The following is a 72,089-nucleotide window of genomic DNA, read 5'->3' as shown; positions in this document are numbered from 1 at the left end:
AATTCGGGCTGTGTGTTCGACAAATCAGTGTTTGAGCCGTGTGATCACCTCTTAACTAATGTGTACTGTGCGTTCGCAATTAATTAATGAGCCAAGTGTTCAGAAATTCGAGTGTTTAAACTACGTGTTCAGGATGCAAGCAAAGTACTATGTCATAAGCTAAACTGCGTGTTCAAGCATGGCAAAGGTGCGAAATGTACGAAAAATGCAGAAAATGAAGTAAATACCTCTCGGGCCTCATGAGAGAGGTGATGCTCTGGCTCTCGGAGAAGCAGATCCCCAGGTGCTCGCTCGTCAAAGCTAGTGAAGTGACGGAAGACGGCACACGGAAGGACATGTGCTGGCGGATTGTACCTCCCGGGAATAAAAGGCCGGACCCTCGGGGGTAGAGTCATGGGATCAAAATCGTCTCCGGCACCTGGAAAGCCTCCGCCGTGGGGAGAATTACCCGCCATTTTCAAAGAATCTGTAAAAGGAGCAAAAATGAGCCAAAATTGGAAAAAGTCAACAAAAGTCAACTCTCGGGAAATGAAAAAGTCAACAAAAGTCAACTCCCGAGAAAATCTTCCAAATATTGAGACAAACTTACCTCAAGTGGCGAAAATGAGAAAAGAAGCTCCGAAACCGGAATTTAATCGCTTCAAAGTGCTTGAAACTGAATGTTTTTGCGGAAACAACTTGCGTGGGGCGTTGGAAAACGCGTATGGAACTCAGATCTGGAGAAGAAAGTGTTGTAGGAGGCAAGAGAGGATGAAATCTCGGCTGCATTATATAGGCTCCAAACCTTGGGATGAAGGAGCATGAAAAGGGAGGTGAAGGACCAAAATGCCCTCAGATTGGGGCATATGGCCGGCCGGCCACCTTTTCTAGCCGGCCAGCCATTTCCTTTTTGGAAAACCGGCCGGCCAGCTATTTGCTTTTTGGAAAACCGGTTGGCCACCTCCCCCTTCCCATATAACCGGCCGGCCATGTCCCTCACAGGCTCACCTAGCTCTCTGCAAATTTTGAGGAAGATCGGAGTTCCCGGGACCTGAAAAAGTTTAAGAAAAGTACACTTCCGGTCGCGAAATAGCTCCGCCGGGACTTCAGCTTCAAGTTCTGACATATGTCTCATCATCATTCATCGAAATCAAAGTATATCCTTTTTGAATGAGTTGTAGCCTTTCCGGGAAGCGGATCGGAGGCCGTGATCGAGTTACCTTCGCCGAAACACGCATTTCCGTGCTCGATACTTCATGACAAATGAACACCCTGATTTATGCTCATTTTGTACTATCATGCACATAACTTGCATTCTCATGAGCATACTCACATTTTTATGCACATTTCTTGATATTGGCATACCTCTACGTTTGAGCATACGTTGTCACGCATGTTCCACTCTTGCATTGCGATGCATTCACTCACCAGCGCTGCGTGTGTCAAACTTTCGGAATCACATTAAATATATGTTGGTAGCATATTGTACTTGTTGCAATTTCTCTCTTTTACAGGCACGATATTGTATGTACGGTTCAATTGAGGCTGGTGCGACCAGACGAATCGCGCAGGTATCGTATCTTCTCCGTGTGAGACGTGGCGGGGATTGAATAATCCTCCGCATTCTAAACTGCATGAAATGTAGTTGTTGCTTTGCATTCTTGCTTAAAACTGTTGCATCTATTTGCGAATACTTGCTTCATTACAGCTTGCTGCATTTGCATGATCATTGAGTTATGTTGGGCTTCTTGCATATCGCTTTGCATTTTGCCCCCCCCTGCCTGCGGGCATGCCTGCGGGCACATCTCTATTTACTTTGTACGTTTGTCTATGTCTTCGGCCTTGTCAAAAATGGGTCGTCTCTGGGCTTTGACATTCACTCCCGTCACTTGTGACTTCCGAGTTCTGTCAAAGAGGGGCAACTGTAGACACCCCATTTTTGACCGACCTTAAGACTCAGACGTCACTGATTGAGCGCTTGGTGATGTTGCATATTGTGCTCGTTCAGAAGTTTCAAAGTCGCGGCCGTGAGCCCTGCCTCCGGACTTCTGAACCCTCTTTTGTGCTTTGCCTCGGTTTGCGAACCAGGCTCGGTTTTCTTTGTTTCTTTTCCTGAGGGGAGGGAGAGGTCCCGTAGACCATCTCTCAGTGGCCGTGGGCTACATTTTGTGGCCGCAGGTCATTTTGCCCATTTCGGAGTCCGGTTTCCGATTTTTCGGGATCGTTGGCCGTGTGCCTCGGTTCGGGAAAGCCTAACCATCTCCATTTGTTTTGAGTTTTGGCATACTTCCTATTTTCTCCCTTTTGAGGGACACTGGGGTCTGAGAAACCCACTTCGTGGCCGAATGCCACTTTCGGTGCTTAACAGCCCATTTTCGGGACCTCGAACTGCGCGTTTTGGCCCCCGAACATTCGTTTTGCAACGGTTTTCGTTCATTTTTGGCAGGTACCTCTGTTTTATCACTAGGAAGGTCACTGAAGGGTGGGAGGCCAGTAATTGTTGCAGCAACCAGTTATACATCCTCCGACGCCCTCCGACGCCCATTTTTCACACTTCCGGGCTAATGTTGAACACCTTGGGGTCACATTCTTGAACTTTGAACCACATATTTGTGATGTACACACTTGGGAGGATCCTAAAAGTTGGTGGCCGGCCAGTAATTCCACCTGACCCTTTTGAACCCCTCCTTCCGGGCTAATGTTGAACACCTTGGGGTCACATTCTTGAACTTTGAACCACATATTTGTGATGTACACACTTGAGAGGACCCTAAAAGTTGGTGGCCGGCCAGTAATTCCACCTGACCCTTTTGAACCCCTCTTTTCGAGCTAATGTTGAACACCCTTGAGCCACTTTCTTGGACTTTTAACCACAGGGTTGTGTTGAGGACACATGGGAGGACACCATCATCTGGTGGCCGGCCACTAAATCAGCTTGACCCTTTTGACCCCTAGCCGGCCGACTAGGGGGTGTGGCCGGCCGGCCACCTGCAACCAAAATAACTGGCCGGCCGAGATCCCCACACTGTTCACTTTACAGCTGTATAGCTTTATCCCCCAGAAAATATCAATATCCGGGGGATATTTTGTGGGGGAAAGTTGGCCTCCTTTTCCCCCACCTTTACACCCCCTTTTTGGCCCTTATAAGCAGCTGGTGGCATCACATTTAGGGGTTAGAAAATTTGTTCTTCAAGCCTCAAGATCCATATCTCCCTCCATCCTTCTCATTTTCCTAAAAAACCTTAAGTCCTACACCTTGTTTTCTTCATCACCACCAAGCTCTACCATCACCACTTCATTTCCAGCAACAATGAGGGCTTCTCAAAGGCTAAAGGAGCTGCAAATTGGTCCAAGAAGCAACAAAAGCTTTGGCCTTCAAGGGTGAGTAGCATTTCTCCTCTTTTGACCCTTTTTCTTGATCCATTTGTAAGCCCTATATGCTTATTGTTTCAAGCTCGGCCCTAACTGAAAGTGGCCTTATTTTGAGCTCATTTTCATGTCTCATTAAGGGCTCAACCCTGTTTGAGCCCTCCATCTTGCACTTGCTTCCTTATCTCTCTAAAGTGTCATTTTCTTGCATGATATTTTTAGCTTGTGTGTGATTTATTTTGGAGCATGTTATAAACTGTAAGTAGGCTTATTTTGAGCCCCTCTTCAACATTGAAGAAGGGCTCAACACTGTTTGAGACTTCCATGTTATACTTCCCTTTATACTCCTTTTTTGGTCCCATTTTTGCATGCTATGGCAGCCTACCATGCTTTTGTTTTTGGCCATTTTACAGTTCTGGAAATAGTCTTATTTTGGTCCATTCTTCATGTTTCATTTAGGGCCTTTCATGGTTTGGGACCTCCATATGCCACTTCATGTTATATCTCTCTTTTATTCCCCATTCTTGCATGTTTTGTTAGCCTATCATGCTTTTGTTTTTGGCCATTTTACAGGCCTAGAGATAGTCTTATTTTGACCTTCTTAACATGTTTTATTAAGGGTCTTTGGCTGTTTGGTGAATATTTTGCATACCTCATGTTATAGCCACTTTTGAGCCTCATTTTGCATTGCATTTCTATCATGTTTTTATACTGATTTTGAGGCTGCCATAAACTGTAAATGTGCATATTTTTGGTCCCTCTTCAGTGTTGTAGAAGGGAATTTTTCAGTTTGGCTTTTGCTTATATCACTTGCTTCATTACCCCTCTCTTGGCCCCTATTCTTACATGCCATTTTCGCCCTACCTATGCTTGCTGTTTGGCCATGTTTATAACTGTGAAAGTGCCTTTTTTGGGACTTCCTAGCTTCTGTCTTTGCATTACATGTCCATATCGTGCATGTTTGGCATAGCTATAGGCCATTTCGGGTGCCTAAATTCGCATTTCGGGACTATTCCATGCATTTGGTGTCATTTCGCCTCATTTCGGGACTGTTTTACCCCATATTTCATTGCTGAAATTCTATTAGAATGATTGCTTTCCATTTCTATGTCATTGCATCGCATTCTATCATTGCCTCGGTTTGCGTGCCCGTGTGCACGCATTTCGAGGCACTTCGTTTTCATCCATCGGCATCCTATATGAGTGTGGCTGAGGCTCACTCATGTTGGTATAAGCCCATATCATGTTTTCATGTCATTGCATCGCATTCTATCATCGCCTCGGTTTGCGTGCCCGTGTGCACGCATTTCGAGACACTTCGTTTTCATCCATCGGCATCCTATATGAGTGTGGCTGAGGCTCACTCATGTTGGTATAAGCCCATATCATGTTTTCATGTCATTACATCGCATTCTATCATTGCCTCGGTTTGCGTGCCCGTGTGCACGCATTTCGAGGCACTTCATTTTCATCCACCGGCATCCTATGTGAGTGTGGCTGAGGCTCTCTCATGTTGGTATAAGCCCATATCATATTCTCATGTCATTTGCATTGCGTATGCCATTGCCTCGGTTTGTGTGCCCGTGTGCACGCATTTCGAGGCACTTCATTTTCATCCACCGGCATCCTATGTGAGTGTGGCAGAGGCTCTCTCATGTTGGTAGAAGCCCATATCATGTTCTCATGTCATTTGCATTGCGTATGCCATTGCCTCGATTTACGTGCCCGTGTGCACGCATTTCGAGGCACTTCGTTTTCATCCATCGGCCTCTGATGTGTGTGTGGCTGAGGCTCTCTCATGTTAGTGTAAGCCCATATCACATTTCCATGTCATTTACATTGCGTATGTCATTTTCTCGGTTTGCGTGCTCGTGTGCACGCATTTCGAGGCATTTCATTTTCACAACATAGTGCATACTAGGTTGTATCTTAGATCGCATTCTATCATCTTCTCGGTTTGTGTGCCCGTGTGCACGTATTTCGAGGCATCTCATTTTCACAGCATTGTGCATACTAGGTTATATCTTAGATCGCATTCTGTCATCTTCTCGGTTTGCGTGCCCGCGTGCACGCATTTCGAGGCTCTCACTTTCATAGCATTGTGTATGTTAGGATTGTATCTTAGTTGCATTTCATGCATGTCATGCATATTGCATCGTGTTCGGGATAGGAGTTAGCCCGGGCACGGGAAACGAGGTACATTCCGTACTCCGAGTGACGGAATGTGTCTCAATTCCCCAATCACCGACACTCCGGATCATCCATGATGGAGTTAGGTTTTATTGTGTTTTCATGTGCATTCATCCTATATTGAATTGTGCAATTCGACTCCTCGGCCATCATGCCTCGGTATGCGTGATTGGTGGCACGAGGATCGAGGCATGCATATATTTGTGAAAATACACTGCTATGCCCCTTTCCTGCTCTCTGTTGCAGCAAAATCAGGAATCAGCAACTTTCCGGGACTTGGCACGCTTTTCAAGAATAATTGTAAAACAGAGGCTAATCGGGGCATCCCGGTGGATTTCTGCGCAAAGCAGCCTAACATACATCATCCATCAGAAGCAAGGCAGTCCCTGGCTTGCATGCCAGCTTTATTTATTTTCTTAGTTAATTTGATTAAGTAGGAATTTGTATATTATTTGGACTGTAATATTCGGACTGTAATATTCTTTTATTTGGGACTGTATTATTTATTCGGACCCTCTACGTGAGGGCACAACCGTAATAAGTGTGCGTGCGTGTGTTGTATGTCTTCCAACCCCACGTCTTTCTCCCTTTTATTTATCCGCTTTTGATGGTTAGATTAGGGCATGTTTCAATTAGCATACAGTATGACAGCATGTTTGCATCATTCATCCGTATTGCATGCACCGGGCTCGGCACATCATACTAACTGCATTGTACTCTCAATTCCAAATTGAATACATGATAGTTGTAACATTTCATATGCCATCTTAGAATAGCCGAGCCTGCTATAATTGCATTTTGCATGTGTTGCATTAGGCATTTCTGTATAGTTAGGATCATGCATGATTTCTAATGAAGTTTCTATTTTGGCTTGGAGTACTCGGTAAGTTTTATGCTTTAGCATCCTTGCATGCGTGTGAGTGACTGCCATGAATAGCATGCTTACCATGAGGCTATGTGCTTATATGATATAACTACCTGAATGCCTGTGGGTGAAGGTTGGGTTACTTAAATTGGAATAAATCATCAAATGTTTTAAGCTTACCTGCGAGTAGCAAACCATTTTCAAAAAGCAAACATGAAATGTTTTTGTTCCAATTCAGGCGATCCAGTCTATACTTGTATGCTGTGCGCATCACATAGTAACCTAGGCTAATAACCGGAATAAGGACACACAAAGTTTTCAAAAATTGATATCATGGTTAGTAGAGGCCGATCTTTGATCGGGCGAGCGGGGGTGCTCACGAAGTGACCTTCCCCAATCGTACCCAAGTTCCCGAGCCGAGGCAACTTTGGTGATGACGGACACGTGGCCTTTAACAACGAGTCAGGGTTTCCTAAATTTTCCAAAATAAAATATTTAGGTGGCGACTCTGTATCTGGCAAAGCAGTCCATGTTTGGCACTTCTTTCAAAAATCTGTTTTCTCAAAAACGATTTGCCGGATTTGGACTCTTTGGTTCAGACTTAGAACCGTGGCAACAAAATCGAGTCCAAGCTGTAGCGAGGTCCCCCCGCGGGCTTGTTACACGGGGCGGGGCGGGGCCGGGGATCACCCTCCCGTCCTCGATCCCCGACGGTGAAAATTTCCCCATCCCCGGCCCCGATCCCCGATGGGGAACCTGTTGCTGCCCCCGCCCCCGTCCCCTAACGGGGATCGGGTTTCCCCGACCCCGAAAATTCCCCGGTGGAAAAAAAAATTCAGCAACAAATCTACTGTTTAACAACACCACCAACAGATTCAATAACAAAAAATAAAATAAAAAATAAAAAATAGAACAACAGATCTGACAGATTCAATAACAACCACACCAACAGATTCAACAACAACAACAACCCAACAAATTAAAAAAATAAAGAAAGAGTAGAATAGAAATGGCGACAAAGAGGAGGGAAGAGGAGCTTCGATGGTGGAATAGCAGAGGCGGTGTCGTCTCTGCGATCGTCTCTGTGTTGATGATTGGGATGATCCCCCTCTCACCGACTCCCTGCGTCGATGATCGCAATGACCGGGATGATCGACTCTCTGGCAGATCGGGATGATTGACTCTCTGGCAGATCGTCTCTGCGATCGTCTCTCGTTTGCGTTCGACTCTCGTCGACGATTGGGTTTGAGAGGTTAGGGTTTCGCATGTGAGAGAGGGGGAGAGAGTAACATAGGTCAGAGAATGAGAGAGAGAGAAGATAAGAGAGAGAGAGAGAGAGAGCTACACTCTACACTGACCATCTTAAACATATATATATATATATATATATAATATATAATATTTAATATTTAAAGAGAGATCAAACCAAACTAAACATATATATATATATATATATAATATAAGTCGGGGGCTAACCGGGACGGGGGGGCGGGGCCGGGCCGAGCCGGGGCCAGGCCGGGCCGGGGCCGGGGATGAAATATGTATCACCGTCCCCGGCCCGAATGTCACCGGGGATTTAATTTTGAATATTTTTCGGGGAAAAACCATTCTTATCGGGGACGGGGGGTCGGGTCCCCGTCGGGCCGGGTTCAAATTGCCATCCCTACCTGATACGCCACCGGATTGATTTTCTCAATAATTTCATACGGTCCGACATATCTCGGTGCTAGTTTACCCTTGACTCCAAAACGGGTCTGGCCTTTCATTGGTGTTACTTTTACAAAAACATGATCACCTACTTCATACTCTCTGTCTCGCCTTCGGACATCCGCATAACTTTTCTATCAACTTTGTGCGATTTTCCATCTCTGTTGAATCAGTTTCACCTTTTCAGTAGTTTCCTGTACAATCTCGGGCCTAAGCAAAGGTCCATCTCCAACTTCTGCCCAACAAATCAGAGATCGGCATTTTCTGCCATATAAAACCTCGAAAGGCGCCATACCAATGCTTGAATGAAAACTGTTGTTGTAGGCGAATTCAGCCAACGGTAGATGACTTTCCCAATTTCCCTGGAAGTCAAGAACAAGCATTCTCAATAAATCCTCCAGAGTTTGGATGGTTCTTTCTGACTGACCACCTGTCTGAGGATGGTATGCGCTACTCAATCTCAGTTCAATACCCAATGTTGTCTGCAAACTTTGCCAAAATCTCGATGTAAACTTCGAGTCCCTACCAGAAACAATGGACACAGGCACTCTATGCAATCTAACTATCTTATCAATATAGATTACAGCCAATTTGTCCGCATTATAAATTGTTTTGACAGGTAAGAAATGAGCAGATTTAGTCAGTCTATCAACAATAACCCAAATTGAATCTATACTTTTACTGGAGCGAGGTAAACCAACAATAAAATCCATATGTTCTCATTTCCACTCCGGTATCGGTAAAGGTTGCAGTAAACCTGCGGGTCGTTGATGTTCGGCTTTAACTTCTTGGCAATGAAGACATTTTGACACAAAATCAGCAATCTCTTTCTTCATTCCCGGCCACCAAATATTCAGTTTCAAGTCTTGGTATATTTTTGTATTTCCTGGATGGATAGATAGTTTTGAATTGTGGCCTTCTTGCAGAATTCTCCTTTTCAGTTCAGAATCACTCGGTACACCCAATCTTTCCTGAAATTTCAACACATTATTCACAAATTTGAAATCCGGCCTCGGTTTAGAGTCCCGTTTTTCGATGATCTTCCTTAAGAAGTTATCCTGTTGCTATTTCTCTTTAATCTCTTCAATCAGTGCTGGTTGAGCAAAAATAGCGGCTATGGTTCCACCTTGTTCACGCAAAATAATCTCAATTTCAAGTCTTTCAAGGTCACATAGCAATTTTTCCTGCCCGGTGAGCAAACAGGCTAAATTTCCAATCGATTTTTGACTCAGTGCATCGGTAACGATGTTAGCTTTTCCCGGATGGTACAAAATTTGCAGGTCATAGTCTTTTATCAGTTCTAACCATATTCGCTATCTCATGTTCAGTTCTTTCTGGGTGAAGAAGTATTTCAAACTCGTGGTCTATATACACCTCACATGTCGCCCCATAAAGGTAGTGACACCAAATTTTCAGTGCAAACACCACTACAGCAAGTTCTAAATCATGGGTTGGGTAGTTCTTTTCATGTGGTCTCAGTTGTTAGGAAGCATACGTAATCACTTTCCCATTCTGCATTAAAACACACCCCAAACCCTTATGAAAAGCATCACTAAATATAGTATAACCATCCGTACCTGAGGGTAGGGTAAGAATTGGTGCAGTCACCAGTCGAGTCTTCAACTCTTGAAAGGCTGATTCCCTCAGATCGGTCTAGTCAAATGATATCCCCTTCTGAGTCAGCTCTGTCAGTGGTAGGGCAATTTTGGAGAAATCTTTGACAAACCTTCTGTAATACCCTGCTAAGCCTAGAAAACTTCGGACTTTGGTAACATTGGTTGGTCTAGGCCAGTTCACTACTACTTCAATTTTCTGTGGATCAACTGAAATTCCATCCTTACTGATCACATGCCCCAAAAACATAACATTGTCAAGCCAAAATTCACATTTAGTCAGTTTAGTATACAGTTTCTATTCTCTTAGGGTTTGTAGGGCAATTCTCAAATGATGTTCATGTTCCTCCATACTTTTGGAATAAATTAAAATGTCATCTATGAATACAACAATGAAGTCATCGAGGAATGGTTTAAAAATTCGGTTCATAAGGTCCATAAATGCAGCAGGTGCATTGGTAACTTCAAAAGGCATAACAAGAAATTCGTAATGTCCATACCTCGTTCGAAAGGTAGTCTTTTCAATGTCCACTGTCTTGACTTTCAACTGGTGATATCCAGATCTAAGATCAATTTTGGAGAACGCTTGGGCACCCTGTAACTGGTCAAACAAATCCTCAATACGAGGTAATGGATATTTATTTTTCACTGTTACCTTGTTCAGTTCACGGTAGTCAATGCAGAGTCTCAATGAGCCGTCTTTTTTTTTCACAAATAAGACCGGCGCGCCCTACGGTGAAGTACTGGGCCTGATGAACTTCTTATCTAGCAGTTCTTGTAGCTGAATTTTCAACTCTTTCAATTCGGTAGATGCCATTCTGTACGGAGCTTTAGATACAGGCTGTTACCCGGAATCACATCAATGCTGAACTCAATCTCCCTATCAATCTTCTGAAAAAACATCTGGGAATTCTCTGACTATAGGAATACTGTTCACATCAGTTTTATCATCAGTAGGTACAGTCAATACAGAACATAGATATCCTTTACACCCCTTCCTAATCAGTTTAAAAGCTTTCATGGATGAAATCAGATACGAGGGAGGTACTACTCCAACTTTGTTAAACACAAATTCAGGCAGTTCGAGTGGACGGAAAACAACTTGTTTTGTTACACAGTCTATGGTAGCATGATATTTCGTTAACCAGTCTATTCCCAATATCACATCAAAATGATCTATATTCAATGGCAGTAAATCAATATACAGATGAACATCCCCAACAATAATTTCACATGTAGGGTACATATAAGCACAAGTCATGGATCCCCCAACAGGTGAAGATACAGCTAACAGATAGTTCATGGGTTCCAACAGTCTATTCAATTTTTGCGAAAAAACATGTGATACATATGAATGTGTAGACCCCAAATCAATCAAAACATATGCATTTTGAGCACAAATTGAGAGTATACCTGACACAACGGTCTCGGTATTCTGTACATCTCCCGGTACGAGTGCGAACACTTGGCCTTGCCTCATAGGCTCTTTTCCGGTAGCTTTGGGGTTGGGTTTCTATGGGGCAGTCGATGCTGCAGCGCTTGGTGCAGCTTTACTATTGCCTTGAGATGTGGAAGGGCAATCTTTCACCATGTGGCCTACCTTGCCACACCTGTAACAAGCACCAGAGATTTTATAACAAACCCCCTTATGATTCTTACCACATTCGGAACAGGGTGGTATAAAACGGTTTCCTTGACTAAAACTGGTTGTCGACCCTGTATTCTGCTTTTTGTTCGATGAATTATTTCTGCTTTTCTTAAACTTGAAACTCTGTCTTTTACCACGCCATTCGGTTCCCGGTGTTTCAGTCTGTTTCAGTGCCTCGATGTTCGACTCAACCATTAATGCTCGGTCAAGAACATCCACATACTTCAGCAGTTTCAAAACATTAATTCTGTCAAGAATTTCTACATTAAGGCCGCCTTCAAACTTCCTGGCCTTCTTGTAGTCAGTGTCAACCATATGTTGTGCATATCTGGCGAGTTCAGTAAATTTTGACTCATACTCTGCTACCGACATGGTGCCTTGTTTCAATTGTTCAAATTTAGTCACCTTTCGGTCCCTATCACACTGTGGAAAGTATTTCTCAAAGAAGGCTCCCTTAAACTGAGCCCAAGTCATAACAGTGTCGGTGTCACGGACAAGCATCCACCACCTTCTGGCCTCTTCTTGTAAGATGAAGGTAACCAGTAGCACTTTGTGTGCTTCAAAACACGGAAAGACTTCAAATAATTTTTCAGTTTCTAGCACCCACGCTTCGCCCTTCAATGGTTCAAGGCCTTCCTGAAATGATAGCGGTTTCATCTTACTGAACTTCTGTGTTAGAGCAATGATGTCATCATTCACATTCTGTTCCAGCTGTACTGGAGGAGGTGGGGGCTGTTGGTTCTGTTGTTGTAGCCTTAAGGCCTCAGTTAACATTTCCACTATTCTTTCGAGCCTTGCCATTCTGGCTTAAAATGATTCAGTTTCATCAGTAGTTCTGGCATTCTCTATTTCATTATAGGCAATTATGACAATTATAAACATAGACAGTTACATACTTAACATATTAACACATTAGCACGTATATTCATGTCATGGCCGCACACACTTTTCATGCTCATGCAATGCCCTAATTACTTTTCTAGGACATCCTATAGCTCATTTGGACACGTGTGTGCGGTATAACTCGTGGTTTAGTATCGTTCTAATACCACTCTGTCACGACCCAAATCCGCCCCTTTGGGTTTAGCACCGTAACCGGCCTGTAATCCGAGATTACCGAAGGCCTGCTTAACAGTAAAACAATAACACAGAGTACAGGGCCTGGCGGAAGCCAAAACAGTAATTAAAAGATGTCCAATGAGCTGTGACAGTCTGTATGCAAAAAGACTTTTCATAACATGTTCACATTCGAAACAAAACAGTATGCACATACATCATATACAGATATTCAGGTTAGGGACCAAATCCCTACCATAACAGTACAGTACAGATACACATATCATTCAGTCTATACAGTGTTATAAAACCAGATACAAAAAAAAAAGGAAAAACTAACATACCCCAAAAAGTCCTAGCATGAAGGACTTGGAACCTCGCAGTGAGGCACGGTGGTTGGCTTTGACAAAACGGGAGCTTAGCCCGACGCTCCTAGTAACGGTCTGGTGCCTATACACCTACATATATATATATATATATATATGAGCAGTGAGCTAAAGCCCAGTGAATAACATATGCGTAAAGAGGTTAAGAATGAATGTCCTTTCAGTATTTAAAATAGTCATTTGAACAGTATATCAGTTATTCAATTATAGCAGTCATAAGTGGTACATCTAGTAGCAAACAATACAGTAGGTCTTAACAGACCGAACAGTCAGTTGATGGCCATCATATCAGTAAACAGTAGTGGTTCCAACATGGGAACCGACAGAGATCTTTGTAACAGTAGCAGTAGCAGTAGCAGTTCAGTAACAGTAAATTGCCATAGATGCCACGAATACAGTTCACAAATAGGACAAACATTCATTCAGTAAACAATGTCATTTCATAAAGCAGTACAGTCATTTATTCAGAAAATAATCTCAATTGAACATATCTTTACAACATAGTTACTCACAGAGCACTGGGCTATAAGTAGCTAGAGCGTCCTCGGATGCCAACCCTACACAGTGACAAGACGAACACACACTAAGCTACACAGTTGGGAAAATAATAACTTAATCTCTAATTTGTCTCGGTGTGGTTCTACATCAATATCCTCATTAAGATGCCTTAAACTAGGCCTAGGAATGCCTAGGATGAAATGAGGATGCAAAGATGCACTTAAAAACACTTTTCAAAATTTGCTGAAACAGGGGTCCATACTCGAGCGTGGCTTTCTACGCTTGAGCGGACATGCAGAACAAAGGAGCTCCGCTTGAGCGTGGTTTCCCTTGCTCGAGCGGACTGTAAAATCATGCAAAAGTACTGGATGCATGTAATTCACGCTCGACGGACGCTCGATCCCTGCTCGAGCGTGAGACACAAGTCCTCGCTCGAGCGTGCATTCCCTCGCTCGAGTGGACTGTAAACATGGGCAAGGTACTGGATACACGCATTTCCCGCTCGAACGTCACTTTCCCTGCTCGAACGGACTGCATGAACTCAGGTTATACGCTCGAGCGTGGAATTCCCCGCTCGAACAGGAGTCCAAATTCTGGAAATTCCAAATTGAACCTTCAAAATGTATCAAATTCGATCCTTTTGGGCTAATTTTCTGGAAAACACTTGTAAACTCATAAAATGACATGTTTCAAATATCAATTTGAGAAATCGAAGCCCAAAGGTAGTCCAATTGAGCATAATTTTTATCCAAAGTTCAAAAACATAATTTAAATGTGACATGCAAGTGCTCAACCAAATTCAAAGCTTCAATGCAAGCTCAATTGAGTCTAAACTTCCAAAAACATGATGAATTCACGGATTATAACAATAATATGGACATGTATGCAATAATTTCCATGAAAACAACACTAAACTTCAAGAATATGAACATGCATGCATGATTCAAGTTTCAATTCAACAATCTAAACCAATTCTTGACTTTAATCTCTAAACTTCCATGAACCATGCAAAATACAACTTGAATTCACAAACTAAAGGATGAGTATCCTACCTTAGGTCCTCAATGTCAAGTATGGAAGCTCAAATATGCAATTAACCTTCAATTCCTTTAATTTCTAAGCAAAACCTTCAAGTTGAACTCAATTTCTCTCTCTCTCTCTGTCGGTTTAAGCTCTCAAAATGGCCGAAGAAGTGTTGTATCAAAAGTGTATGAAGTGTGATTAAACAAGTCCTAGAATTGTCCACTAAGTGGCAAAATGGTAGATAAGTCTAACTTAATTAATTTAACTTTATTTAATCTAATTTAATCATACCAAATCACATTTCAATTAAACATGCCATAAAATCACATAAATTCTAATTAGCACATATCACCAATCAATTTCGGATTCGGCTGGCGATAAGGCCTTCAATTTGCAGTTTAAAACATAATACATGAACAGATCATTTAACAGTCAAACAGATAGAAATGCATTTAAACTAATACCCTCAATCAATCAGTTCAGAATTTCAGTCTAATCAGTCACTTATCATGTTCGGTTACAGTTTAGCAGTAATCAGTGGTGAGGGTTGTCACAGTGTATAAATTGGAAATTGTTCTGTAAAGGCTCAGAAGACCTCGGCAAAACCTAAAGTTCACATTGGGATAAGAATTTGTGAAGATCATAGGGGGATTTGTTCCAGTTTTCCCTAAGATTCGTGTGTTCTAGGGCAAATCCCAAACCTAAGTCTAAGCAAATGGAGATTGAACGCAAGAATCTGGAGAAAATGCAGAAAACACAAACAAGAACAATAATTCAGAGTCAAGAACAGTGATGGATCATCAACAAACACAAAACAAAAGTTTGTGCCGGTGTATCAGGCCAAGAACAGTGGCAAAAATCAACAAATGTGTGAACAGTGTGAACTCAGGAAACAGATGGGGCAAAAAACAGATTCATGAAACAAACATATGGTGGAAAACAAGATACAGGTTGAAATATCAAAGATAAGAGCAGGATTGCAGAGGCAGAGCAGGGGAGTTCAGTAAAGCAAGACAAAAAACTGAAACAAGAAGTTAAATCGGGAAGAAACAGTAACTCACCGAAAAAAAGAAGCCGGTGTTGAGTTCACCGAAGTCAGACGAACTGCAGCAACGAAAAAGATTAGCAAGAGCCTCACAGAAGGAGGTAAACGGCGGTGGTAGCAGAACTTGAGAGCTTGGAACAATGGAGGATTGAAGAAAGTAAGAAAGAGAGAGAGTTCGAACAAAAACGATGATAAGTGAAAAGACGAAGAGAGAGGGAACGAGTTTTGTCAAAAATGCGAAGAGGCGGCAAAATGCAATTAAATATGCCTGGAACGACGTATCTGTCAGATGGCGCACTCAGGCACGAGGCAATTTAATGGCGCGTATCAAACACGGTCCAATGGATTAAAAACGCGTGGCAGAAACGGTTGAAATGTTGTGCGTGACAGCTCATGCGCGTGATAGACATCTTGGAGTTCACGATTTAACGATGATAAGACCTCGGCGATTAGGGCGATCTCGGCTAAATAAACTTGAACAAACTAGATTATTGATTCTAAAGCCTTGATGAGACAGACTATAGGTCCTGGTCGTGTGAAGCCGATGTATTATGACCACGGTAATAAATGATAGAGCAAGATAGCCGACATGCTATACGGTATGACGATATAGGTTCTATCATCTCAGGATGTCGAGGTAATGAAACCTAGGAGACAGTTGTGGGGACATATTTTTTGAGTACCAATACGTGGCCAAGGTGACGCCGACGTGGCAGCCGAGGTGCCACGTGTCCCGGTCGTAACGTCGAGGTAATCTCGGTTAGGCCGAGGTTATCTCCGAAGATATCGGAATCTGAGATAAGCGGATAAGGAACAAGAGTCCTAGAATAAAGAAAGGACTTCAGCCTGGATAAGGATAAAACTCTTAGGGAGTTTATCTTTATCTATTGAAGAGTCCAAGATAAGCACCGAGCTAAAGTCCATTAGAGCAAGGCTTCTATTGGGACTAAGATTGAGTTAACTATAGAAGAGAGGCACCCCCATGGATATAAGGTATGTAATTTATATTCTGAACCGTGAGTTAAGCACTTGATTTATCTTTGAGAGATCACTGACTTGATCGTCGGAGTGCCCCGGGTGGACGAACCACCGTCGGAATCTCTTCTTTCTGTTGCAGGTCAATCATGCGCCATCTATTCTGCCAAGTGCTCTCTAGCTAAATACTGAGTTGGCAATGTAGTCAGAAATTCACTCACATAGCAACCAATGCATGTAATTTTTATCATTTTTTGGGTTCTTCTATAACTTGAGTTTGTAGTTTCAGTTTGTCAACAAAAACTATGCAAAATCATTTTTACCACTCCACAACTGTTCAATAGCAAATGTAGATTAATATAATGAATTTTTGAATCTTTACCATTACGGTTATTTGAGAGATCATTGATTATCCGAATACAGGCATGGAAGGGTATATTATATATGAATTATTTTATTTTATTTTTTTAAGCTTTAGATGCTTTTAAAAAGGTTAAAAAAATACTAAAATAAATATAAAAAAGCACACACACACAAAAGGCCAAAAAAAAAAAAAAAAAAAAAATCCAACCAAAAAAAAAATACACACGGATTTTGTTCGAATTTTCTTTTGTTTATATAATTTTTGTTTTATATTTTAGTTCATTTTTTGCTTTTTATTAAAAAAATATTTAAGATAGTCTTTTAAAAATCAAACCAAATAAAATTATTTTTTAACTGGTGTTTGAATTTTGAATTGAATATGAATTTATGAATAAACATAAAAAAGAAAAAGTAAAAAAAATATAATATTTTATTTTTATCAAATTTATCTTCTTATTTCCTTTTCTCCCACAAATGTTACATAAATAAATTTAAGATTTAACACAATTTTTAAAGTGTTGATAAGAGGATATAAATAGAACCACTTGGCTGGGCTAGTGGGTGAGATTTTACATCATGTAAGTTTGAGAAAGGTAGCAAGTCATTATCATTGTAATCTACATTTTCTCTTGTCCTATGTAGTATATCATCGAAGTCAGCTCATCTTACGGGTTAGCCCGGGCTAGACCGTGTTTCAGCTCTTCAATGCCCGGCCCGGGTCATTAAAACGGGTCATTCAAAGTTTTCACTACATTAAATTTTATTTTAATTTTTTTACAAAATCAATGGTAAATCTGATCTTTTTCAGAATTTTCAATAGTTATATATTTAGGATATGTTTGAAAAATTTTCAAAAAAAAAAATTTATACAAAAAAAAAAATATATATATATATATATATATATAATTAGAGTGTTCTATATCAAAATAAATTTTTAATAAAATTTTCACTCAAATTTGATGAATAAAAAAACAAGAATAGTAAGTGCTCTAAAAACCATATATATATTAGTGAACTTTTACAGATTTATTTACAAATATGTTACATTTTTTTAGGTACATATAGGACATGTTTGATTGGGTGGATTAGAATATGAGATTGAGATTATTAATCCGTGAGCCCAATTATTCAATGTTTATTTTAATATTTTGGTTTAGGATTATTAATCCAATAGATAATTAATCCAACAAATTTATAGAATTATTAGTAATTGGGTAGGGGTGAGATTATTAATCCAATTAGATAGTAAATACTACACTAACTACATACATTTAAAAAGCAAAACTTAAAATAAAAGCTAAATAAAGACCAAAATAACTGAAAATAAAAAAATGCAAAAAAGCAATTTAAAAAAATTAAATCAATTACAAAATGATCACCCGCCAATGATATTATATACTAACATATGTATACATATATTAGAGCATGCCATTGATATTAGGTATTTTTCAACCATGGTTTGAACTAGTCAACATAAGGTGGCATTTGAAGGAATCTTACTCCTTACATGCATGTATGCTATTGTAAGATGACAGACAGGTAACATGTATGTATATAGAGGTCAACGATCAACTCATTAGGCATACATATTAATTACTTGTTTAATAGCTCATTTCACATGTTAATTTTGCTATGAGTAATGTTAGAGAACTTAAATGATTTACCAAATATTTTATCAAACCCTTCATGTGAAACCCACACATATGTGTGTTTGTGTGGATCCTACACCCATATAAAAAATTTAGTAAAACATTTAGTAGATTATTTGGAGTTTATAACATTTTTCTTTTGCTATAAATAGGACAGTGGGAATTGCAAGTATTCCAACTAAATGTTGAAATCTTAGTAAAAATTAACTTATTTTACCCAACGAAAAAATCACTAAAATTGTTAATGAATCCACAAATGTGATGCATATGACAAAAAAAAAAAAAAAAAAAAAAATTAAAAAACGTCTGGGTATAAAAATCTGTGCCACATGATTGAGAAACAAACATTGACCATTCATCCGATGATATAAACTTGAATAATTATATCCTAATCTTTGTTCTTTTATCTATCGCCATCGAATATCTCTATTCCTTTGTCTGTTTTTTGTGCTTGTTGAAACCCAGAGTTCTTTTACTTGTGAGCCTACAATAAGTGAACATCAAAGGATGAATGAAAATTGGTGATTGAAACTCCTCTCCTCTCGATGTAAGCAAATCAAAATAGAGATTTTGTTTAAAAAAAATTGTATTTATTAATAATAATATACTCTATTATCAAAAGCACACAATTGAAAAAAAAGAAAAAAAAAAAGAAAAAAGAAGATGAAGAAGAAGAAGTTATGTCACATTTTTTTTGATTTTTCAATAATCTCCTAAAATTATTAATTACAAAATGCACATTTATTAATTACTCTAAATAACGTATAAATCAAAATAATTTTCTTCATTTATTAAACCGTTTAAAATCGCTCAATTTTTTTTTAAAAAATACTTTTACAAGCACATCACGAAATGAAGGGTGAAATTGAAAATTTTAAAATTTAAAACCCAAAGTAAAAATTAAAGTCGGCTTAAAAGCACAAAAGTGTAATTTACCACTTTTAACTACAAACAATTAGTTGGATTTTTTTTTCCTATCATCGAATTCAAATAGAAAATCCATATAGCACGTGTGAAAGTTTTCACACCAAGCCTTCGCACGTGTAACTGCCAGAGAGAGAAACGACTCGGTTTTTGGTTACAAACAACGACATCAACAAAAACAAAGGCCGCTCTTTTCTCTTCTGTCTCCTTCCTCTTCTCTGAGAAATCATTCATCACCAACCCAGTAAAGCTTCGTTCCTTCCCTCTCCTCATTTTTCATACTCTACCACACACATACATATACATACATAATTGAATCAACAACAGGAACAACCTAGAAAGAGACAGAGAGAGAGAAAAAAAGGAGATCCACAGCATCTGAATCTGTATGGAACAACTCATTAACTTCATCATTCGTCCCCCCAGGTACCCACAAGCACCACTTTCAAGTTTCAGCTCTTTCTCTGTGTATATATGTATTCGCATCTATCTGGGAATGTGCGTGTATGTATGTATGTATGTTTATTATCGAAGTTCACGTTTTTCTCCCAAAATTTCGACATGTATGAGTTGAATTCTGTTCTGGGTTTTAGTTTTTTGTTGTGATTTTTTCTGGGTTTTGTTTGTTTTACTTGGTGGGTTTTTTTGTTTGAAATTGAAGCATACCTGGTTTGTATAATTTGTTCGATTGGTTTTAGATTCAATACCCTTTTTGAGTATTCTATAAAGTTTCTATTTTTGGTGAATCTGTGGGTTCTAATTACTTGTATTGACTGTTTGATTGGGTGGAAAATGAAGTCCTTTTGCCTGACAATTTTTTACATATGGTTTGTTGCTGTGTTGTTTCTGTTTAGGGTTTCTGGAGTTAGATAGATCCTGCTGGACATCTTATTACTTTTTAATTAGCATTTTTTCTGTGGTTTCAATTAAATTCTCAAATTTTCTTATTATTTAATTTGAAATACTTACATATTGAACGTAAAATTCCTGTGGGTTTTGATTGGTGTGATGTGTGAGGCTGGGGGTTATAAAAGTATACATATAGATAGATGCACTCATTTGTAATTCTCTTTTAAAAATGATTGATAGGATATTATCTAACTTAGATTTTGGATCTTAGCCATATGGCATGTAGTAGCATATCGGTGGAATTTGTATGACCTATATCTTGTTTTTTGTTGATGGGATATTCCTCTATATGGATTTCAAATCTTTCTTGCACAACTACTGCTTATGTGGTTGATCTATAAACAGTCCTGAACTACATAATATTATTTTATTAAATTAATGGAAGTTCTGAGGACCATAGATGCTCAAAACAATGTTATTTTGGTTTCTTGAATGTTGAGTCATTCATGTTTTTTTAATTTTTTTTATATATGTAATTTTTAACTAAAATGTAATTTGTCAGATATTTATGAATATGCACTACTTATATGCAAAAAATCTAGGTCTTCAAATCTTTGTTTCGTTGGATAAATACACAATCTTTAGCCTTTACTATAATCAGGCCTTGTGTAGTATGTCCATTACTGTGGTCTACTGTTTTTTGTCCTCATATTTGTCTTAAAATAATTGCTTATAACACTTCCAAGTTTATATCAGTGTTAAATGTAACTGACCTTAGTGATATCTTTAACCATCTCTGCCAAACATTTCTAGCTATGCTGAAAATTATTCTAATAATTAGTTAATCTACATCTTTGTTGGGCTGCAGAGCTGAATATGACCCAAAAAATGATCTATTGGATCAAGAATTCATGCTGAAAGGGAAATGGTTCCAACGTAAGGATGTGGAGGTAAGATGTAAATGTGCGTTGGTTCCATATATGTTTATATTCCAAGAACAGCATATTATATCCTATCAAGAAAGAACCATATGTTCGGTTGTTCTTGGGTGAATCTGCTTACTGATGATGATTACCTAGTGAGCAACTGCTTTCTGCTTGGCCGTTTCACTGCTGGCCTCAAGCCTTTGAGTTCGTTCCTTCAATTCATGCATAGTATCTAATATTTGGGTTATTTTTCAAGTGATACCTATATTTTAGCATTTTGTGGTTTGTGGTAGGATACTGTTGAACTTGTTAAGAATTCTAAAGCTAATTACGGTTAGTTTTTCTGTCCATAACAAAAAGAATTGTAGGAATTTGTAAATTAGCAAACTAGTTGCAACCTTGCAATTATACCAATGTAAATCATCTGTTCCTGTCAAAATGAAATTTATTGACTCTTTTTTTTATAAGACTAATGGAATGTAGCATTTGAAGAGTCTGAAGAAGCTTCAGTAGTAGTCCAGATAGTAACATTGGGAAGCAATCCAAAATTGGGAAGTCAATTTGATCTATCAAACCTTAGTCAGAAGCTCGAGTTTTCCCCCCTATGAAATCCCAGTACTGTAACTGATATATGTAACTTGTTGTCATAGTCTGATTCCACTGTGCAATTCACTGCACTGTGTAACAAATTTGATGACATAAAAAAGGGTAGCTTGGATCTATTTAAAATTTTGTTTTCTATTTTTTCTGCTGCTGTTAACAATTTTCAACTGACTTCTCGCACATGCTTGGCTCACAGGCTTCTGAAACTATGAATATTGTGTATACCACTTTATATTCTTTTTTTGATAAGTAATCTCTCTTTTATGTTCATACACAAGATGATCCATTCTTGATGTGCTATTGCATTTTTTTTACAAGTAAAAACTATTATATAAAAAGGCACCAAGGGGGCACCACCCAATTCTTGATGTGCTACTGCATTATGAGAAGTTTAATTTCTAGCAAGTGATCAAGTTTGATCATAAACTTTTTAATCATATTTTTTTTAAACCAAGTTATAGAGAAATTCCTGTCATTATTCTTTTTCTTTTATTGAAGACTATCTATTATATTTCTATGCATCCTTGATCATGTTAAATTTATTTCCTCATCTTCAAATTCTTCAAATTCCTCACTAGCTTTTGGCCTTTTATCATTCTGCAGGTTACAAACAGTCGAGGAGATGTTCTCCAATGTAGTCATTACATGCCTATTGTTTGTCCAGAAGGAAAGGCTTTGCCTTGTGTAATCTATTGCCATGGAAACAGGTTAGAAAATAAATGTGGATGAGTAGAGATAGTTCTTATAGAAAAAGTAAGGATAGTATATGGAATATCAAAGGTCTGTCTAATAATTTTTCTAAAAATATAGGTCCTTCACTTGCTTTCTGTCATAGTATGGATGAGTATTAAGCTGGTAGATAATTGAATTAGCTTTAACAAATTCATTCTGTAAATCTGTTTTACTAACAAGTTGTCTGTATTGATTTTACCAGTGGATGCAGGGCAGATGCCAGTGAAGCGGCTATAATATTGTTGCCTTCAAACATTACTGTTTTCACCCTTGATTTCTCAGGGTCTGGACTATCTGGAGGAGAGCATGTCACATTAGGGTGGAATGAAGTAAATGGCTGAGCAATTTAAATATTTCCTATTTTATAATATAAAGTCTGTGTGAATGGAGTGTATGATGTCAGATGATCAAATGAGTTGCTCCAGTCAAATACATTCTTTGAAGATTGAAATTGCTGATGTATAATTTAAACCCTATTATTAACTAAAATCCAACTCACACAAAAAATGATGCTTGCGATTTTATGTGTTGCACGTAGAAAAAAGAAATCTACTATATCTATAATTGATAAATCAACTCTTGAATGTGTTTTATACATTACTATTCATAAAGTACACACTACATGTATAATATTATATGGTCTGTGCACATTTACTATTGAGGTTTGTAGAGGTATTTAACTTATTTTTGTCCAAAAATAAATTGTTATTATATTGTCCCAAAATATCTTTAGATTTAAAGTAGGCATTTTGAGCCCCTCTTGTGATTTTTTTTTTTGTTCTTCTTTTGGGCTATGTTTCATCATGGACTCTTCAAAATAGATCAAGTACCCATATCAGACACTTGACAGACACTCATATAAGGTTATGGGATATGTGTTTGATACTTCCCTCTTGATATGCGTTAAAAAAGCATATCCATCAATTCAATATTTTATAAAATCGTATTTAACACTGGTATTATATGTTTTTATTTTTATTTTTATTTTTGCATGATTGCTATAAAATGAGTGAAGTGCTTTTTTTTGATATTATGTTACATAAAACATCATTTTATTGCTAAAAATAGATGAAAATGTAAAAATATGATATTTTTTTTTTGAGTTCGCATATCCGTCAATTAGAGGGACGATGGGTCCAACCCTCAGATACACACCTGCACCCGAGACTCATACAAGAGTCCATGTAACATATCTTTTGGGTGTGTTTGCATGCGTTGTCTACGAGGAAAGAGTTTCTCTTGCTGTTTATTTATGTTCTACCTAATGGGGAGATTAATAATGATAATTATTTGTATTTCAAGGCAAGTGGACAAATTTTCATCTATGGTGAAATTCTGCCAGATTTCCTTTTGTATTAAATTGATCTTGTAACCTAAAAGCTGTATTGGCATACTAAAAGATATGTAAGTTGTGCAATTTCATTCTTTTATGATGCTCGTGTAGTAGCTTTTTTATTATTTATTTGGCAGTGAATGTTTCGGTTGTGGCAATTGTAGTTCTTTATGGACCAATCAATGATAATCTTGGATATAGCTATTCTTTCTTGCTAGCTGACAAATTGTGGTTCTTTTTTTTTTCTTTTCTCCAGAAGGATGATCTCAGAGCTGTTGTTGATTACTTGCGGGCAGATGGAAACGTTTCTTTGATTGGTTTGTGGGGCCGCTCAATGGGTGCTGTTTCTAGGTTCTCTTCATGCACTTGCTGTACTTTGTTTCTTGTAACAAGAAAGCACAGGGACCCAATATTATATATTTATTCAAAACAAATAAATTCAGTCAAGGTGTCCCCAATTTAATGCATAGTAACCTAGGTCCTTTATTCTTGCCATGAAGGGTTACCAAAATGCCATGAAGGTGTCCCCAATTTGAGTTTCGCAGACGACTCATGGTATTTGGAAGGCGTGCACTCCTTCCGTACGTTCTGGATGTGTTATTATCCCAACCAATCCCTTAATCTTTGGTTTGGTTGAAATTTACATGCCAACAATATCACTTATAAATTTCTCTTTTAGTGACAAGATATTTTAATTTTGGTTCTTCAGGTTTCAATAGCTAACATAAATACACTACAATATTTAATGAGCCTAGAGCTATTCCAAGGTCTCTCTGCTAGTGCATTTTTCATTAACGATATGAATTGCCATGTGCAGCTTAATGTATGGAGCTGAAGATCTTTCGATTGCAGGGATGGTTCTTGACAGCCCGTTCTCTGATTTGGTTGACTTGATGATGGAACTTGTGGATACCTACAAAGTCCGTCTTCCCAAGTTCACTGTAAGTTGATCCATTTGTGCCTTTTAAACAATGTAAAAGTTGCAATTTACTCAATATACAAGTTCTTTATGCCTTTTGCTGATTTTCCAGTTGCAAAGATTGTGATGCATTGGGTGCTGTGGCCTGAAGCCTGATACATTGCAATTTACTTTACTTTTTCTAACTTTTAGGTGAAGTTTGCAATCCAGTACATGCGACGAGCTATTCTAAAGAAAGCCAAATTTGACATAATGGAACTGAATACCATCAAGGTTTGTTCCTACCAAATAATTTATGGAACCTACGAATTCTCCAATTAGGAGTTGTGCGCTTTAACCATTCAGCCATGGATGCTTTTTTGGGATGTAGCTCTGGCAAATCATCTGAACATGATCCTCTATGAAATTATGCTTTTGTTTATCATTATCTTATTATTATGAATTCACTTTTGTAATCTTAACTTGCCGTGTGAATTGCTTCTGTCATGGAAAGGGTTTTGAGGCTCTTTTTTTGTTTTTATTTTATTATTATTATTTTTTTTTGCGAGGATGGGGATATAATTTCCAGCAATGTGTTAGCTGGATGACAATTGTCTATATAGCAAAGACAGTTGCCTTATTTGTAAAAAAAGAAAAGAAAAAAAAAAGGAAGCTAAAATGCAAATTCTGGCTTCCTGATGCTTTATCTTAGGAGGCCACTGATAACAGAGAATGAATAGAAATCTTGTATTACTCAAATCAAGCAATTAGTACAAATATATAATTTAATAGACTAAAACCCTAATAACCTGAAAGACTAAACTACCCTTAATGAATAATATAAAATACAATCATTCACACCCTCCCTCAAACTAAGGATGCGAGCGTAGAAAGCATCGAAAGTTTGCCAAGAAGAAAATGAAAACAAAAATGAGCAACAGTGTGAGTCTTTGTAAAAAAATCGGCCAACTGAAGAGAGGAGAGAACAAAAGGGGAAGTAATAGTGTCAGCCTGAAGATGCTGTCTGACAAAGTGACAATCGATTTCAACATGCTTGGTCCGCTCATGGAAGATAGAATTATAGGCAATTTGGACAGCACTCTAATTATCACAATACAACGGAGTTGGATCAGAAAGAGAGACACCCATATCAGAAAAAAGCCACCGAAACCAAATGATCTCAGAAGTAGCATGAGCCATGGCACGATACTTAGCCTCAGAGGTGAAACGAGCAACAATAGACTGTTTCTTACTCTTCCAAGATATAAGAGAATCTCCTAGGAAAACACAAAGACTAGAAGTGGATTCGCTATCAGGGACATCCTCGGCCCAATCAACATCAGCTTAGGCACGAAGAGTCAAGTCCGAAGAGGCAGATAACAGCAGACATTGCAACAAAATGCCACGAAGGTAGCGTAGAGTACGGAGTAAGGCAGCCCAGTGTGTGGAATGACGAGCAGAAACAAATTGACTGAGAATGTACACAGCATAGGAGAGATCCGGACGAGTAACGGTGACTTGCGATACAAAGTGGTGTTTTGGGAAGTTGGTAAAAAGTTAATTTTTTGACTTTTTTAGTCTATTTTGCCTTTTTGTGGGTAAAAAATGTGAGAGGTGATGTGATCCAAAATGAGTAAAAAGTTAAAAGCTGACTTTTTTTTTTTGCTTCCCAAAAGAACCCAAAGTGGGATCCTCAAGAGGAACGCCATGAGAAGCCAAAAACTTAGCATGCAATTCAATAGGAGTATTGACAATTTTGGCATCAGTGAGATTGGCACATGAAAGAATATCATGGGCATATTTAGTTTGAGAGAAAGATACCCAGTAGGAGAAGTAGCAACCTCAATACCAAGAAAATACTGAAGAGACCCCAAATCTTTCATCTTGAACTCCTGAAACAACTAATGCTTAACCTCCTCAATAGGACTATAATCAGAGCCAGTGATGATCATATTATCTACACATAAGAGAAGGAGAACAAGGCCAACAGAAATGCGCCGAACAAAGAGAGCACAATCATGATGACTAGGGGGAAAACCAAGCTAAAGTGCAACAGAGTGAAATTGCTCATACCAAGCATGAGGAAACTGCTTGAGACCATATAGAGTACGGCGAAGACGATAAACAACACCTGGAGGGTGAGAGAGACCCAGTGGAGGGTGCATATACATTTCTTCAGCAAGATACCCATTCAAAAAGCATTTTTGACATCTAGTTGAAACAAAGGCTAGTGATGAGCAGCAACAACAGAGATAAGAGTGCGAACAGTAGTCATCTTGGCAACGGGGGTAAAAGTCTCATCATAATCAATCCCATACTCTTGAGAAAAGCTCTAGGTGACCAAACGAGCTTTGTACCGTTCCAAAGAACCATCAGAAAGGATTTTGACCTTATAGACCCATTTATAGCCTATAACGTTCTTGCCAGTAGGTAATGGAATCAAATCCCAAGTCTGAGTGTTAGTCAAAGCAGTTAACTTGTCATTCATAGCAGTCCAATTGGGATCATGACAAGCTTCCTTGTAGGGACCTGGGCTCAAAATAAGTATGAAGACATGAAAGAAAAGACTAATAGAAAAGGGAAAAAACATGTATTACCAAAACCATATTAGTTCGGAGGATGACGGTCTCGCTGTGAAAAGCGATGTGCAGAAAGAGAGGGACCCAAAGAAACAGCTGGAGGGACAGTAGAGCTAGAGACAGGCGAGATCGGAAGTGCATTGCGACGCTGATAAACAAGAAAAAGAGCAGGGGAAGCGGGAGCAGGAGTAAAGGAAGGAGTAACTAGCGAGATATCAAAAGTGCGAGTAAGAGGCAAGGTAGAGACCTCAAAACAAACTCATCGGTAGAAACATCACGAGGAAATGGGTCAACATGAACCAATTCATCCTTGGTGATAGGGACAGGAGTGGAACGGTATAGTGTAGTAGGGTAGTTTTTCTAGAAAAGTGACACACCTAGACACATAGAACTTTTTGGTGGCAGGATCATAGCACTGACAACAGTTCTGATTAATGTCGTACCCTAAAAAGACACAAAGGACACAATGAAAACTAAGCTTAGAGCGCTCGTGTTTAAAAAGGAGCACAAAGCATGTAGAATTGAAAACATGAAGAAGAGAATAATTGGGAGCAACACCAAAAAGATGCTCATACAGAGATGAGTCTGAGAGAAAAGGAGTAGGCGTCTGATTGAGAAGATATGTAGCAGTGAGTACAGCCTCTCCCCAAAAGACAGAAGGGACAAAAAACGAGAGCAATAAAGAACGAGCTGTATAAAGAAGATGACGATGTTTGTGCTCAGCTCGACCATTTTGGACAGGAGTGTTAGAACACGAAGATTGATGAATAGTGTCATGAGTAGCTAAAAACTCCTCAAATTCAGACAAATAATACTCACCCCCCAAGTCAAAACGGAGAACTTTAATAGTGGTGGAAAATTGAGTGCAAATCATGGAGTGAAAATTAGAATATATTTTGTAAAAATCAGATTTTCGAGTCATCAAATAAACCCTAGTAAACCGACTATAATCATCCACAAAAGACACATAATGTTGCGAACCACCTTTGGTAACTATAGGGGAAGGATCCCAAACATCTGTATGAACCAAATGAAAAGGAGAAGAAGAAATAGAACTACTTTTATTAAAAGGAAGAGTAAACATTTTAGCCAGTTTACAACATCGACACTCAAAAATATCATCAATGGGAAAACTGCCTAAATGTCCAGACCGAACTAACATCCTCAAATGGTCACTCGATAGATGACCTAATCTAGAATGTCAAATATAAAATAAAGAAGATTTATTGTTTAAACAGAAAGAAAATAATGCAGTAGAAGACACTTCTAGAGGAATATGCAATTTGTCCAAGATAGAGTTTGCCAACTCTACGCCTGATTTCAATCTTCCTCCTGGATATCCGATCCTACACAACACAATCAGAAGAAGAGAAAACAACATCAAAATCGGAATCAGATAATTGACTAATAGAAATAAGATTGAGTGATAGGTGAGGCACATAAAATACAGGAGAAAGAGACAAATAGGAAGAGGAAATAGAACCAATAGAGTGTACAAACATAGAAGAACCATTAGTAGTAGCAATAATAATAGAAAAAGAAGGGGAGACATAATTACTAAGGAGAGATGCAACATGGGTCATATGATGTGAACAACCAAAATCTAAAATCCATGAAGTGTGGATATTACCTGAAGAGGATGAACCAGACAAACCTAATTGAGTGGTAGTCATAATGAAGGCCTGGGACGAAAGATTTGGATTAGCTACCATAAAAGACTTAAACTGCTCAAACATAGACTGCATATTGGAAGACGAACCATTCTCAGAAGTTGGTGCAGAAAAGGCGGCAGATGAGTGAGATCCCGAATATAGCGGCTTAGAGGATGGTGGACCAGACGAACGACCCTTTGGTTGCAAAAGTTTAGGATAAGCATGTTTCCAATGACCTCGTTGATGACAGAAGATACACTTATCTATGGAAACCTAAGGCTTGGGCTGAGCAGTAACCTGAAATAAATGAGTTGGTGGGGAAGGCAAGAGCAAAGGAGTGGCAAAAACTGACTGGGAGGTAGGAGCACCATGAGCCACCTTAAACCGAGTTTCTTTCTCAATAAGCTCATAGACAGCACCATCAATAGAAGGTAAGGGGGACCGATGAAGAATAGCTCCCCGAAGTGGCTCAAATTGATCACGAAGGGCCATAAGAAATTGAACAAAACATTACTTCTCCCGATACTTGGTATAGCTGTCAAGTAACTGCAAATCTGATGGTTCCATTAAAGCAAGCTGATCCCAATAAGTTGTCATCTTATTGTAGAACTCCTGAATGGACTTATCTTTTTGACTAGCACCATGAATAAACATCTAAAGTTCATACTGTTTTGCAAAGTTAAACTCAAGGTATATAGTTTTCAAATAGTCCCAAACTTGTTTAGAAGTAGAGTACTTGGAAAAATTCATACCAATGGTAGTTTGAACTAAATTATGAAACCAAGTAAGAATTTGTGCATTTTCCTTATCCTATTTAGAAACATCAGCCTCAGCTTCTTTGGATTCCATAGGTCTAATAGTTACACCAATAACATAGTTCCACATGCTTTTACCCATTATAAGATTTTTCATTACATGAGACCAATAAAAATAATTGGTAGCATCTAACTTAGTGGTGATAGCTTGCAGTTTATCATCAGCCATATTGCTATAACCAAAAGACACAACGAAATCAAAGCAGAGTGAAAGGTAGCAGAAGAGAGATAGAGATAAACGACCAGCAAAGAACCAGATATCACATGAATAAACAACTACCAACTAGAAGTCGAACAACAGGGGCTGTGAGACAGAGACAAGACGAACCACGAACCAAACAAAAACGTGCGAACCTGAAGGCTGAAAGGGGAGACAAGTCACAAGTCACGAGTCACGATCCACTTGCGAGAAGATAAAGAGTGATGTCGATGGTCGATGATGTAAGAGAGAGCCAGCGACAGACCTACGATGAACTGAGATGGACAGAAACGATGGTTGATGATGCGAGAGAGAACCAGTGACAGAGTTGCAATGCGAGAAAGAGCCAGTGACAGACCTGCGATGAACTGAGATGGGCAGAAACGATGGTCGATGACCTGTAGTATGCAACTTTTGGTGCCAATAATAACCTAGGTTCGATCGTAACTTTGCTCTGATACCATGATAACAGAGAATGAATAGAAATCTTGTATTACTCAAATCAAGCAATTAGTACAAATATATAATCTAATAGACTAAAACCCTAATAACCTGAAAGACTAAACTACCCTTAATGAATAATATAAAATACAATAATTCACAGACACAACACATCCATAGGCAAGTTATGTCAACCACTGAAGCACTGCGCATACGTCAGATGTCATGAAATGGCTTTAGAACTATTTTAGATCATAGGCGTATATTGATTAACTTTCCAGTGTCAGTTCCAATGAAGTTTTGGTTTCTTATCCTTTGGTTGTGAATGCTAACCTCACAAGTGGGACACCAACTAACATGAGAATTTAACATAAGTATGATTTGGTTATGGGTTAATGAAGTGAATTATTTTGTTTTTCCTGAGGTGATGATACCTTTTCTATCTAACTAGAAATGCTCTCACTTGTCTAAGACGCGATGGTGTACAACTGTATAAGATGTGAAAGGGAGATGTTACTCATGGTGTTGTTTCTGTGGATTATCTGGCTTTCTAAGTAGGCATTGTAATAGAAATGTGTGGGAATAAGTATTAATTTTATGGTTTTCCCTATTGAAGTAGTGTACAATCCTGTTAATGTTTACCGTTTTGTTGTTTTTCATTATATTTTTCATGAGAGTGATTGCCATCATTTCTTTTATAGGTAGCGAAGTCGTGTTTTGTTCCAGTTTTGTTGGGGCATGCTGTTGATGATGATTTTATACAGCCTCATCACTCAGATCGTATATTTGATGCTTATGTGGTAATTGTCTCCTGAAGTTAATGGTAGAATATAATATGTAAGGATTTGGTATATTTTCATGTAGGCATGCATTATATATTTTACTGTATCACAAGATATAATTTATTGTCTGCTTATCAGAATAAAGTGTATTTCTGATCTCTCCTACCAGTTTAATACTTTTATTTTGTTAATTGTTAGATTCTAAGATTGCCAAAGACGAAGGAAAATTGTGAAATTTGGCATTGTGACTGGGGTTTATTATTATTGTTGTTGTTATTATTTTTGATAAGCATGGTGTGTATTGTGCACATCTACTGATTACAATCCTACTGGATTTGGGCTTAGCAAATTCTGTGAGATATATTTACTTCCTTCTCTCAGATGCCCTTTCCTTTCTGCTCTTTGGCCTCAGAAAATAATTATCTTTTAACATTTGGTTCAGGATCTTGTAATGTAGTTTGGCAGTTAATTTTTGATGATTGATCTAACCCTTCAATCAATTAGTATCACTGTGATCATTGTGATAGTTAACAGAGATGAATAACATTGCATTGAAAAGGAATTATTTGCAATATATTATCTGGTTATTTGCATTTCTTCTCTGGCATTCCATGATTTTGTACCATGCTGTTCTCATTTGTTTTAACACATGATTTTGGCAGGGAGACAAGAATATCATCAGATTTGAGGGAGATCACAACTCTCCACGTCCACAATTTTATTTTGATTCTATAAATATTTTTTTCCACAACGTTTTGCAACCTCCAGAGGGTGAAGTGGGGGGAACTTATTTTGATACAACACACGATTACTTTGGCAAAGTAAGTTGAACTACGAACCATATCCTATTTTACGTTTAAATTTTACTGAAATGAAAGGCATTATGGGTCCACAATTCCTAAACTACAGTTGTCTGTTTCACCTACAGGGTAGTTGGAGTGCCTTGAATGGAGTAGGATATGCAGATGATGATTTTTTCACTGCATCCATAGGTATTGACAAGTACTATTTGTCTAGTTTTCAAATGCTTCTTTCTATAGTGTCTTTTATTAGGAAAGCTCTTCTTATGTTGATTGCAGATCCAGCAGCAAGTAGCACAGAAGTTTCCATCAACCAGCTTCGCTCCAAGAGACCCATGAGTAGAATGGAGGTCAGTAGTTCATTGTTGGGTTTCTTAGAGAATATTATAGTAACACTTGATATTGAAGGTTAGACTTGTATTCTCTGTTAAATGAATAGTTCTGTGATGTGGTGCGTTGGCAACTGGGGAGTCTTGTTAATGGAATGAAAATGCAAGTATGTGGGAAACATTCATCGTGAAAAGTGACAAACCATTGCATCCACTGCATGGATGCATTACTGTATTGGGTTCAAATTTTATTTTATCATTTTAATTTATACTTATATTAATTTTCTTGTTGAAACTGTTCAGGTCCCTTCTGAAATTTCATCTAAAGATAAGCAATCAGAAGCAGAGGTATCTTTTTTCTCTTCTCCTGAAAACTTCTTTCATAGTTCTTACATATTGTATAAAGGTCAAGTTGTTTTGGATACCATACCCGTGAAGCTTAGTTAACTTATCAATAAGGAACTTTTGTATGTGGACAACTTTGGATGTTTTAATACAATCTTCTACACTCTGTTCATCTTTGTTTTTTTCGTGTTCTACCTCTGGGCTCTAATTCAGTAGAACCTGCAATGATTCTTTAGATGGGGAGACACACTATGGCTTGATGGAGTTTTTTTAGTTTCTGTGTTGCCAAAAGCCAAATTCATCAGTGACTAGTTTGAGAATTGTTATGGGATAGAGTGTGTTATTTATTCTCTTTTTGGCATTCGATTTCTAATCTTTATTAGGGATTACATTATTTTTTAATCTCTTATGTTTACTTGGTGGCGGACTTCATGTCTACTACTTGCTTGTACTTTTTATTTTTTTCCCCCCTTCTTTCTTCTCCTTAATAAGAATATTCCTTTCGTCGCTGTTAAAAAGAAAAGGAAAGAAAGAAAAAGTTACATCAATCATCTATGCTGCAGGAAGAAGGATCTGGAACTAGGCCCGTCCCATCATCTTCTAAAATGATTAGCTTTGAATTTTCCAATGGTCATCCTTGTGGCCCCCATGTTCCAACCTCGATAGATGAGGATGAGTATGTTGAATACCCACTTGATAATTTAGCGGATTTCCCTTCCAATGTGGAAGAAGAAGAAAGGGTGAGTGAATATTTAATTGTTTCCTCCAAGTAATCAGATATATCTTGGTCTCGCCATTTGTATAAACCATGCTTTGTTTGACCTTTGGTTTTGCCAAAATATTTCAGATGTTCATGGAAGCAGTGATAGAGTCATTGAAAGACTTGGATATGAGACATCCTCATACTGGGGAACAGCCATCTAGTGCCAACACCAATCCACACGAGCCTTTGCAGAAAGAAAAAACTGCCGAGTCTCCAACAATAGATAATTGTGCGTCCTCAACGATAGAATCCACCACAACATTGGCAACTAATGGGCATAAGTTACCTTTCCAAATCCCATCTCCGGACACTACTTCGTCATCTACAGGACCTTCACCAAGTACAGGAGCTTCTGCCCATAGTGATGCTTCAACTGGCAGCACAAGCTTGGCCAGTAGCGATATGGTTGATTGTACAAAAGCCACTGTAACAGTTGAAAGGAACCCGTCAAGCAATATCATTGATGGTTTGATGCGGCGTTGGGATCTCAACTTCTTCCGGAACAATCGATAAGATTGGTTTTGAAGTTCAAACAATTTAATCTCATATCATATTATTTTGTAAGAAAGAAAATGGCAGGAATTGTAGTGTTGTGAAGTAGTTGACAGAAAAGAAGAAGAAGAAATTAAAGAAAAAGAAAACAGAAGAAATTGTTGTGAATGTGTATATCTTTGTGTGAGGAGGTTCTCTTGCCTCTTGTTTGTATTTTAAAATGTTTTACATTTGTTGACACGAAAGGGTGGTAATAGGAGGTGGAGGCAAATTTCTAGAAATCAATTGGGCTTTGTTTTGGCTAGTAAGAGTAGTGGCAATGTTAAATATTACAGACTAAATGTGATTAATGTAATGCCAAATTGTAGGTATTGTGGACAAATTTGTGTTCATATTTGCGGGACATTTTTCTTCCATGCATTATCATTCTGTTGGTATTTTTTTTTTTTTACCTAATTCTTTTTTGTTGTTTTAGTTAAGGTGTTAAATGAATTCTGTGAGTTTTGGATGTTAGATTTGTGAAGGTAGAAGACTACTAATTTGCCATCACTAGCCCTACCACTAGTGAGGTGGCAATTGACAAACAAAAAAAAAATCAAGACACAAACAGCAGTGCTACAGAGCACTAGTAGAGCTGCTCTAAAAACAGTTCTATTGAGGTGGCATCTCATTTTAATAAAAAAAAATTAAAAAATAAATAAAAGACAAAACAAGAAGAAGAAAAAGATAAATTTATGCTCATTTAGAGCTCCCCTTTTAGAGGTCTAAGTCATTTTTGAGACACAAATTAACTATGATACATACCACTAAAAGTAGCTTTAGTGAGGTAGCATGCCTAAAAAAAAATTAAAATAAAAAGAAAGAGGAAAAAGACAATTTAATTCTCCTTTAGTGCTCTTCTTTTAGTGCTCTAAATCATTTCTCGACACAAATGCACTGTGGCAGTGGTTGGGATCCACTGCTACATCATTAGAGCCACCACTAATTAGTGGTCTAAGGCATTTTCCATTGAAAAAATCTATATTTATATTAGAAAAATGATGCAGACCACTAATTAGTGATTGCACTAGGGATGTGGCAGTGTGTTTTGTGTGTTAGTTTTTTGTTTTTTTTTTTTTGGCTTGCCACATCATTAGTGGCGATGTTAGTGGTGATATTTTAGTGGTCTGTATCATTATTGTTTATATTATTATTAAAAGGGAACAGTTCAGTTGATATTTATGAATTTTTTTTTCTTTTGTTAAGTGGCCTCCTCTTAAGTATTAATTTTTCTATCCAAAAAGAAAAAAAAAATAGTAGTTAAAAAGGAACACAAGATTTGAATTTAAAACCATCCATTTATTTATTAAAAAAATAATTTTGTCACTTAAACAACATAAAAAATATATTATCAATTTAAAATTAAAATTTATATTTTAAATACACCCATTGAGCAGGTTCACATCCCTAATTAAATTGTAATGTATTTTCGGTTTGGATTTTCCAACCAACAGAATAAAATGATTCAATTCGTTACTACTTAATTTATCTTCAATTATAGCCAAACAAATTACATTTCTAATTCGCATTTTAATTAAAAATATTCTCCATTTTCGTAATTTTATTTCAAACATGATTTTTCAATATATATATTTATACTATTATTAAAAATGAACACTTCCGTTCATGTTTATGATCCTTCTCTTCTTGTATCAAATGTCAATTTCTCTATCCAAAAATAATAATAATAATAATAAAAGAAACACAAGACTTAAATTTAAAATCATTAACTTAATTTATTAAAAAATACTCTCATTAGTTAAACAATATAAAAAATATATTATAAATTTAAAATTAAAATTTATATTTTAAATACAGCCATAGAGGCTCACACCCTTTTGTATACATTTCTCCAAATAAAAATACAACTTTTCGTCAAAAAAACAACCAAACAGTCTTGTTTGAAAACCCTCCAATGTGAGATGGACACCGTGTATGCATGTAAGGTCCCAGGTGTCTGAGAATGCATTTATTTGTAAACTCATCATCATCTCTCTGCCTCTCTCTCTTCCAAACCACCAAATCAGCAAATTTCAGTTCAATCCCTCTCTACACAAGGGCCATAATCTGCAAGTCCACCTTCAAAACCCTACATTTCAAACCCTAATTCCCAAAACCCCTAATTATCCCCCAATTCAACCCTCAATCTTCCAAAGTCAGGACCTTTTTTCAATCGTTGATGGGCACGATTAGGGTTTCCAAGGAAACCCTCAACCCCTCTTCTGTCTCCACCTCTTCTTCCACTTCTCGCACCGAAACTGTAAATGGGTCGCACGAATTCAAGATCACAGGGTACTCTCTCTCTAAGGGCATGGGAATCGGTAAGTACATACCTTCCGAGACTTTCATGGTTGGTGGGTACTTGTGGACAATCTATTTCTACCCAGATGGGAAGAGCGTCGAGGACAATGCTTCGCATGTCTCACTGTTCATCGCTCTCGCTAGCGAGGGCTCTGAGGTGAGAGCTTTGTTTGAATTGTCACTCATGGATCAGAGTGGTAATGGGAGGCACAAAGTTCACACCCATTTTGGCCGGGCGCTCGATACCGGTCCCTACACCCTCAAATACCGTGGAAGCATGTGGTAAGCTGTGTATATATATGTGTGTGTGTGTATTCATTGAATTTCAAATTTTTTTTATGTCTAATTCGTGTTAATCTTAGTCTCCATAGATTGTTATGAAGAATGGGAAAGTTTCTACAAATTGGCTATGTTTCAGTAAAGTAAAGCTAGTTTTACACTATGTTTGGCAAGCTAGGATAGAAAAGAAAAGAAATAATTGGTTAAGTTAAGAGAGAGAAGAAAATAAGAGAAAAGATTGTGTTTTTTTTTTTTTTTGAACTACATATAAAAAAAAAAGGCCCTCTTACAACCAATATTACTAAATAAACTTTGATGTTTTTATGCATCACAACACTTCTTAGAAAAGGAGGAACGATTATTGAGTACCAAGTGCTCTACTTTTGTAGGTCACAAAATGTTTATTGTTAGGAAACAAGAAAGGGTTATTGAATATCAAGTGCTCTAGTTTTGTAGATCACAAATTATGTATTTCTCTTTCAAGGGCATAGAACATTCATTTATTTTTCTTAATTTCTTAATCTGGTTTCTTTGCCTCTTTAATTTATATTGTAGTGTTTTATTATCTTCATGAGAGATTAGTTGTTAATTCTATGCTTCCATGATTGCAATTTCCTTTACTTAGTTGGATTAGTGTCTTCAATGGTTAGTTTTCATCCAAGTTTCATTATTTCAAATTGATATTATATATTACAGTGTGGTAATTTCTTCCCTTGTTCTTTGTGAGACCTCAAACAGAAGGTCTATTTGATGTAATATAGGCTTCTTTAATGTTGTGTGCTTTCTTCCTATTTTGGGGTTCACTTCATCTCTAGATGCTAAATTTATCAATTGAATTAATGTTTTTGTCTTTTGAATTTTTTCTTTTGCCTGTTCATATTTACATTTTGAATTGCAAATGGACTTCCTGAAGCAGAGTATAAGAAGCTCAAGGAAGGCTAAATTCAGAGAAGTGATAATACTTAGACATTAGTATGATTTCATAGAAAAACTAATAGAAATCTTCTACAATTATGTTTCTAGTATTATTAGAGTCTTATTTTATTATTATTTTTAGGTTTTCTAGGATTTTTAAGAGTAGGGGTATTTTGGTAATTGTATATTTACTGACATGACCTGTATGGGTCGCCCATAGGTTGTCTTGTGGGTCAAGTTATTTAATTAGTCTTTGTTTTTGTTTCTTATTTGGTCTTAAATTAGTTTTAGAAATTAAAGATATTTTAGTAGTTTCATTTTTTTTGTTCTAATTGGTTTAGGAAGTCTCCTAATCCTATATTAAGGCTTTTAATGCTTATAATTGATGGAGTTGATATTTTATAAAAAGTTGAGAGTTTTGAAGCTTCTTTATAGGTTATGTGATGCAATCAAATCCTAGGTGTGATGTCTAAGGAATTCTAGGAGTGATTCTTAGATCTATCTTCTTCTTCTCCTTTCTTCTTCTTTTTTGCTTTAGTTTACTATTCACAGCCTCATAACAGTCCCTAAACAGTGCTAAAATCCCATCTTTTCATGCTTAAACTCTTACCTATTTATTAACCTAAACAAATTCTACTTGTCCCCTATATTCTTATTGCAATTTCGGCCATAAAATCCAATTAAAATCAAACCCCAAAATCTGGATTTGCTGCTGTCCCTAATTGTCCTACATCAATTTGGTATTAGAGCTTAAGGTTTCACCACTATGTTCTTACAAAGTGGTAAGAGATCCTACGTGCCACAATATGTTATATACCCCATAACAAAGAAGTTCCAGATTTTGAAGGAAGAGATGATCCTATGATGTTCTTTAATGGGCTTGTTTCAATTGAGGAATATTTTGATTGCTATGATTGGACGGATGATCGAAAAGCAAGATTTGCCAAGATGAAACTTGTAGGTTTGGCACAACTTTGGTGGTATCGTGTTGAAGAATATATAAGAAGATTGGAATTGCCACCAATAAACACATGGCAAGAGATGAAAGCTAAGCTTCAAGAGAGGTATATACTTTCAAATAATCTTTTTGAGTCATGTGACCAATTTGTTAATTCAAGACATGGCAACACTTTCTTTGAAGAATCTATGCAAAGACTTGAGACACTTGACACTCGAAATCGAGTTTTGAAAGAATCATGTTGAAGACTTGCTAGATTTAAACCTACATTAAGCCCTATTATTAGGCAAGAAGTGCCACATCAGTAAAGATATAGCATGGAGTACACACAAGAAGTTGTACCAAGGCTGAAAGCTAGAGCTAAAGATCAAAAGCTTGTGCAATTGAAGCTATAAGTGAAGGAGAACAATCAAACCTTGCACAAGGTGAAAGATGACCAGATTTTGAAGGATAACAAGGCTCTTGCTAATGATCCAAAAGCACCCCGAAGAAGATCTAGTTATTACTAGAGTCCAAAGCGAGGAATTGGATGCTATGGAAGCTGTAGGGACTAAAGAATCGAAGCAACCGACTGCTAGTGTTTAGCAAAATATGCCTTTAAAGCATATGCTGAAGTTACAAGAGGATTGCAAAATTGAATTGCAAAACAACATTTTTGTTGAGAAAAAGATTAAGAATATGGAATCCATGTCTGTTGATGCAAATAGGAGCATTCAAATTGATTGTAAGCACTATATTACGAAGCCAAAAAAGAACGGAATGGATGATAGGGCAACTCAACACTTTGATCAATTCAAGGGTTCATCTTCTACCTTAATTGATTTTGTCATTCTAGATAAATTCAGCTTTAGAGCTGAAAATACCTTGTTGCTTTCTGTTAAGTGTTAGGGGTAATTTGGTCTTTATATATTATGCTTATTATTATAAATAGTTGTGTGTAAGGGGGGAAACCCTATGCTTTTGAATCGAGGAAATACAGCAGCTTCTCTCTCTCTCTCATTTTGCTTATGCTTCTTCTCTTTCTTCTTCTTCTTCTTCTTCTTCTTCTTCTTCTTATTTTCATCTATACATTCAACATGATATCAGAGCAATATCTTCCTCCTTGAAGATTGTTCCTTTCATTCTTCCCTTGTATCCTGGTACATCTACTGCCAAAAAAAAAAAATTTACAGTACGCTCAAAATTTAATGGGTAAACATCCTATAATCTCCTTTTGATGTTTTGGTCATTATTGATTGTTTTTTCAATTTTTTTTTGATTTTTTGTCAAAAATGGGTGATTTTTTGGAAGTTCCTGTTTGAACCTTTTTTGGTTGGTTTTGTCCCTTCCCCTCACTTCTTTGGGTGCCGACTGGACCTCTAGAGGGGAGTGTTGTCCCTGGTTTGAGGTATTTTGGCCCAACCTTGGCTTTTTTCTGCGTTTTGGATGGTCTGCTTCAGTTTTGAGGCTTGTAGTTGATCTGGTTGTTGTGTTCTAGGATAATCTTGCCCTGTTTCAGCCTTAAAAGGTGAGTTGCTGAGCTGGTTCAGTGTTTTTTGGATTTGTTTGATATTCTGCTTATGTTTTTGCACCATCTTTCTCTCATCTTATGGCTGCCAGCGAGGGTAAGGGTAAGGGCAAGAAGGAGAGGGGACTGAGTCGTGGTATGACTTTTGATGATAGTTCATTTCTCCAGATTAGTTCGGTCAAGCTTAGTGGTACCAATTACTTGTTTTGGTCTTGCTCTTGCAGTCTTACCATTGCCGCTCGACGGTTGACTAACTATATTACTGGTAGTACCCAGCAAGCTACTGAGGATAGTGCTTTATCTGCTTAATGGATTTCTGATAATGCTTTAGTTATGATTTGGCTAATCAATTCTATGGAGCCTACCATTAGTTGGACTTTTCTCTTGATGGATATTGCTCACAAGATCTGGATAGCCGCATCTCAGATGTATTCTCAACAGGGTAATGATGCACAGGCCTATGAATTGAGAAAGAAGATTAGGGGCTTGGATCAGAAGGATCGCTCTCTTGCCGTCTACTATGCAGAGTTGAGTGGTTTATGGCAAGAGCTTGATTACTACCAAGTTTCCAGCCAGTTTGCTCCATGGATGCCATTATGTTTTAGCAGGTTGTGGAGAAGGAGCGGGTGTGTGACTTTCTTGCTAGCCTGAATTTGGAGTATGATCAGATACGGGTCCAGGTGTTGGGTCGCTCTCCATTTCCCATACTGCGCGAGGCTTATGCATTGGTTCAGCAGGAGGAGAGTCGTCGTAGTGCTATGGTACATGTCCCTATTCAGGATCAATCAGCGATGATTGCAGCCCCAAAGTCACGTGACACTCTGCCTAGTCAGCAGCCTCCGAGTGGTGGTCAGGGCCCCTTGGTTGATCGAGACCGGTTGAAGTGTGATTATTGTGAGAAAGATAGACATGATAAAGAGCACTGTTGGAAGTTGCATGATCGGCCTAGTCGAGGGCGTGGTGGTGATGGTGGTGGTGTTCGTCCTCAAGCACATGTATCTGAGACTACTGCTAGTGCCTCGGGTGACACTGGTTCTCTTTCCCAGGATGAGCTTCACACTCTCTGACGGTTGATGGCTCAACTTGATTCTTCATCTACCTTAGCTCCTTCCTCTTCTGCCTTTTCCAACTTTGCCAACACAGGTATTTTAGATAGTGTACTTAGTACCTCTTTGTCGTCTCCTTGGATCATTGATTTCGGTGCTACAGATCACATGACGGGTAGTTCTAGTCTTTTTTATTTTTATTCCCTTGGTTTTGGGCGAGATAAGGTTAGAGTGGCTGATGGCACTTTATCCTCTATCTCCAGTAAGGGTTCAGTTCATTACAGTTCTTTGCTTTCTCTATCATCTGTTCTTCATGTTCCTAATTTTTCCACTAACTTACTTTCTGTTAGTGGCCTTACTACTGCTCTCAATTGCTCTGTAACCTTTTTTTCGACTCATTGTGTCTTTCAGGAACTGGCTACGGGGAAAATGATTGACAGTGATAGAGCACAAGGTGGCCTGTATTTTCTGGATGTCGTTCCTCCTCCATCAACTTTGTCCTCTCAGGCTCTTCAATCCACTTTTGGCTCCTCTCTTCGTCTTCTTCATCAGTAGCATCGTCGTTTGGGGCATCCTTCCTTTAGTATTCTAGAGAAACTTTTTCCTTCATTAGTTTGAGATTGTCCTAGGAATAACTTTGTTTGTGATGCTTGTGAGCTTGCTAAGCATAAACGTACTTGTTATCCTTCCATTAATAAAAGAAGTACTTTTCTTTTTATACTTATTCATACAAATGTGTGGGGTCCTTCCCTTGTGGTTTCTAGCTCTGGTTATCGGTGTTTTGTCACATTTATTGATTGTTATTCCCGTATGACTTGAATTTATTTACTTAGCACTAAAAATGAGGCTTTCTCGTGCTTCAAAATTTTTCATAAAATGGTGTCCAATCTCTTTAATGCTACTATCAAAATTCTTTAAAGTGATAATGGGATTGAATATGTTGATGGAGCTTTCAGGGCATACCTCGAGGAGCATGGCATTCTTTATCAAGCTAGTTGTGTTGGCACTCCTGAGCAGAATGGAGTTGCTGAACGCAAAAATGGCCACCTCCTTGAAGTTGCTCGCTCTCTCTTATTTACCATGAAAGTTCCTCAGTCATTTTGGGGGGATGCGGTTTTCACTGATGCTTACCTTATTAACCGTATGCCCTCGTGTCCTCAACTTCAAATTTCCTCTTGAACTTCCTATGGCCTATCCCATTTCGTCCCTTCCACCTTGGGTTTTTGGCAGTGTCTGTTTTGTCCATCTCCAACCTCGTACTCGTGGGAAGCTTGATCCTAAGGTTGTCTGGTGTGTCTTTCTTGGTTATTCTACTGCTTAGAAAGGCTACAAATGCTATGACCCTCACACTCGTAAGCTGTATGTTAGTATGGATGTCACCTTTCGTGAATCTAAGTCTTTTTACCCGTGTCCTCCGCTATCTCCTCAAGGGGAGAGTGTTACGGATGAGATTGCGGATACAACATCATATCAGCACGAGTTGTCTTTTTGCCTTCCTAATCAACGGGTTGTTATTTGTGGTGAGGGGGAGCCTAAGAGTTCTGTTGATGAGATTGATATCGGTGGTCATTTGGATAGAGTTGATCTTAAGACTTATCCACGGCGTCAAAAAGAGCAGACTTCTCTTGTGCTACTCGGTCAATCATCATCTCTCATGCCAGTTCCATACCCAGTTTCCACTGACTCTACAGGTAATGATCCTCAGCATATTTATTCACCAGTTGTTGATAGCCCTATTGCTAATGATTTGAGTCTTCCTATTGCTCTTAGAAAGGGGGTTAGAGCCTGTACTCAACACCCTATTTCTAAATTTGTGTCATATGATTCGTTGTCTCCTACATATCGTGCCTTTGTTTCGTCTCTTTTATCTGTGTGTATTCTGCAGGGTTGGAAAAAAGCTATAAATGATCCTAAGTGGAAGGTAACTATGGTAGAAGAGATGCGAGTTTTGAATAAAAACAACACTTGGGAGTTGGTGTCTCTTCCTAATGGAAAAAACCCAATTGGATGTAAGTGGGTGTTCACCATTAAACACAATGCAGATGGGACGATTGAACGGTATAAAGCAAGACTAGTGGCCAAAGGATTTACCTAGACATATGGAACAGACTATCAAGAAACTTTTGCTCCTGTAGCGAAGATGAATTCTATTCGAGCTATTCTTTCGTGTGCTGCTAATTTGGGATGGCCTTTATAGCAACTAGATGTGAAGAATGCCTTTCTTCATGGGATTTGGAGGAGGAGGTATATATGGATGTACCTCTTGGATTCTCATCTCAGACTACAGTTAGAAAGGTTTGTAGATTGAAGAAAGCTTTGTATGGTTTGAAACAATCTCCTTGAGCCTGATTTGGTAGATTCTTAAAGGCAATGCTGGGATTTTGGTATAAGCAAAGCAATGCAGATCACGTCTTATTTGCCAAACGCAATGTACATAAGGTAACAGTGCTTATTGTATATGTGGATGACATAGTTGTGACAAGTAATGATGAGGAAGAGTTAACTCATCTCAATATATAGTTAGCTAAGGAGTTTAAGATCAAAGACCTTGGTCCGTTGTGGTACTTTATTGGGATTGAAGTTGCCAGATGTGATAAAGGCATCTTTATTTCTTAGAGGAAATATATTCTAGATCATCTTGAGGAAATGGGCATGTTGGGCTGCAGACCATCTAATTTCCCGATTGAGACCAATTATCATCTTTGTAGTAGGGTTGGTGAGCTTGTGGAGAAGGAAAAGTACCAAAGACTTGTGGGAAGACTGATATATTTATCTCATACTCGGTCAGATATTGCCTATGCAGTTGGGATAGTGAGTCAGTTTATGCATGATCCTCGTGCAACTCATTTGGATGCAGTCTATTGCATTTTAAGATACCTTAAATCTGTCCTTGGAAAAGGAATTTTGTTCTCTAATCATGGTTACGAGAGGTTGGAAGCATTCACAGATGCAGATTGGGTAGGCTCTATAGATGACAGACGCTCTGCCTCCGGTTACTGTGCTTTTGTAAAGGGAAATCTTGTCGCTTGGTAGAGTAAGAAGCAGGCGGTAGTATCCAGATCTAGTGCTGAAGCTGAATACAGAGCTATAGCATATGGAACATGTGAACTGGTGTGGTTTCAATCTTTGTTGAGTGATATCGAGGCTTGATTGCAGTGATCCCATTACTTTGTATTGCAACAACAAGGCTACCATTAGTATTGCGCACAGTCTTGTTCAACATGACCGGGCTAAACATATTGAGATTGACAGACATTTCATTAAGAAGAAATTGAATAAGAATGTGATATGTATGCCTTTTGTTTAGTCTGAAGATCAACTGGCGGATGTTTTTCTAAGGGTCTTAGTAGTAAGGTCTTTCACCCCATTTGTTGCAAGTTGGGCATGAGAGACATCTTTGCGCTAACTTGAGGGGGAGTGTTAAGTGTTAGGGGTAGATTGGTCTTTATGTGTTATGCTTATTATTATAAATAATTGTGTGTAAGGGAAAAACCCTATGCTTTTAAATCAAGGAAATACAGCAGCTTCTCCCTCTCTCTCGTTTTGCTTCTTCTTCTTTTTTTTCTTCTTCTTCTTCTTCTCATCTGTACGTTCAACACTTTCATTGCTACCTCCAATGAAGAAGAGATGACGTTGCTAATTTGAAGATTTTAATGTGAAGCCATGGATGCAATTTCAAAACTTGTGGATTCTTATATGCCAACACTTCAAAACTCAAGGTCGAGTTTTTTTCAACCAAGGAAGAATGATGCAAAGTATAAGAAGCTTAAAGAAAGGCTAAATTCAGAGAAGTGATGATACTTGGACATTGGCATGATTTCACAGAGAAATTGATAGAAATCTTCTATAATTATGTTTCTAATATTATTAGAGTCTTATTTTATTATTATTTTTATGTTTTCTAGGATTTTTAAGGTTAGGGGTATTTTGATAATTTTATATTTACTGACATGGGCTGTATGGGTTGCCCATGAGTCGTTTTGTGGGTCAAGTTATTTAATTAGTCTTTGTTTTTATTTCTTATTTGATCTTAAATTAGTTTTAAAAATTAAAAATATTTTAGTAGTTTCATTTTTTTGTTCTAATTGATTTAGGAAGTCTCATATCTATACAAACCCTTGTAATGCTTATAATTGATGGAGTTGATATTTTATAAACAATTGAGAGCTTTGAAGCTTTTTTATGGGTTGTGTGATGTAATCAAATCCTGGGTGTGTGGCCTAAGGAATTCTAAGAGTGATTTTTAGATCTATCTTATTCTCTTATTTTTTTTTTTTTTTAATTTTTTAGTTTACTATTCGCGAGTTACTGTTCACAGCATCATACCAGCCCCTAAACAGTCCTAAAATCCCATCTTTTCATGGTTAAACTCTTACCTATTTATTACCCTAAACAAATCCTACTTGTCCCCTATATTCTTATTGCAATTACAGACATAAAATCCAACTAAAATCAAACCCAAAAGCCTAGATTTGTTGCTGTCCCTAATTGTCCTGCATCACTTCCCTTTTCAATTGGAAATGTTGGGAAGGGTAAGGCCGCAAATTGGGGGAGGGTTATCCCAGTCAAATGAGGTAGTGTATGAAAAAAGTTTGGAATATATGGCTCATTAGAAGTAATCTAGGAGGTGATTGAAAGATTTTGGCTAAAGAGCTAAAGAACTTAATATCATTTTGGTTCGAGGATAAAGATGAAGCTAGGCCTGTAGACAAATTGGATTAAAATTAAATGAGGGTGACTCTAATCCCATCAATTAAAGAAATTATTGTTTCAACCCAATTTGATAATTTAGATATGCTAGCTATCAAATAACAAATACGACAGTTCAGTTCATTCCATTAAGAATTACATACTAAGTCAATAAATATCTGAAAGATTAGACTTTCTGTATGATGGACAATGTTGCAGGAAGTGTTGAGTGAAAATCATCTATATATATATATGTGTGTGTGTGTGTGTTTTAATATCTCAGAAACCACATATACAAAACTGAGGGTAAGGCTACATACATCGATCTTGGATCCCTCTCTATATCCCGCTTCAGTGGGAGCTTGGTGCACTAGGTCATCCTTTTTTGATATATGTGAACTTGTAAATTTGTATGTGTAATTGTGCATAAGAAGATTATGTACAAAAATATGAAGCCATTTTAAAACCCAAAAAATCCTAAACTGACCAAATGGTAAAAACATTTTTGATTGAAATTTAAAAAGAGACTAGAGAGAGAACTAACCTAAGTGATTAAATTAGTCATTGCCACTTATCAATCATCTGCACAGAATTTCTCCAATCACTCTCAAGTGACGGAGAAAGAAACGGAGCAGGGAGTGGTAAAAGGGAGACCTTATTGTCATGTACTTATACAACTCTAGTTGGTATCATTGGATTGTTAAAAATCTAATGGTTGAGATGAATATTGTCTTACATAATTTATATGTACATATCATAAAGCCAATTCACTCATTGTCATATTACTTCAACCTAAGTCCACACCTTGTCCATTAATTATCGAATTTAATGGACTTGGATCATAATGGATTGGTCGGATCGAAACCACTTGCCATATTCAATTTATAGAAGCAATTTTGGGTTCATAATTTGATCCATTGTTAGGCCTAGGTGAAACTACTCAAACTCCTGATGGATATAGGTCCTTCAAAATTGCACTATTCACCTCGGACAGAGATTGGTTACAAAAATTTGCATTGCTCATGGCCACAACATCATACTGTGTCTTATTGGCTTGAAGGCATTTTACAATGAAGATGCTCAATGAAAATTTACTTTGTGTCTTGGTTGGATTAGTTTAGGAGGTTTAAGAAGCTAGAGTGATATTAATTTCCGTTGCATTTGAAAGTGTTGGGTAACTAAAAATCTTGAAAGTCACCAAATTATTTCATACTTGTTCTCTTGAGCTTTGTTTTGGGCACTGATTTTTTTTTAACTAGTGCTAATCTATGGTTTTTGTTCTTTATTATTTTTTGAAGTGGGAGTAGAATGACAGATAATTTTTTTTCAGAATTATACACAACTTAATATTTTTCCCTTTCTTTTTCATTTCAACTTGAAGAAATTAAGCACAATGTCTGCCTTGATGAGTTTTGAGGTCCTAGTTACCCAACATTCTCGTTTATGGTACATTGTACAGTTTGTACCAAATGGAAATCAGTCATTATTAGCAATCCCATGGTAGCTTAAATCTTTTAGACCAATCCAAATTGTGACACCAAAGGAAATTGCCAAATTATCTTCAATGTAAATGCTTTATTTTAATTGCAACTTGGTATGTGGTTATCATCATAAGCTAAATTCTCTATTAAAGTCCTTTGTTGAGGTGAATGGTATAATTCCTAAGGACCTATTGGTGTTGAGAGTTTGCACAATTTCATCTTCATCCTCCAACCAGAATGATTGTGTTCTTTCAAGGTCAAAGTAAATATATCACCTCCTTAGTTGCTTTTGATGAGCCATATGTTTTGTTAGAATAGGAAATATTAGAATAGGAAATAATTGATTGTATTCTTATTTATTCTCTTGATTGCTTAGAATTATGCTTGATGGCACTCCTGTAATTGCCCAGAATTATCAATGTAAAAGGGAATAAGTCTAACTCATTCCCTAACTCTTTCTATTTTCTAAAACTAAATGGTATCAGAGCCTAAACCCTAGCCCATACCTTCTTCCTGTCTGCCGGCAGCTCTTTCTTTCCCAAGAGCCCAGTCAGCCATAGTAGCCTCTCACCAGGCCGTCTTCTGTCATCCCACAGTCCATCCAGGCCATCGTCAATCCACTAGGAGGTTTGTCGGCACTCCAGGGCCTCACCCAAGCCATCGTCAGTCCACTAGGGGGTCTGTCGGCAGCTTCTCTGGCACCTTAGGGGCTGTTGACAGCCCCTCTGGTTTCCTTGGCTTTTGTCAGCATCTCCTAGGCTACTGTCGACTCTTTCCCAATGTAGACTTTCTCTCGATTATAGTTAGTGTGTTCTTCTCTCTCTCTCTCTCTCTCTTTTCTTGTAATGGATCGTTAGTTGCATTAAAAAAAAAAAAAAAAAAAAAAAAAAAAAATTGATTCTTAATTCTTTATAAGTTTCTAGTTACTATTGTACTTGTTCCTCCACTCTTATCTTCCGAGTTTGTGATTAGCATTGTGGTTGAGGGATAGGTAGTAATGTCCCATGGCAGATTTGACTAGTGAATCTATTGCCTCTCAGCCCTCCCAGGGCAAGAATTCTGTCATCCCTTCTGCTATGATTGATACCCTCCACACTGGCCTTAGAATCACCACCTCTTTATTCAATGGTCAAAATTACCTAGCGTGGTCACAAAGTCTGACTATTTTCTTGAAGAGCAAGGGGAAGATGGGATATTTTAATGGGCGGGTTTAGGCACCCAGTATCACCAACCCTCATTATGACTAGTGGGTGATCACTAATTCTCTGATTATAGGCTGGTTGATCCATTCTATGGTTCCGGAGATTGGAGAAGGCTACTTATCTATGGACACTGCCCAGGATATTTGGGAGGCCGTAGCAACTACTTACTCCAGGAAGGGCAACTTCTCACAGGCTTTCGAGTTACATCGCTCCATTGAAAGGTCGGTACAAGGTGAGCAGACTATCCTCCAGTATTTTACCTTCCTTACCAATGGGTGGAGGCGACTTGATCACCTTCAGGATTACAAGCCTATCTGTTTGCTGGTTACCAGAAGTTTGTGGCACAAGGGCGGGTTTTCACGTTCTTGGAAGGCCTAAATGTGGAGTATGATCCGGTTTGGAGCAGAGTACTTGGCATGGATGTGCTTTCTTTTCTCCAGGAAGCCTTTGCTTTTGTCTAGAATGAAGAGAGTCGTTGTTTTGTGATGTTTCCTTCTGCTACTATTGATCGCTCGGCCTTGGTTTTTGCACCCTCTTGCGATGGCGATCATGTGAGTCGTGGTTCTCGTCCTTCCTCTGAGAAGAATAATATTTACTATTACTACTGTTGTCGACCTCGCCACACACGAGAGACTTGTTGGAAGCTGCATGGCACTCCCTCTGGTGGCCGAGGCGACCGTCTTGGTACTCGAGGGGGTCGGTCTAGTACTAGAGACCGTGGGGCCAATGCATGAGCCCATTTTTCAGACATTGTTGAGCCACCATCTTCATCTCTAGTTGTCTCCTCCATTGTTGATGTTTCGGGAGTATTTGCCTCGGATTTTGAGATTGCTCTTAGCCACTTGCTAGACCGTCGAGCCTTCACTTCTGCTACAGGTGCACCCTCTTCTTCCTTTGCCAATTCAAGTAACTTGGCTTCCTCTCCATGTGCAGTGCTATCTCTTACGACTGTATCATGGATTATTGATTCCGGTGCTTCCGACCATATGTCTGGCTCCTCTAATTTATTTTCAGAGTATAATCCCTCCTTAGGTCAAGGAAAAAGTGCGTATTTCTGATGGTACCATTTCGTTTGTGTCAGGGAAAGGTTTAATTCATACCACCTCTTCCCTTCCTTTGTCTTCTGCCCTCCACATTCTCAATTTCAGTGTTAATCTTTTATCTTTGAGTCGTATTACTCGTGACTTAAATTGTAGCGTGACATTTTTTCCTGATCGTTGTCTTTTTCGGGACCTTATCACAAGGAAGAAGATTGGTAGTGGTAGAGAGGAACATGGGCTCTACATTCTGGATCAGACAGACAAGCTGGCTAATTCATCTATTCAGCTACCATCCACCAAGGAAAACATTTGGCTGTGGCACTGTCGCTTAGGACATCCCTCTTTTTTATTACTTAAGCATTTATTTCCCTTTTGTTTTTGAGAAAAATAATGTGTCAGATTTTCAATGTGAGTCTTGTCAACTTGGAAAACATTACAGAGCCTCTTTTGCTCCTTCTATTCATAAAAGTTTAGTTCTCTTTTCTTTGATTCATTTTAATGTATGAGGTCCATCCCGTTTTGTGTCTTTAACCGGTCAAAAATGGTTTGTTACCTTCATAGATGATTGTTCCAGGGCCACTTGGGTCTATTTAATGAAGGATAAAACTGATGTTTTTTCTGTGTTTCAAAACTTCCATAAAATGGATTGTACTCAGTTTGGGCGGTTGTCAAAATTGTACATTCTGATAATGGGGGAGAATATATTGACTCTAGTCTTGCCACTTACTTCGCCACACATGGCATTGTTCACCAAACTTCATGCACTAATACCCCTCAACAAAATGGTGTTGCATAACGCAGAAATAGCCATCTCCTTGATGTCGCTCGTTGTCTATCCTTTGAGATGCGGGTTCCTCAATCCTATTAAGGGGAAGCGGTTCTCACTATCGCTTATTTGATTAATCGTCGTTGTACCGAAGTCCTTCAAAAACAAACACCTCTTCAAGTTTTGTTCGAGTCTATCTCTTTCGGGTTCTCCATTTCTCCTAAGATCTTTGGTTGTATTTGCTTTGTCCATAATCATTCTCCCACTCATGGTAAATTGGATCCTAGGTCACTTAAGTGTGTTTTTCTAGGTGCTTCAGTCACCCAAAAAGGGTTATACGTGTTATCACCCTCCCACTCGTAAATGGTTTGTCTTCATGGATGTCACATTCTTTAAGTCTCAGCCTTATTTTTCAACTTCTCCGTTATCCCAGTCATCTCTCCCAGGGGAGCCTTGGTGTGAAGAGATTCATGTTCCACCTGTTTCTCTTCCGCCAGTTGTTGAAAAGATAGAGGATGATGAGCCAGCGATTGTTGAGGACAAGGAAGCAGTCAAAATTTATATCAGTGCAAGGACAGACAATAAGTCACCTGGATGCAAGAGCCTACTCTCCCTCCACTACTGTCAACTTCTTCTCTGGATGAGTGTCCAGAGTCAACCTCATCTCCTAAGAGTCCAGGTAATTCTAATTCTAGTACTCCTATTCTTGATGTCTCAAATCATGATGTTCCCATTGCTAATAGAAAGGGAGTTTGGTCATGTACTTAGCATTTATTACTAGTCATGTCTCTTATTCTAATCTGTCTTCCTCATATAAAGCCTTTCTGTCTAAAGTGTTTTCTGTGAGTCCACCAATTTTCAGAATGCTCTCTCTATTCCTAAATGGAAACATGCCATGATGGAAGAGATAAGAACTCTCAGCAAGAGTGACACTTGGGAGTTAATAGAGTTACTTAGAGGAAAAAATCCAATTGCGTGTAAGTAGGTGTACACTGTAAAACACAAAGCAGATAGTTCCATAGAACGGTACAAAGTAAGATTAGTTGCTAAGGGTTTCACTTAGACTTATGGGGTAGATTACCAGGAGACATTTGCACCGGTTGCTAAGATGAACTCTGTGAGAATCTTAGCCTGCGTTTGGTTGTGTTTTGTAATTATGATTTGAGAGTATGAGTTGTATTTTGAGTTTGTGAGGTTTGGAATTATAATTTGAGTGTAGAAAATTTGTTTGGTAAAGAGTTTTGAAAATAGTTTTAAAAAGAGTTTTGATTTGAGTGAGGAATTGTTGATGTGACATTTGATATTTGATACAAAAATTTACAACTCATAACTAAACATACAACTCAAAATTATTTTAAAGCACAAAAAAAATTTAAAAAATTTAAAAAAATGTTTTTTTCGATTATACAAAAATTAACATATCAATTGCAAAAGAAATAAAAAATAAAAAAATCACTATTCCGGTCAACCGGCCGGACGTTTCGTCAGGCAAAATTTTCAAAAAAAAATTCTAAAAAGCGCGGCTGAGAAAGCGGCTGAGACAGAGCTCTCCGCAGAGCTTTCGAAATGTGATTCTAAAACACTAAACAAACATCATATTCAAACTCTGGTGTAGAAAACTAGTTTGAAAACATAAACAAACAGAGCCTTACTCTCTCTTGCTGTAAATTTGGATTGGTCACTTCATTAGTTTGATGTGAAAAATGTCTTCTTTCATGGAGACCTAGCAGAAGAGGTCTATATGGATATTCCTTCTGGTTTTGCGGATGTCAAGTCCAAAGGGAAAGTATGCAAGCTTTGAAAGTCACTTTATGGACTAAAGCAGTCCCCTAGGGCTTGGTTTGAAAGGTTTGCTCAAGTTATGCTGAAATATGGGTTCAAGCAGAGTCAAGCTGATCACACTTTGTTTGTGAAACACTTCTCACATGGTAAGACCATAGCTCTCATTGTTTAAGATGATGATATTGTTCTGACAGGGGATGACGTTGAGGAGATCCTTTGGTTGAAGGAATACTTAGCCAAGGAGTTTGAAATCAAAGACTTGGGTAGTTTGAAGTATTTTTTGGGTATTGAAGTAGCTAGGAGCAAGGATGGCATCTTTATATGTCTAAGAAAGTATGTGCTTGACTTGCTAAAGGAAACTAGACTGCTTGGAGGTAGACCATGTGATACACCTCTAGAACCAGACTAGAAACTCAGTGAGAATCAAGAGGGAGAGCCAGTGGACAAGGGGAGATACCAAAGACTAGTGGGCAAGCTCATATATTTATCTCACTCGCGTCCAAACATTGCCATTGCCGGGAACAAGGTGAGCCAGTTTATGCATGCTCCTAAGACCTCCCATTTAGAGGCAGTTATGAGAATCCTGAGATACCTGAAGTCTTCTCCTGGAAAGAGTCTTTGCTTCTCAACACATGACCATCTCAGTGTGGAGGCATTTACTAATGTAGATTGGGCAAGATCAGTCACTGACAGACGATCAACTTCTGGATATTGCACATTTGTTGGTGGCAACCTAGACACATGGCGAAATAAGAAACAGAATGTGGTTGCTTGATCTAGTGTTGAGGCGGAATTTAGGGTTATGGCTCAAGGTGTATGTGAGTTATTATGGATTAAACTATTGTTGGGAGACTTAGGAATTCATTAGATTGACTCCATGCGACTATACTGTGACAACAAGGCTGCAATCAACATAGCTCATAATCCAATTCAGCAAGATAGAACTAAGCATGTGGAGATTGATAGGCACTTCATCAAGGAAAAATTCACTAGTGGCACTATATGTATTCCATTTGTGAAGATTGGCGACCAACTAGCTAATGTTCTTACCAAGGGACTAGGGAGCAAATCCTTTCATGGCATTCTCAACAAGCTGGGTATGAGAGATATCTTCGCACCAGCTTGAGGGGGAGTGTTAGAATAGGAAATAATTGATCGCTCAGAATTATCAATATAAAAGGGAATAAGGTCTAACTCATTCCCTAACTCTTTCTCTTCTCTAAAACTACACGTTTTACACTTTTCAATACATTCCTCCAATTTTATGCTATTTTGTACAACTCTGTAGCCCGCTTAATATACATTAATTGGTTCTCCCAACTTAAATAAGTTCCTCTTGGTTGCAAGGGGAAGCCTTTTACAGCAGTTGCTTTAGCTTCATATGTACCAACTACCCAGATGGTTTCATTATGTTGCAAATCACATCCAACATTGAATGTTGACCTGCAATTATCACCAGTAGGTTCAAATGGAGTATTGGCATTGTTTATACCTTGAAATTACATATATTTTTTGGAATTTTATTTTTGTTAAACCTCCTTAGGCCTACCAGGTTTGCACAGGGTTTTGGTAGCAGCCATCGTTAAAGTTATTAGTGTGTTACAAACCCATTATGGTTTACAGTACAGGACCTAATGTTAGCATCCATTACAAAGTCATAATGGCTATTATGGTGCTTTTATTTTACTATCAAAAAAAAAAAAAAAAAAAAAAGAGAGAGAAAAAACAAAGGAGTTACGGTGCCGTTATATGAGGTCAACTTACTAATGAAAGGAAAAAAGAGGAAGAGGAGTAGGAGATGGAGGTGGAGGAAAATGAATATTTTGATATCATGGCCAACCACATCAATTTTGTGATATTCTTCTACTTGTTCAAAAATGCTTCAATTTTCCATTTTTCTTTCTTGTGGCAGGTGTATGTTGCTATCACACTACCTTGATCCTAGGTTGAATAGGGCCTATGTAGTTGAGGAAAGCTATGTGGGGGGCTAGTTGTGCTAGCCTATTTTATTTAAATAAAGAAGGTTTGGACTTGGCCTACACTAGGTATTGCTCATTGATCTTGGTTAGTCCACATAGTATGCTGGATATAAAATATTTTTAAGCATATCGGTTGCTTTCACACTACCTTGATCCTAGGTTGGATAGGGCCTATGGCCTATGTAGTTGAGGAAGGCTGTGTGGGGGGCTAGTTGTGCTGGCCTATTTTATTTAAATAAAGAATGTTTGGACTTGGCCTACTCTAGGTATTGCTTGCTCATTGATCTTGGTTTGTCCATGTAGTTGGCTGGACAAAAAATATTTTTAAGATTATGAGTTGGGCTTAAGTTTGATGTGGAACAAAAAAGCACAATCCACTATAGAAGCCCTAATTTTACACAAGTTGTAGCAAGAGCTTCGAGTTTATAGGCTATAAATCTATTTTTTTCTTCTTCTTTTTCCTTGCTGCAACTCAACTTAACTCAACTATTGCTTGTTTTCATTCTCTAAGATTGATTGTTGATTACATCAATCGATGTACCCATACCTACGCCCATACCCGTATCCGTGCTTCATATGATTGATGGATTTGTTTGTCATTGCAGGGGTTATAAACGCTTTTACAAAAGAACTGCTTTAGAAACATCAGACTACCTTAAAGATGATTGCCTCTTGATTCAATGCACTGTTGGTGTCATTAAGTCACAAACTGAGGGACCTAAAATTTACACCATATCATTGCCAGCTTCTGATATTGGACAGCATTTTGGATGGCTCTTAGAAAGTGGAGAGGGAACTGACGTAAATTTTGAAGTTGATGGTGAAACCTTTGCTGCCCACAAGTTGGTGCTTGCGGCACGCTCTCCTGTGTTCAAGGCACAACTTTTTGGTCCACTGAAGGACCGTAATACTGAGTGCATTAAAGTTGAGGAAATGGAGGCACCTGTTTTTAAGGTTATTCAATCTCAATCTCTCTCTCTCCAAGGTTCTGCTAGTACTGTTTGTTTTCTTTTAGTTTGTACATGTTAGCACTCGTATGAATTCTGATAAGTTACAAAAAATGTGTGTATGTAACATTGGCTACACATGCATTTATCACCGTGGCTACTTAAACTAGTGAACTTCATTAACTCTGTGTTATGTCTATTTTATGCTTCTGCAAGTATTTTTGATGCTGTCTAACTTCACATGTACATCCAGTGGAGCTTATATGAACAGTTTTAGTTCTTGTAATCCTTGCTCTGTGAATTTTACAATTCTGTCGTACTAAAGCATGATTTTATATCCTCGAATGTATACCTGGATTCTTCTTATTAAGATGCTGCTTTTGCCAGCAAATCTTAATCCACTAAGGGTTGCCCTCCTCTTGATGCTTTTCCTTTCTTACGCTAACTATGATTGCTTCTTGCCCATAACTTGACATGATAACATTTTATTTCATATCATATTTCTTACAAAATTAGTTAGAAATAGTTTTGCTTTCTACAAATAGAGGTCCATCGTTGATTCAGTGTGGTCAATATTTAAGAAGTTTTTTGGGTGAATATTTAAGAAGTTAATTAGGTTTATCAGTGGCATGGCACCTGCTTACTAAATATCTTGACAATTCCATGCCTGGATACCAATGCTTTTCAATATGCATCCTTAAATTTCCCTAAAATCATGATTATTCTGTTTCTATGCATTTAGACCTTATTGCAAGAATTAAATGTTCTGTCCTGTCCTGTCTTATGATTCTTCTCTGAGGCATAAAAAAATGCTGGGTTTTGCTAAGGTCTGTTTGCTCCCACAACTATGCATCGGGATTAAGCGAGTTTGCACAAATGTAACTTATTATTATCTCTTTTTATTGTTGGCTATGTGCAGGCTTTACTCCATTTTATATACTGGGATTCTCTACCTGACATGCAACAACTTGCGGGTCTGAATTCTAAGTGGGCTTCTACACTGGTGGCTCAGCATCTGCTTGCAGCAGCTGACCGATATGGACTTGACAGACTCAGATTGCTATGTGAAGCTAAACTTTGCGAGGAGGTTGCCATCAACACTGTAGCAACAACTTTAGCTTTGGCAGAGCAGCATCATTGTTTCCAGTTGAAAGCTGTATGTCTCAAATTTGTAGCATTACCTGAAAACTTGAAAGGTAATATTGTCGATGCCCCCTTGTTTTGAATTTTTTCGGATGTGTTTAGAAAACTGTAGTTGCTACGAATACATTGTAGAACCACACGACATTTTTAAATGCTGCTCTCAATAGTATCTTTTGTTGATAGTTTCTTGTTTGTTTTTAGTGGCTGCCTTCTAGGATGGTTGTCTGGGGGTGGCAATGGGGCTTACCTATGTCATGTTCATGTCCTTTGGAAACAAAGGTACAATAAAAAGCATGGTTGCTTGCTTTGACTGAGGAATGCATAATTTTTAAAGGAATACATAATTGCATGAACAGTGATCTTTTAGGGAGGGTGGAACAAGGCCCTGGCAAGATATGGCTTATCCTTGTATGTTCTACTTGTCTGTCTCATCCATTCATTTTTAGCAAGAAGTCATGTTTGACTGTCCTTTTAGGCCAAGTGGTAACCCTGTGTTGTCTCTCAACCTTTGTTTTAGGGATTCATGTTCGCTTGTTTTCTTCATGACTAACCCAAAAAGTAAATACAAAATAAATAAATGAAATGTCATGTGGTTGTACTTAACTTTCCTTTGTTCTTGATAGATAACGCTACAAAACTAATAAAGAGCCAACTGTTTCTGAAGCCGCAGTATTTATTAAATAACCTAATTGAATTATCCAATTCCTATCTTGATATAATCATGATATGACTGAAGGTCTATGTTCTGTTTTCAGCTGTGATGCAAACAGAGGGGTTTGAATATTTGAAGGAAAGCTGTCCCTCTGTCCTGACCGAACTGCTGGAATATGTAGCTAGCCTTGGCGAGCATTCTGTCATTTCGTATGGATTCAGGAATGAAACCGGACTTGATGGTAGTGATGTGAATGGAAGGCGGGTAAAGCAAAGGATATACTGATTACTGACAACAGACAGTTTGCATCATTCACCGTCCATTGATGATTGAAAGAGGTGATAGGATTTAGATAATTTGAATTGCACTATCACTAGGCAATTTATATAGGAAACTTGATGAGTTCCTTTAGTAGATGCATTTAAATGTGAAAGGTTAGCAGTTTTGCTTTCTGATATTTATAGAACATGGCTTTGGAACTTTTTATTTTGTATGTTTTTAATTGTGTAATTTGAGTTTCTTGGATACTGAGATGCTCCTTTTAAATCTATGCATTTAAGCAGACTATGTGTTGAAATTTTTACTCTCTCTCTCCTCTTTTTTTGCTCATTGGCCAGTATGGTCCGATTGTAAGATTGAATTTTTGAAAATTCAATTGACTGAAGAGTCAAAAAAATTGACAACTTTCAGTATACTTAAAGGACATTATCACTGGAATGTTATTCCTTTTGGTTTAAATATAGTACCACAGGTATTTCAACAGTGGATGGATACAATCTTTAAAGGTCTTAAAGATTGTAGTGTAGTTTATATTGATGAGATATTTATCTTTTCTAAAATCCGGGCAGAGCATAAGCAATATTTAAAATTACTTTGTGAAAAATTCTACTGAAGGGTTTTAATGCCCTAGTAGTGGAAAGAATGGTTTGCACACAATCACCATATCTATTTGCCAATATCACTCCTCCAGGTGGAATGCAGTGCTCTGCTTCCTAGTCCTGCAGTTCAGGATCAAAACTGTAAAAGAAATTTCAGCACAAATTTGCTTGGATTCCATTGCATGGGGAATTATTTTGTGGCTTGATTTATTGATTTCACAAGGTAGCTGTACCTTGATTATCCCCAAAGAAACCTTCATTGAAGTCTTATGTTTTCCGAAACAAAAAAGGAAAGTTTGAAACCATTGATATTTTTATATTGTTTCTTTAAAAGTAGGTTATTTTAAAAAAATAAAAATTCTTGGCACACTTTGAGCAGGTTGCCAAACAGCTGTGTTTTTCTGAAAATAAAAACAGAAAATGGAAACACAACCAGACGATAAACTTATCTAGGTAGCTGCATTGTTCATTTGGAAGAACATCCTTGGCATTTTTTCACATTGCATATAACGAAGGCCAATACTGGTCAAACAAATCCATTAAAGGTCTTGAACTAGCAGAAGCAGACGTTTTTCACATTTTGGGTTGAATCCATAATTACTTAAGTGGCTGGCTTTGTTGAGCCCGTAGGGATCCACCACAGGTCCTTGTTTCGATAATTTGAACCGATCAATGTATAGAACTCGTCGAGTACTATATGCCTGTAAAAAATCACATTGATCATATATCGACAATTACGTGATTAAATCAGTTTTGTATAAAAAAATAGACGGTGAAAAAAATAAACGATAGACAGAAATTTGATCCGATGAGATAACTATTAATATTTGATTAACGTGATTTTTTACAAGTATATAACTTAACCAGTTCTACACATAGAACGATTCGGATTATCGAAACGGAACCCGTAAATAGGGATGGCAATCTGAACCCGGCCCAACGGGGACCCGACCTCGATTTGAGCGGTTTTTTCCCGAAAAATATCCCCAACGGGACGGGGATGATATTCAAAAATCAATCCCTGATCACTTTTAGGCTGGGGTCGGGGATACGTGTCACAATCCCATACCCGGCTGATCCCCATCCCCGTTTATCCCTGAAATGAAATTACTATTTTACCCTTAGGTATATATATATAAAAACCAACCCCTTATCACACTTTCATTTCTCCCTCTCTGTTTGACCGTGTCTTTCGTCTCTCTCTCCCTCACTCACGTCTCTCATCTCTCTCATCTCACTGCTTCTCTCATATCTCTCTCCTCACTGCTTCTCACGTCTCCCATCTCTTTCATCTCTCTCTCCCTCACTCACATCTCTCATCTCACCATGTCACAGCCCCGTACACAGGACCAGGATCGTGGTTCGATCTGAACAGACCGTGGTTCGATCTGAAGCTACCGATCTCTCTCTCTCTCTCGTTGATGAACAAATTTTTTTGAAGCTGAAGCTGCAGAAGCCCTCTCTTTCTCTCTCTCTCTCTCTTGTTGATGAACAAATTTTTTTTTTTTAAAGTTATATATATACATCTGTAGTTGTCTGTTTGTGTTGATGAACAAATATTTTTTTTTAAAGTTGTTACATATATATATATATATATATATATGTATCTATTGTTGTTGGTGATGGTTGTTGATCTGAACAGTTCTTGTGTGTGTGTGTGTTGAGAATTGTCGGGGATATTTCGGGGTCGGGGAAACCCGATCCCTGTTAGGGGATGGGAGCGGGGGAGGTGATGGGTTCCCCGTCGGGGATTGGGGTCGGGGCCGGGGAGATTTTCACAACCGGGATCCGGGACGGGGAGGGTGATCCCCGGTCCCGCCCCGCCCCGTTGCCATTCCTACCCATAAACCCCACGGGCCCAACAATACCCTCCAGTAAAATACATATATAATATCAAGTATTTCTACACAGGAGTTGGAAGACTTAAAACTCTATGAAAGTTCTCACAATAAGAGACTAACAATAAACCATGAAATACATTTTATTTCCAACAAACATTCACTCATGCCTAAGAATGCTGAACAGCTTCTTTAAGAAATACATCATAAATCATACAAAGTGTGATTTGTAAAACAAATTCTAGTCTTCAACAGAGTTATTTCCTACATGTTTCCCCACCCTATATTTACAATACAAATTAGATAAGCTGATTTTAGAGTATATATAAAAGAATATAGTTGCTTACATCTGTTTTGCAAAGAATGGAAAGGAATGAGAAAGGACTTAGTAAAAGGATGTCAGTTCAAGTTCTTGTCAGTTTAGTTCATATCTTCACATCCTCTGACTCTTGTCTTTGATCTTTAATCATACCTCTGTCATAGGCTGGAATCAATGCAAGCCCTTTTCATACTTCAATGTCAGAGAGTTCACTTACATTTGGAGAGTTCACATTTGACATCAATCTTGGATGGAATGTGATTAGTGATCACCACAAGTTGAATATGGAATTTAGGCATCTGGGTTGTCCACAACTCGAGCAAAACACCTCTACGTGATCAATGCCAGTGGCTTCCAGATCCACCTTGAGCAGCAGCCACTTTCCTTGAAACGTACTGAGGAGGCTTTGGCTGCAGCACACTGGATCCTTCAACTCCATCTTCTCTCCTCTCATTTTTAGAGCCCGGGTTTCTTCTTGAGGTAGAAACAGCATATTGAGTTGGAACAGCTGGATTCCTAACCATCCTTCGATGTTCAAGAGCCTCTGCTCCACAGTTGTTGTACCGCAACACTGAGCCAACCACTTTCCCAGGCCTCGCAGCAGCAGCACCTGCTGTGAAGGTTAAATTTGTTGAAGAGTCAGATTCTAAAAATTAGAATGAAGTAGGCAACAAGGGGTCATCCCCTGAGGCCACACGACTCGGGCAGACTCTCTACCTGGGCAGGTGCCTATTTCACTTTAGGAGGTATCAGAGTGGAGTTTTGGGTAAATTCCTTTCATTAAAGGGTGCTAACAAAAAGGGCATACAATTTTGATAAAATAGTGACAATCAAATATATGATGATGATGATTGCAAACAGAAGCGATGATCATAGAAGAAATTCACACCGACAGTGGGGGGAACTTGGAGAGGCAATCTTGTCTTGGGGATCCCAGAAATCCTGTCCACGTGTGGCTTTTCCACCTCTTTGATGCAACATTTGGTAAGATCATTTGTGACTTCTGCTGAACTCTGCATTGAGTTATCTGATGAATATAATACACATGGCCTGCATCCAAATTCTCTTATCAGAAATCAAGAATGATGCCAACGGTGACAGATGTATCAAATAATAAATGAAATCTTTTGGATATGTTAAAAAAAAAGTAAAGCTGCATGTTAAAGGCACTAATTAATGATGATACCTAGGTAATGATGCGTGTTGCCTCTCAGGTGGAGCAACAGTTCCACCATTTCCATAGTGCTCCTCAAGGTAAGCAAATTGCTTCTTGAATTGGTCAACAGCACTGTGAAACAGAAATGAGATAATTTAAAAAAAAAATCCATAAAATTATATCACTACAATAAAAAAATGACACGCTTTGCTAGTAATGAATGGCCCTAACTGAAAAACAAAAAGAAAAAACACAAAACACAAAACACAAAACAAGGGGAAAAATACATTTGGGCCCATTTTAAAGGGTGTTGCGATATCTTACTTTAACCCTCTCCAAAAAAAAGAAAAGAAAAGAAAAGAAGAAAAAGAAAAAAGAAAAACAGAAAACACAAACAAGGACATCTAGGGATTGAGCATCTCACAACATAACCAACCAACTCAAAAGTGCATCTAGGGATCAGAAGCATCAATCTGGTTTATTTTTACTACGTGTAAACTTGACGGTTCTCCTACTTCGCACTTACATTTAGCAGCTCATTGGAACCAAGGACAGCACTAACATTTACAATAGAGTTTTCAGGTGATAGGTTTTAGGTCTTTAGCTTAAAGCTTAATGAGTGGAATAGCATACATACATGTCATTCCCATTGAATCTTCTTGAAAGACCAAAAGAAAAGCAACAGCTAAACATTTAGCAAGGAGATACTTCCAACCTAGTCACAAAAAAAAAAACAAAAACAAAAAAACAAAAAGGGAAAAAAGAAAGTAGGGAGCAAGGGAGGGCGTTCAGACTTATGCTTCCAGCAAAAACTGCCTTTAGGCAAATTTACTAAACACTCATCCATTGTTTTGAGTTTGGTTATACAATGACTTAAGGTTCCCACTGAATCAAACAAAGATTTTTTTTTCTCTTTCTTTTCCTCTATTTATTTATTTATATGTTTGTAAGTTGATGAAACAAAATGTTCTTCAAAACAAGTAGGAACTATATTATGGTTCTCCAATAACGGTAAAGTCTCATAAGAATGTATGGGTCAAAAAAATTGACGTGTGATGGCAAGAGTAGAGCATGGCAGAAAAATGGAGAACCTTAGAACCACCATTTTGTAATAATACCTTGGATACATGAAACCTGTTGGTTCGGCTCCTTCTAAGTGCTCTTTCAACATGTTTGGATGGTATTCAAGAATCTCTCTATATATTTGCTCACGTACATCTTCCTTTGTTACCCTTCGTCTTTCAAAATCAAATTCCATTTTTGTAACTGGTTGAGCAGAAGACTCTCTCTCAACCCTGGCCAAGTTCTTGAAATATGGATCTGCAAGAGCCTAACAACTTGCAACATAATATGCACTATTAGAAGAGGAACACTCATTGCACAAGCTAAAACAAAAAATTTAACATCAAGCACCTCTTCAGCAGAAGGTCGATCCTTCGGATCAAATGCTAGCATTTTTTCTAGCAAACAAAGTGCACGCGGATCTGCATTTGGGAACTTCTGGCAAAAAGGAATAGGCCTTTTCCTTCGCATGCTGCTCAAGTATCTACGTGCTTTCTCATTTCGTATCTGTAAGCATTAATTCAATGGTTGAACAAACAGGCGAAATAATGACAGAATATTTAAGCAATAATAATTTTTGCATTATGAGAAAAATTTATCACAGTAAACAGACCCTGGCTATGGATTCAGGAGATGGTATTCCCAAGAGATCAGTCATCAAGTCCAATTGGTGGACTACATTTTTCCCAGGAAAGAGAGGCTTTCCAGTTAACAGTTCTGCAAATATGCAACCAATGCTCCATATATCTATTGCAGGTGTGTACTGTAAACAAGATAGACCATGAATCTAAATCAGAAACAAAGATACAGCACAAATTACTGGTCCATTATAGTACTAGTATAATTCCAACATGAGAATTAGTTGTTCAAATTTAAAAAAGGGCAATATCTCATTTTCACTGGACCCTCCCTTATCACTGTTAATTTTGGTATTTTAAATCTTGCTGTCGTAGGAGACTAGTTGATACATAATATTAGTAAGTACTATGTGGATTAGGCAGTTAAATTTTCTGTTGCTTTCAAGGAATGGAAAGTGGCAATAACTCTTGCACCTTAGAGAAAAAGGATCCGCACAATTCAGGAGCCCTATACCATCTCGTTGCAACGTAGTCCTATGAGCACATCAAGGAAGACAATCATTAATAGTGGTATTGCTAGTAAAAGTGCATGTGAATGTTCGTGCTGTGTGTTTCCTAAGCCCTTAAGCAACTAGAAGTTAATGGGGTGAAATTTTAACCAATTAAATGGATAAGAAGAAACTTACTGTCCAAAATATAGCAGTGGGGGTATCATTAAAGGCCACCCTTGCAAGACCAAAGTCACATATCTTGAGTTTGCAATCAGCATTTGCTAAGATGTTTTTCGGTTTTAGATCTCGGTGAAAGACATTTGCTGTAAAACCATACATTAAAAATTTCAAAAAACAGAACTGAGAGAAACTATACTAGTCACTTACTGGTTTTAGGCAATATGTTTTCAAATATGATATGTTACAAAGTACATTCATTAGAACTAGGGAAATCATACTCGTTATGCTTCTTTTAGGTTGTATACATTTTCACATACGTTATATTACTTACGAAGTATATGTATTACAATCAAGCAAGTGTAAGGCAGTCATAAAATAGAGTTATGAGATAGTGGCAACATATAACCTGTGTGAATATACTTTAGACCTCGAAGAAGCTGATAAAGGAAGAACTGATAATGTTCTGGTGTCAAATCATCATTTGCTTTAATAACCTGGTGCAGATCAGATTCCATGAGTTCAAAAACGACATATATGTCTTTGAATTCCCTTCTGGATGGAGGCAACAATATATGTTTGATTTCCACAATGTCTGGATGACGAAGGAGTCTAAGAAGCTTAATCTCACGAAGAATGCGTGTGGCATCAGAGACATGTTCAAAAATATCATTAATCTTCTTAATTGCTACTTTTTCCCCAAGATGACTATCATATGCAGAGCAAACAACACCATAGCTTCCTTTACCAATTACTTCCTCAATTCTATACCTGCCCCCCTCACCATATTCCGTGAAAAAGTCAACATCCACAGATCCCTGCACAGACACATTAAAACATGCAATGAATGGTCAAAAACAAATGTGAGCCAAAAATGAATGAACACTGCTACATGCAGTTCAGACCAATATTTGACAAAAAAAATTGTGCCAATGATACAACCTTGCCTTATATTATGAAATATTAACATTACAGGTTCAAATATGTAACAAAGCCTAATAAGTGCTTAAATTGGGCTTCACAATTCCAGTTTTCCCATGCCGTTACATTCAATGACATTGACATCTATAGACTTTTGTACTAGCAATGCAGATACTTACTCTATTATTCTAGATTAACAATGAAAAAACAAAAGAAATATATTAATTTCTTCAATACGATTTCAGAAAGGATATCAGTATTTTATTCTTCTGAAGTTTAGATGGAATTTACGGCCAACCCAATTCAAATTGTCAGTGCGAGGCTATGTAAATTTGTCAATCAATACAAGGACATCAGCATAAGGCTGAGAGTTGTAATTTGAAGAAAAGTGTATTTTGGAAGAACATGGTAAAATAGAAGGTTTGAAAGAAAAGAATGGTCAAAAACTCAAGGTAACGACAGGTAAGCCCAACGTGTACCTAATAAAACAACCACCAATAACTAAAATGCTCCAAATTGACAAGGATAACTGCTTCAGTTTATACAGCTTCATGACACCACAATATCAAAGTTGCACCCATGATATATGCAACTTCTTACATGAAGAACATATCCTTTAGAGGGACCCAAATTGGAAGAGAACATAGGCATAGAACTTGAGACATAAACCTGTCAAATCTTTTCACCCCATCCACAAAAGCAGACATTGCTCCCACAGATTACAACAAAAGTTCAAAATCATCTAGTACTGAAAGGCACACTAAAAAAAGACACATTTCTTGCTCTAATAAACCCACAGTTTATACATATACACATACAAATATACATACATAAATAAATATATATATATATATATATGATTGAAATAAGAGATTACCTTTTTTCGCTGATCAGGCTGCATCTTAGCAATAGAGCATCAAAATACTTGAAAGATCAAACCCTAAGCTCAACCCAGATAGATCACAAGCTAGGATCAAAAAGTTGCCTTTGCACTCAAACCAACCAAAAAAAACCAAATCTTCCCAGATCACAAGATTGCAACAAACCCCAAATACTCAAAAGAACTTGAGATCCAAACTCAATTACAAACACCAAAAGTGGCACAAAATCCTCAATTCACCACACAATTCAACGAGTACAAACCCCAACTTGGAACCCAGAACTTAATTTCAATTCAGAGAAAAGGGTATTGCCAAGTGTGTAGTAATTGAATCGAAATGAATGAAAAGAGAATGAGATGAAGCTGTGTTTTAAATGGGGAAGTACTTAACTTTGGGCTGTAATAACTATGTAATGGGTAGCTGGAAATGAGAGTTTCCAGATCGGTAGTGAACTGGTTTTGGGTTTCCTAAATTGTTCCGCTAAATTGAGCCAAGAATCTCAAATGGCGATAATCTCTAATACTATGCAAATACATATATATACATATATGTATACACATGTATGTGTATATATTGAGGAGCTAAAAATTGGAAAACCTTTGGGTTTTCTGAAGAAAAATAGTTTAGAGAGAGATGAGATTTTGAGAGAGAGAGAGAGCGAATGGCCAGTGCTGCTTCAAGTTGAAGGGTCGGGAGAACAGAAAGGGATGAAGTAAAAAAAAAAAAAAATTGGGTTAATTATAATTAACACCTTATATTTTTATTAAAATTTCATTTTAACCCTTTATTTTCAATCATGACACCGACTTTTTAAGCAAGTCACTATTAACTTTCCGGGTTAACAACGCAGATAAAATTTAGCATAAAAGCAATTTTGTGACATTTTTATGTTCTTGCAAAATTCTTGCAGTTTACTAAAATCACAGTTTTCTTTTTATTTTATTACAATCCCAATTTTTATTTTTATTTTTTTGGTTACAATCTTATCCTTATCTGAAATTAAAACCAAAAAATCTCAAAATTTTAATCCTAATTTTTCAACTTACTCACGTTTTTATTATCATCTTCACTAGCACCATCACCATCATTATTGTTGGGGCCACCATTTATTATCACTGGCGCTATCTCCAATCCTATTTATGGCTTACTTCCGCACATCCTTGCTTATCATCATCGTCATCATCATATATTTCTTTTTCTTCTTATGAAATACTAATCTCTCTTTCATAGAGGTGTATGTGAAGGTGGTTAGGTTGCGATGATCACAATGGAAATGATGGGTCATGGCGAAAGTTAAGGGAGATTGCAATGGGATAGGAGGTTGGAAAGGGAGTTGCAAGTAAAGAAGAGAGTTACAATGGTCAAATATAGAAAGGAAGGTGGCTGGTTCGTAAGAAAGGTGGTCATAGTGGTTGGCCGTGGTGGCTAGAAAAGGGTGGCGGTGGTGAAGGAGGTTGCCGATGGGAAAGGGGTTGGGATTTGGTGGTCAAAGGCCACAATTGCTGCAAGGGGTAGTGGTTGGGCGTGGGTAGAGTTAGGATTTAAAAAAGTGGTAGTAAGGATGAGGATAAATTTAGTATTATGGTGAGTGTAAAAAAAAAAATTTGAATTTTTGCATGTAATATAATGAGAAATTAGTTATAATATAGAATTATAATGACAAATTCTGTTTCTCTCAATATTAAAAAGACTTACCTACCAAATGAGGGGTAACAAATTTACCATTGGATTAAACTTCAGTTTACTAAATTTCAAGACCAATAAAGGTTTGGTACAATTATTATGATGCTTTACAAAGATACTTTATAAAAGTTTATTTATTTATTTAAATAAGGAGGTGATAGATCCACTAGAAGAAACCTCAACTCAGTCCATAGGACAGGCGGCCCATCCTATCCAACCCCATGGAACTCCTAATCTTTTCCATGAAAGTGTTGATGTAAATATTTTACCAAGTTAATTGATACATGTCAATATTGTAATTCATTCAATTTGGGATAATCTATTTTACCAAGTTGATTGACACAATTCAATATTATAATTCATTTAGTTTAAATTTGAAAGGGATAAAGAAGGTATAATAATAACAGAAGATATAATTTTTTACGGTGAAGACATCTATTGAAATTATTTATTTAGCTATCATGCATGAGATAACTTTGTAATAATAATTTTCAATAAGAGAAGCATTAAAAAATAAAAAAATTGGTAATGAAAAAGTAAATGCCGTGGATAAGTAAGGGACCTAAGAATGAGAAAGTAATTAAATTATATTTCATAAATAATTATGTAATAAAGTTCAAAATTATGTACTTGAAGTCAAATAATAAAAACCACTACACCAATGTAAGAAAATTTTTTATAATGGAAAAAAGTAAACAACTAAAAAAAAAACCCTAATAGAAAAAAATTAATTTTTAATTTTGATAAAGATTGATCATCTAATTTCTCAATTAAACTTGTACAAAACTCACCAATAAAATTACAAATAAAACAATATAGAAGTGACTAATTAAACGGCTCAATTAATTCTGGTAAGAGATATATACTAGGTTGATTTTTTGCCACTCAACCGAATTAACATTTGGTTTCTTATGACATGTGTGGTATGAGCATAGATTTGGTCAAAAGTCCTATGTTTGAATGAGATTAATTATCCAAATCCAGTGGTGCATGACCGTCTGGATCCCCCAATTCGGCCTAATCATTGGTTGAAAATTTTAATTAGGTCCCATACTTTTTGTTTTTTTTTTTATTATTATTATTTGATAATTCAAAGCATTTCTTATCTAATCTAGTCTAATTAGATCTAAGACAATCAAAAATTAATATTTAGAAATTCTAAAATTAATGATTGAATAAATTTCTACTTACCTTTAAGATACTAAGTGCCGTTTTGAGAACTCTTAAAAAACGCTGCATTTTTTGATCCAGAAACAAAACGCAGCAGTGTGCAAAAAGTTGAAAACGCCATTTGGCAACTTCCCAAAACGCAATTTGGCTAATTACAAAACTAGCCTCAGCTTAGGTAAATTTCTTCAATTGGTTGAGGGTATTTTGGTGATTTTGTAGTGATGTGACACTTTTAAAAAATATTAAATCAAAAAATAAAAAAACCAACTTTTTATCAACTTCCCAAACACCTCTAAAACTCAAGAACTTCTGATACTAATCTAAAGAAAGAACTTCTGATACTAATCTAAAAATTTCTAATCCCACTTGTTTGTTTGTCCATTGTTTATAATGTATTATCCAGAGGAAAAGTGGGGCTCATCTTTCTCCAACAAATTTGTGTGGTGATGAGAAAATTTGTGTGGTGATGAGAGATCACTAGACAGCCACCACACATTTTGACAAACACCACTAAACAAAAAGTCATTGTCAGTTGCCAGGCAAATACTACCTTCACATATCAACAATGATTCATCACACTAAAAATACCACCACTAATAGCATTAATACATTAAAAAAATTAAAAAAAAAAAATACAATTCCAAAACCAAAACATTACATCATTAATGACAGAACCCACTGCCACCTAATTAATAAGAGCACTAATTAGTGCTCCCAAACATTTTTCCTTCACATATATAACACCAAAAGTATATCCAAACCTTCACATATATAACACCAAAAGTATATCCAAATATGAACTGTCAATTTTTTTGGTCCATGGCCTGCAACACATTGTGCTCTTTGTAATGGAGTTATTTGACATTATTTATTTATTTAAAAAAAAAAAAACTTCCTTTTGCTGTTATGATTTATTCCATATGCGGGTTACCTATTATCATTTTTCTTGATATGTCATCTTTGATATAACCTCATTTGATATCATCACGTCATAAAATATTGTGGAGATATATTTTCAGGATATCAACACGTGGCAAGGTAACGCCGACGTGTTAGCCGAGGTTCCACTTGTCTTGACCGTGATGCCGAGATAATCCCAGCATGGCCGAGATTATCTCTGAAGATATCGGAGTCCGGGATAAGCGGATGGGGGACAAGAGTCCTAGCATAGAAGAAGACTTCAGTTTAGGTAAAGATAAGACTTTTAGAGAATTTATCCCAATCCTATTGGGAGTCCAAAATTAACGGTAATCCTAAGTCCATTGAAGCTAGGCTTCCTGCTGGGACAAGGATTGAGACAACTATAAAAGAAAGGCACCCCCGATGGGTCTAAGGTATGCAATTTATATTCAGAACTGTGAATTTAGCACCATTGATTATCTTTGAGAGATATTTGGTTATTGACTTGACCGTCGGAGTACCCCCGGGTGGACGAACCACTGTCGGAGTCTCTTCTTTCTGTTGCAGGTCAGCCAGGTGTCATCTATTCTGCCAGTGCTCTCCAGTTGAATACTGAGTTGGCAGTGTGGTCAGAAAATCACTCACACAATTTGGCACCGTCTGTGGGAAGAAAAGAAGGATAGATGGCCAGTAACGGACAGCAAGAAAAGATTGGGGATGATACTCCTGCTGGGAGTAGAAGACCCATCGACCTCGATATCGAATGAGACAACCACAACACAGAAACTTGTGACCAGGATCACAAAACGAAAGACGTCGGCCAGGAGGGCGACATTTCAAAGAAGACAGACCAAAGCAGGTACTATAACGAAGAAAACCTTCAGGTATGAAGGGATAGGTGCCTACGGAGGAATGAAGAGGTAAAAGAGATGGCAAACAAGTTGGCAGACCTGCAATCGGTCGTCAACTTCATGATGCAAAACAATGTCATGCAGCCACCATTCCCACTGCAAGACACACCGATTCCAGCCGCTAATGCCTAGAAAAGAGGGCAGAAAACAATCCCTATAGCCCCTCAGCACACCAAGAGTGAAAGACACTCTCACCGGCCTTCAAGGGAGGTCAGACGAGGAGAGTCGAGAAAGGAAGAGTCACGAAAGACGCACAGCACCAAGGAGGCGGACCTCAAAGAACATCGGCATGTTCAGGGGCAGGCACTGTGCTTCGACACACCTAATGGAGAAAGGTCGAAAAGGGCTCGAAACGAAGCTGAGAGTAGTGCTCCAAAAAGACTGAAGTCAAGAGACAGCCGAGCTCCTGGCCGGACTAAGGAGAACTTGAGGGATTACCTCAAGAGGAAGCAGGATCATGCCGAGGTAACATCCACTGTTAAACCGAAAACACCATTCTCAGTAGAGTTGGACAGATTTAAGGCACCGAAGAGATTCAGTATGCCGAGGTTCTAAATATATGACGGTAAGTTAGACCCCAACTTCCACGTTAGACTGTACTTGAACTCAATGGCATTATATAGTGGGAACGAGCCACTGCTCTGCAAAGTGTTCCCCTCATCCTTTGGGGAGATTGCATCAGATTGGTTCCACAAACTGCCAAAGGGAAGCGTGAAGACCTGGGAGGGCCTGGCCAAGATGTTCGTGGCCAGGTTTGTGACAAACAAACTACAGCCCTTAAGGGTGGACGCATTGATGGCCCTGAAAATCAGCAAGGATGAAGGCCTTAGGGCCTACGCAAAAAGGTACTACGAGGTGTTCAACCGAATACCCGAGTGCAATCAAGAAGTAGCGGTCGTATCTTTCAAAAATGGCCTAAAAAACGATTGTCCATTACAAAAGTCTTTGGCAAAAACATTGCCAAAAAGCATGGAAGAACTCCTGGCACAAATCGAGAAGTATGCCAGAGCCGAGGAAGATACGTCGGCGAATAAGGAGATAAAACAAGAGAAAGGAAACGGCTCGCCGAAGCGAGGCCGAGGTAACAACGAAGCCAACAAGCAAGAGGCAGAACTGAGGGCCACACGGGCAGTAACAACTGTGTTCCGAATCCCGATTCCCAAAATCCTGGATCGGATTCGGAACCAACCTTATTTTAGAACACCAGCGAGGGCACTAGGAGAGTTTATGGGAAGAAACGTTGGCAGACATTGTGCTTACCACAATGAAGATGGGCACACGACTCAGGGTTGTAGAGCCCTGAAAACACACATGAAAGAACTGGTGAGGCAAGGCCATCTGAGAGACCTTGTCGATGAGGACAGGACAAGGGAAGAACAGGAAAGATTGCCTCATGCACCAGCAGCTCCGCCTCCTCCAGCACAGCAACCTCAGGTAGGAGGACCTCAGGTAGTTAATGTAATTCACTCGAAGGTCAACGAGAACGAAATTTGGGGGGAGACTCAGAAGGTAAAGCACTTACAGCATGTCTACCAAGTCGGGGAGAAGAGACATCGGGCAGAGGAATGCCAAGGACCAGTAGTGTCCTTTACTGAAGCCGACCTCGAGATTGTGCAGCATCCACATAACGATGCCTTGGTAGTATCCCTCCAAGTTGGGGAGTGCCAAGTGAAATGCATCCTAATTGACCAAGACAGCTCTTGTGACATTATGTACGTCAGATGTTACAAGGAGCTTGGCCTTCACCTAGACGATATGGAGCAATCCAATGGGCCAATGGTCGGGTTCAATGGAATGCCGACGTGGCCACTGGGAGCAGTAAGCCTGGACGTGCAGGCTGGCACGAAGAAGATAAAGACAGAATTCACTGTAATCGACACACTCTCCCCTTACAATATCATCTTGGGAAGACCATGGTTGCATGCAATGGGGGCAGTTCCCTCAACGCTGCATCAACTATTGCGATTCCTAACAGAGCATGGGATAGAAGAAGTCAGAGGAGATCAACTGCAGGCGAAGAATTGCTCCATGGTAGCAATGAAATCTACCTGCAGCATACGAGAACCAGAGAAGGCAGAGATTGAAGACGAGGATATGGAGGTCCTAGAGGATGTCGGCAAAAAGCCAGCCGAGAAGAGCGAAGAAGCACTGAAGAAAATCTTCATCCAGAAGGGGGATGAAGACCGGTTCTTTCTTCTCGGCTCGGGCTTAGCCGAAGAAGAGGAAAGAGAGCTGGAGGCTTTCCTAAGAGCAAATATTGAGGTGTTCGCTTAGACGCCTTATGAAATGCCTGGTGTTGACCCCGAGGTCACTTGCCATGAACTAAACGTTGACAGGTCGGCCAAACCTGTAATCCAACGAGCGAGAAGACCGACGTTGATGCACGTCGAAGCAATGGAAGAGGAAGTAGACAGACTACTGGAGGCCAAGGCCATTCGGGAGGTTAATTACCCAACATGGCTATCAAACACAGTAGTGGTCAAAAAGAAGAACGGTAAATGGAGGGTCTGCGTAGACTTTACCAGCCTCAACAAAGCTTGTCCCAAAGACAATTTTCCTTTGCCCAAGAT

At 38.1% G+C, this 72,089-nt stretch overlaps 3 protein-coding genes and 1 long non-coding RNA gene across 8 annotated transcripts; 3 read left to right on the top strand and 1 right to left on the bottom strand.

Moving 5' to 3' along the window:
• The first annotated feature begins 19,319 nt into the window (after positions 1-19,319).
• LOC114262625 (uncharacterized) lies at positions 19,320-34,210 on the top strand. 2 transcript variants are annotated; one of them, XM_028202993.2, is made up of 14 exons: positions 19,320-19,716; positions 21,008-21,089; positions 22,272-22,375; positions 22,603-22,729; positions 23,990-24,084; positions 24,551-24,674; positions 24,845-24,925; positions 31,019-31,117; positions 31,762-31,920; positions 32,028-32,091; positions 32,179-32,249; positions 32,532-32,576; positions 33,137-33,313; positions 33,421-34,210. In XM_028202993.2, the coding sequence occupies exons 1-14, from the start codon at positions 19,679-19,681 to the stop codon at positions 33,847-33,849; spliced, it is 1,695 nt and encodes a 564-aa protein (XP_028058794.1). In that variant the 5' UTR covers positions 19,320-19,678; the 3' UTR covers positions 33,850-34,210. The 2 variants fall into 2 exon arrangements, with proteins under 2 accessions (XP_028058794.1, XP_028058795.1); XM_028202994.2 differs by lacking the exon at positions 31,019-31,117 and having other exon boundaries at positions 19,381-19,716.
• Positions 34,211-35,707: 1,497 nt separating this feature from the next.
• Positions 35,708-57,131, top strand: LOC114262627 (BTB/POZ and MATH domain-containing protein 2-like). The gene is made up of 4 exons (XM_082872873.1): positions 35,708-36,450; positions 54,418-54,766; positions 55,679-55,955; positions 56,658-57,131. The coding sequence occupies exons 1-4, from the start codon at positions 36,047-36,049 to the stop codon at positions 56,837-56,839; spliced, it is 1,212 nt and encodes a 403-aa protein (XP_082728999.1). The 5' UTR covers positions 35,708-36,046; the 3' UTR covers positions 56,840-57,131.
• LOC145792169 (uncharacterized) lies at positions 39,568-41,607 on the top strand. The gene is made up of 2 exons (XR_014331369.1): positions 39,568-40,970; positions 41,285-41,607. It is a non-coding gene; the product is annotated as an uncharacterized LOC145792169 (long non-coding RNA).
• Positions 57,132-59,389: 2,258 nt separating the features above from the next.
• LOC114262626 (mitogen-activated protein kinase 15) lies at positions 59,390-65,604 on the bottom strand. Of its 4 annotated transcripts, none has more exons than XM_028202998.2 (10): positions 64,852-65,604; positions 63,463-63,871; positions 63,072-63,199; positions 62,860-62,919; positions 62,421-62,570; positions 62,159-62,314; positions 61,864-62,075; positions 60,776-60,877; positions 60,479-60,639; positions 59,390-60,202 (listed from the first exon to the last, which is right to left on the bottom strand). In XM_028202998.2, the coding sequence occupies exons 1-10, from the start codon at positions 64,873-64,875 to the stop codon at positions 59,928-59,930; spliced, it is 1,677 nt and encodes a 558-aa protein (XP_028058799.1). In that variant the 5' UTR covers positions 64,876-65,604; the 3' UTR covers positions 59,390-59,927. The 4 variants fall into 4 exon arrangements, with proteins under 4 accessions (XP_028058799.1, XP_028058800.1, XP_028058796.2 ...); XM_028202999.2 differs by having other exon boundaries at positions 59,390-60,199; XM_028202995.2 differs by having other exon boundaries at positions 60,483-60,639.
• Positions 65,605-72,089: the final 6,485 nt, after the last annotated feature.

Source organism: Camellia sinensis, chromosome 6 (assembly GCF_055761805.1).
Source record: "Camellia sinensis isolate YWXY chromosome 6, ASM5576180v1, whole genome shotgun sequence".
NCBI lineage: Eukaryota > Viridiplantae > Streptophyta > Magnoliopsida > Ericales > Theaceae > Camellia > Camellia sinensis.
This window is presented reverse-complemented; position numbering and strand designations above follow the sequence as displayed.

What these genes read in the sequence shown, in the direction of transcription:
- LOC114262625 (XM_028202993.2), top strand. Translation starts at nt 19,679, where the DNA reads ATGGAACAACTCATTAACTTCATCATTCGTCCCCCCAG. An exon ending in TCAATGGGTGCTGTTTCTAG is followed by an intron (nt 24,085 to 24,550) that starts GTTCTCTTCATG and finishes TGCCATGTGCAG; the next exon opens with CTTAATGTATGGAGCTGAAG. An exon ending in ATGTGGAAGAAGAAGAAAGG is followed by an intron (nt 33,314 to 33,420) that starts GTGAGTGAATAT and finishes AAAATATTTCAG; the next exon opens with ATGTTCATGGAAGCAGTGAT.
- LOC114262627 (XM_082872873.1), top strand. Translation starts at nt 36,047, where the DNA reads ATGGGCACGATTAGGGTTTCCAAGGAAACCCTCAACCCCTCTTCTGTC. An exon ending in AAATACCGTGGAAGCATGTG is followed by an intron (nt 36,451 to 54,417) that starts GTAAGCTGTGTA and finishes TTGTCATTGCAG; the next exon opens with GGGTTATAAACGCTTTTACA. An exon ending in ATTACCTGAAAACTTGAAAG is followed by an intron (nt 55,956 to 56,657) that starts GTAATATTGTCG and finishes TTCTGTTTTCAG; the next exon opens with CTGTGATGCAAACAGAGGGG.
- LOC114262626 (XM_028202995.2), bottom strand. Translation starts at nt 64,875, where the DNA reads ATGCAGCCTGATCAGCGAAAAAAG. An exon ending in TCTAAAGTATATTCACACAG is followed by an intron (nt 63,200 to 63,462) that starts GTTATATGTTGC and finishes ATGGTTTTACAG; the next exon opens with CAAATGTCTTTCACCGAGAT. An exon ending in CTCCTGAATCCATAGCCAGG is followed by an intron (nt 62,315 to 62,420) that starts GTCTGTTTACTG and finishes TAATGCTTACAG; the next exon opens with ATACGAAATGAGAAAGCACG.